Here is a 72089-nt window from a genome sequence, read left to right as displayed (position 1 = left end):
TGCAGTGACCAATATCAAGGTGATCCAAACAGCTGCCATCCACTGGTGACTAGGAGTGGAGCTACTGTATAGAACACACCAGAGGACCTGCAGCTTCTGGACCCAGTCCTACCCTTGCTGGTTCAGTGCAAGGCCTATCTTACCAACACCCTCTTGTGTCTCCAGAGGTTTAACCACTATGGGCAAGAAAGGAGGGTAAGGGAACTCAGAAACCTTGTTCACTTAACTGTACTAAAAGATCTTCACGTGCAAACTTTGGTATTCTCATTTGCTCTGAAACCCAAAAGTACAAGTACTCTTGAATATTACATTGCTGTGGAAAAATAGAAAGGAACCTAACGTTTGTATTATGTTAATGACAATAAAAAACAGCAGTAATAACCTAACATTTATAAAAAAAAAAAGTCTCTTAGTGCCCGGCTCTGGAATACCCTCTCTATAAACCTATGGGATAGATTGTCTCCATTTTACAAAGAAAACTGGGTCTCAGAGAGAGATTAAGAGCCTTGCCAAGGGTTACAGCAGAACCCTAAGTGCAGAAGCCAGCATTGAATTTAGGTCTCTCTAATTCCAAAGTTCTTTCCAGACATCAAACTGCCTCTATGTAGAGAAACAACTTTATTTATTTATTTATTTATTTATTTATTTATTTATTTACTTATTTATTTATCCACATCCAGTTTGGAGTCCAACTCAGAGGCTTGAACTTATGACCCTGGTATCAACACCTGAGCTGAGATCAAAAGTCAGACACTTAACCAACCCACTTAACTAACGGAGCCACCCAAGTGGCTTGAAAAACAGGTTTATATCAACCATAACAAAGTAAAAATATCCCAAAAAGAGTATCACAATGGAAGCGGTGGGGGAGGGGAGCAGTTGGTCTCACAAATAGAGCAGCATGTAAAACATGCTATGGTGCCTGGAATGTCATGGTTAGCATTACCACCACCACCACCACCACAAGGAATACGCTGCTTACTTTAAGAAACTGATATGATTTCTCCTTCTGCTCATTGAGGATCATGTTTCACTTTTCACTATTCCTGCTAGGAGGCTCAGAGACAAATTTAAAGTTCTTCTTTAATAGCTGTCTAGTATTCCACATACATATCAGGGTTCTTATTTTCTTCTTATCTTGACCCCAGCATGTGATTTCTATGTTACCTTGTTCTACTCATTTACTCATCATTTTCATGTTTATTAGGTGCACTCTCATGAGAGTCCTCAAAACTTCCGTGAAATAAGATAAGGTATGCATGATATTAATTAAAAAATAACTTACCTGGGTAGAGCTTTCATCTGTAGCATCACACAGATTCTTTCATCCTTTGAATTCTATTGCTAACAAATCTGAAAAAAGAAAAAAAAATCAAGACACCATCTGGCTGTCTTTGGAAAGGCAGAGGTAATTCAGGTCTTTGATCTGCTCTGCACATGGACTGAGAGAGGCAGAGAGGACCAAATCTCCCTGACACAGACAATCACTTGCTTTATTAAACAAGTGTCTTATATTATACACAGAGAGTAGTGCATTATGTGGATGCACAAGAAAAACTTATGATGAAAAGTAGATACTGAGCATACTGAGTACTCTGGGTTTTTAAACATTAACGTCACAGCTGTTTCTAATAATTTTTCTCTAACTGCAAGCTTATTTCCACAATATGTACTAATGTAACTGTAACTGCCCCAAAATGTTTTTCATTTTTTTAAAAAATGAAGTCTTCTTAGAAATAACTATGCATCTGAGAGCTCATGACCATCGTACATCACTACTCCATACACAGGTTTTGTTGCACTGTTTGGTCTGCTATGAAGGAAGGTGAGGCAGTTTGAAACAGCTGATCTTAAAGAACTTGTGAAATGTGTCTTTATAAACAACAATAATAAAGCAAAACAAACAAAAAAGAGAGCCTCACTAATGAGAGAAATCAAGGAAGTTATTAGGTGGTGAGCCCTGGGATTTTACATGGCAATGGCAATGGGGGAGAAGTTTATTCCTAACCCATATCTGGGGCAATGATAATGGTAACAGGTCGTGTGGGAAGCTGAGGAAAAACCGGCCGCCGGTTGGCCCAGGGCTTGGGGAGATTTGTCTTCTGTTTCAGGGTTGGTTGCATTACAGCATTAAAACTCTGGGGTTTTCCTGTATTCAAGAGCAAAGAAAACATGTATTACTAATCCTTTCAGGTTCCTCCTTCTAATTACCTTTTATTTTCAACTGTGTCTCTCCGTCCAGGTAGATGCTTCATTTTCCAGACGGTTTTATATTTTTGTGAAAGGTTGGGAGACTTCTGGGAGAAAAAGTTCATTTCTTCCGGGAGAGACTCTCCGCCTGGGTTTGGCAAAGTCAGAAACCAATGCCTTCTCTGAGGCTGGATCTCCTGCGCGGCTCTGGGTGGTCTCCATCGCGTCTGCGCTTCAGGACAACGCACACGGCTTCCCTTTCAGCCTAGGTTGCGGAGGCCGACGTTCGGCTCCTGCCGCGGGTTGCGGAGTCCCATGGCTGCTGCCCACCGCCGCGATGAGGTGGAGGGGTCAGCCCGGAGCCGAGTACGGGGCGCGGGGCCAAGCCTGAGTCTGCGGGACGTGCCGGGCCCGGCAGCTCTGCTTCGGGCCGGGATGGGGCAATGCGGCCAACGTTGCCAAGGGCGCCCTGTGTCCCAACCCGGCGCTCCGGCCGCGCCCGCCCGCCTTCCGGAAGCGCTGCGGGCCCGAAGGAGCCTAAACGTCCACGAGCCCAGTTCCTCCCGGAGGCCGCAGGCCAGGGCCTGAATACCTCAACCTCCACCTCCAAATATCTGGGGCGGGCTGTGAACAGGCACACAGCGGGATAGTTGACAGTCTCTCTGCCTCCCCGCCGCAATCTATTACCCCACCACCCAGCGGGCGAGTCCGGCAAAGATTATCCCAGTTGTAACTTTGAGGAGGTTAAGGCGGGGACGTGATCAAGGTCACGAAACAAACCCGTGCGGAATCGCGTCGCAAGCGCAGCCTGTTCTGCCACCTCCACCCCGCCCCGCCCCTTCCCGTCCGGGAGTGCTCTAGAAGGGCGGACCACTGGCCTGGGCGCAGGCCGAGGCCTGAGGTCAGGGTGGATTGGAGATTACGCCCCGGGGTGAGGAAGCGGTGGGAGGCGCGGCTGCCGAGGACGGCTAGGGCCCGGGACCGCGCGCGGGGCGGAGCGCGAGAGGGGGCGTGCGTCGCCGAGCCTCGGAGCCACAAGGAGGCCCCGGCTCCCCCGGCTGCGGCTGCGGGACCTCAGCTGCGAGCGCGGTGTGCACCCTACCCGCTGGCGCTGCCCGCAGAAAAGTGAGGCCCGTGCAGTTCCGGAACTAGAGCTCCCCGCGAGGGGGGGGGGGAGGGGGCCTTAAGTTTTCACTCACTTTGTTCTGTAACCTAGTTTTTAAAGGAAATTCTAGATTCAAATGGATACAACACACGAACCGTCTTCTCTACCCCACTCGTTTCCCTCCTCGGCTCTACTGTGGTAACCGAGATAGGCAGACCAAGCCTCACACGCGCGCACTCTCACGCACGCACTCTTTAAGCCTGGGGTCTTCATGGATTCCAAGGCTTCCGCCGGCAGGGTGGTGTGGCCTTAAGGGTGTGGGGAGGTTTCTGAGAGGCTTGATGGTCCTTATTGTCAGTCCCCTAGCAAGAGCCAGACGCCGCGCCAGGCGGTGACAGAGGCTTCGTACCCTCTCACAGGCGAGAGGGGGCGTGGGGGGAGGGCGCGGGCGCCCACACTAATCAATAACTCCCTACGGGCTCTGAACAGCAGGGGCCTTTTCAAGACAGATGCCCCGGGAAATGATCTATTTATTGTTCGCACTTACTGTGCACTTAGCACCGAGAGGGTTGTTCTTTACACTTATCAACGGAAACCCGCGGCTGGGATTCCCTTTGGCCGCTGAAGCGCGGGTCCGCCTGTAGCCGCGCGTCGCCGCCGCCACAGGCAGCGCAAGGTCTTGGGCTTTACCATTCCAACAGGTGGCGAGGGCCGGCGGCAGCCGGTCGGGGCGCCCCTTGCCCTATCCGACCTACAGGTCCCGGGGCGCCGTGGCCATCCGCCTCGCTCCCGGGAAAAACGCGAGGGCTTGGCGGGAGCCGGGGTTCCGGAATGGGGCGTGTGCATTGAAAAGCGAATGCGCAGGCGGGCGCCGGACAGCCAACAACTACGGCGCCGCCGCGGAGAACTTCCCCGGGAGCCACCCTTGATTTCCCGTAAGAAGAGTTAACTGTGAATAGCTAAGACGAATATCCCTTTCAAGTGACTTGAGCAGAGGACCTTCTCCGGGATCCAGACACTGTGGAGGTTGTTACTCCATGCTCATCACCGCCCCCCCCCCCACCCCGCGTCAAGTTTGCTTCCCTTAGTCCTCTTTGATTTTACACACACACACACACACACTGGAGAATTCTCGATGGTGAATTGGGGGTGGGGTGGGGTCGCTAAGGCGTAGCCATGCCGTTCTCCCCAAACGTGTTGTGTTCCTTTCTAGGATAACTCTGAACTCGGGACCGAGTCAGCGGGTCGCTGGGATCCCCGCGACTAAGCCCCATTCACTTGGGCCAGGCGAGCCCAGCGGCTGCTGAAAATCGCTGCTGCTTGCTGCGGGTGCGCGGCTCGGAGCGCGCTGCTTCCCGAAGCCGCCCGCGACGCTGATTTATGCTCCAGCGGCTCGCGAAAACCCCAACGCTTTGGCTGGGTTAATTTTTGTCAATTGTTCTTCATCACACTGAGATAGTTTGCAGCTTGAGGCGGGTCTTATTTATCACCCTGCACATTTGAAATACAGTCAGACATAAAAATAACTGACTCTGGGACTCTGGCGCAATATTGGAGCCGTCGGGGAATAATTTGGCTAACTGACTTGGACGTTTCACCTTCTAAACAGAAATGCAACTCTCAGTCAAACTGTAAATCAGATTGTCTTCGGCAATGGGGGGGGGGGGGGAAAGGCACCAAATCCAGAAGGGAACACAAATAAAATGAAAGAAAACGCACATATTGACCAAAGGAAAAATGAACTTCAGAAATCCAGACTGGATTTTAATTTTAGACGTGGAACCTCATCGGGAATGTGAATTCCTAAATGTTTTACCAGCCAGATCCGTCCCAGAAATTTCTAGGGTGCTCCCCGGAAACTGAACTGATTGTTTCATTTCTTATTGTTACTGCTGTTTTTGTTATTGAATGAGAAATGCTTTGGGGGAACTCTCCTTGAAGAGCTCTAATTATAAATGTTAAGGAGAGGGTGCAGAATGGTTTGGGAAGGAAAGGATGGGAGCTCGAAAGTGACCTAAAACTTGGAAAAGAAGGAAATCAGAAATTGCCCTGGCACTCGCCTTGTTCACAAAGTTCTGTGAACAGATAGAAAAGAATTTGGTATTGTTTTCTGCGCCTCAGCGATTCCTGTCTCCGCCTAAGTGGAAGCCCCCAATAATGAAAGCTCAATTTCTTACCGCCCCACATAGACCAAGTGGTTAAAAGTCTGGCCAGGACTAGCCTTCGGTAAGGCAGGAACTGGAAAAAAAAGAGAGAGAGAAAGAGAGAAAATCCATGCAGGTGACCGACCACTCAACAATTGATCACAAAGGGAAACTCAAAACACAACCAAATAAAACTTATGCCCAGAAAGGGCACATCTGCTATCATTCTGCATTATTTCTACCCCAGGTAAATTTCATTCTAGCACACCAAAGTGGGAGATCAGCCTCCGGCTTTCACGGAGCAAATCTGAGGACCGTTTTCTTGACTTGAACCCACAGCGACCTTACCTGTAGGCAGTTGCTCTGCTTTTAGGGTATTTAAGCAAGTATATATTTGTTTAAACTCCTTTTTGACCAAGTTCTTTCACATAACTTGCTTCTAACATTTCTCCAAATAAAGTTGAACAAGAGAGCTGTGACTCTTAAAATCCACAAATTAAATTTAAACTTAAAGATACCACAGGGGGCTTCAGGTAGAAAATTGGAGGGATTATTTTAAAATCACTTTGAAGGTTTAAGGAAAGATACCTTGGTAGTTGCTAGTACTTGGTATCCATCGATATACTGAATATATAATATGATTGCAATCAAAATATGTAGTTTCAAAGGTGTTAAATGAAATAAAATTAAATCTAATCTTTTGATGGAAAAAAGATCAGCGATTTGGTGGGCATTTTTTTTTCCTCAACAGTAAAGTGAACTGGTGGTGGGTTTTTGACATTTGTGGGATCCAGTTCTTAATCTGGTGGTTTTTCTATCGGCCCCAAGCTGGCTTTCCCCAACTTGACATCTCTGCTTCTTCGAAGAGGGATCTCTCTCAATAAATTCAGACCGCTATGCTGCCGGGCAATACCCCTGTTGTGAGTCATCCTTTGCCAATAGATGGTCTGATGTCCTTTTCAGTATAACCAGCTGGGAAATTAAAAGAAGGATGTTTGCTTCTCCACATGTTTATTTATTGGGGGTTTCCCCCCTTTATTCCTAACACATCAAGATGAGTTCTTTCTCATAGAATCCCAAACCACAAATATCTCCAAAAATGTATATTTCAAAAATTAAATCTACAGATGTAATACATACTGTGAACCCTATAAAATGCGTTTACAATGCTGACTTAAAGAAAGAAATTTATAACTTTCATATGTACCTTCCTTGTGCAATAGGCAACTGCCATATGTTTCCGACTTCCATAATTCAGTTTTTTCCTGGACATCTGTAGCAGGTAGTGAGTGCTTCTTAAAGTACATTTTATGTAATATGAGAAGGAACCCGCACCAAAGACTAAAGGTTAACATAAAAAAGCAGAAGTCTTTCTAGAAATGCTAGTTATTCTAAATTTACATCACCTATTACCAATGGCCTGAGATAGGTTTTTTTCCTCCCTCTTTCTTCATGAGGCTGGATTTGGAAATGCAGTATTGTATACTTTGAGGATTCTTTACAAGCAGCATTTCCCAAACATCGAAATGTTTTGCTAGAGTTCCTTTTGTTATTACCATTCTTTAGGCTTTTGTTTGAAGATTCTCATTTGGCTCTTCCTGAAAACCCAGGTTGGAAATGTATTCCAGTAAGCTTATTTTATTTAATGCAAAGTTTAATATTTTTGTATTTCCCCCTATATTTTTAAAGGAAAAAGAACTCTAACCTCTTCGTTTTTCATTTATCTCGATTGTTCATGATACATTTCTTAAAGGATGAGAGAGTTCACACAATTAGAAGTGAAAAGAAAACAAAACCAAAAGTCATGCAGAAACGTCAGTTTGTTGTCAGACTTTTTGCCCACGTGTTCAAATTCAGGCTTCATTCCCAATGCTATTAATATTTTTCTATAGTTTACTTCTTTTTGTGCAATTCCTGTGCTAACTTTAAATTACTCTGGTAAAAATTTTTTCATTCAGCTGAAACTGAAATGTCTCATCTGTCAGTAGAAAAATATGAATAAATTCCAGTCACATTCTTCATTATTTATACTTTCAGCAGGTTATATAAATGCGCACAAAATTTCCACTGTTTAAGAACTTTGGTATCTGCAGTTGTGAAATATGAGAACAGGCCCCAATTTACAGCCAATTAGAGGATGTAATAATTTTTACAAAAAGCTAAAAACCATACCTAGTATTTCTTACATGGAGCCTAGACAGGGATACTTAGTTACATTTTCAATTCATTTTAGTAAGCAGCAGATTCAAGATAATCTTGGATTATAGGGAAATAATATTAAATATTTAATTGAAAGAATATGAAGGTATGTATTTTAAAAATCAATTTAAACATAGTATTATATAGCATAAGCTACTAAAATGCCCACTAACTACTTAGAGGATATTATTTAATTTCCCCACTCATTGTCTCAGTTTGATTTATATCCAAATCGACCTGTTGCAATATTGGTATCAGCAACATCTAACTACCCATCTTTAGTATTCATTTACATCTGGATGTTACCATTACTTCCTTCAAGCCATCTTATATTTGAATCAGGTTTTAGTGATAAAGTGTGGCCTTTCTTGGACATTTCTGTTACTAACCCCTAACTGTAGGGTTGTGGGAGGAGTGTGAGTCAATGAATGACCAAGTGAAGGCAGCGATTTTTTTCTAGCACAGGGTGAAAAATAATTGTAGTATCCTCTGTGGACAGAGAGCAGATACTGCTGGAAATTGGGCATGAATGGGGAAGCTCATTAGCCTAGCAGAGTGAGTTTTGTTATGGACACATCACAGGTCCAACCCCTCCACTTGGTAGGTCAGAGGCATCATTCTCTCCCTTCCTTCTCCTTCTGGATGCTGGAGTGCTTGGAGATGGAGAGGGATGGAGGAAGGAAGCTAAACCTCAGAACACACTCTCCTTTGGCTCTACCAAAACTCTGTACTCTTCTAAGCCCCACCGAGAAATGATCCTTGATTTAAAAACCAACACTGCAAGACAATCTCTCTGGGCCCTGAGGAGCCCTGAAGGGCTCTTTGGATAGGCTGCTGGAGTTCTTTTGTGGACGCATTGTGTCTCAGATGATTAGAATTGGGAAGAAACTTGTTGTGGAAGAGAAGAATGGTTAACAGTCATCAACACACGCAGAGGTGCCTGTCTGTGTGTGCCATGAGGGAGCAGTGAGGAACTGAGGTTCTGGATCACTCTCTCCGCAGGGCCTGGGTTTGCAGTAGTAGCCAGAGACTCCACAGAGAAGCCGGCAAAGGAGCAGCCAGACAGACCCTGGCCACCTGAATTTATTCTTGTAGACTTTGGAAGCTGGCAGGTTGCAACTTATTATTTTTATTAACCCAAATAAGAGGGAGAGGCAAGAAGAAGAGTATGTACAAGGAGAAAGAAGAGAGTGGGGAAAGTAGGGGAAGGAATGGAGGAGAGAGGGAGCCCTTGCCCAAGTGTGTGGCACAGTCCCGTGATGCTGGGCGGCTTCTGGCATCCGTGGCCCCCAATTAGGATAGGGCTCCTTCCCAGATCAAGTTACAAAGTAAGGCAGCCAAATAAGAATCCCTCTTGGTAATTGGATTGGGCCTTCCCTCACGCCGACTCTCCCCTCTATTACTCTATTTCTTGCTAGGCTAGTCTTTTAGCGAATAATAAATGTCTTTCAATGAATGGGAAGGAAGTCCAGATCCTGCCTGTTTGGAAATTCGGAGACAACGTGCTGCGCCTCGAGTTCAGGGCAAAAAACAGACTCTCCTGTATGCCAGGGTAAATCTCCCTGTGTCAGATCTTGAGTCTGGGAAATCAAACATGAGGTTAGAAACTCTTACATCGATTGTCAAATGTAAAAGAAAGACAAAAACAAAAACAAAAAAAGTCTATTTAGAGAATGAAATCCTGGCTCATAGGGTTTTAAAATTTGGAATTAAAAATAGTTGTTTATAAATAAAGTACAAAAATATAAAATACAGAACGAAATGCAAAAATATAAACAATAGTAGCTTAGGTGAGAAGCAGCAGCAAGCTATCTCCAAACATAGACAGGTATAGAGATAGATATACAGTGCAAGTCTTGGCTAAAAGCACAGCAGAAGCCTACAGAAAGAGTGAGCTAAAAAAAAAAATCTTTCTTAAGGATCCAATTTTAAACTGTGAAAGAAAAAAAAGGAAGGAAGGAAGGAAGGAAGGAAGGAAGGAAGGAAGGAAGGAAGAAAAGAAAAGGAAGAGAAAGAAAGAAACGGGACGAACCAGATATGCTTTTTAGCCTACCCCTGCCTTAGTTTTGCTCTCTGGCTGGATACAGATTCCACTAGGTACCATTCTTCCAAACCTGGACATTCAAGGCTCTTATGTCCTTTCCCCTCTCGCCGAGTCTCAGAGACAGACCCACGCTGATAATGTTCTTCCCTGGATGACTTTTATTACAAATAGAGCCTGGATAGTCTTGCCAGAGGCCTGACGGTTTAATTAAGTTTTAATCATTTCCTTAATATAGCACGACCTGGGAACAGGCATTTTCTCTCTTAAAGTGACAGGAGGCGCACGCTCCCTGTACATATGCTCTCACCCACGTTTACACGCGCGCAGGTGCACACACGCGCATCCGCATACAGGCACGTATAGACAAGTGCACACGGGTGTACTCACGTGCACACAAGCACATACAGACATGTGCACACGCGCACACGTATTCCACCGAGCTTTTCTTCTGAGGATTCGCATCCTGTCCCCGTTTCTTTTGCTCCCTAGACTCGCGACGTGCAAGGCCCTGGCTCGGCCCTGGCACGCGCCAGCCACGCTTTTGAGAAAACGCCTTGTAAGGGCATTGGCTTCGCCATCCCTCGGAAGGCCTCGAACGCCCCCCCCGCCCCCCGCCGCGGACTCTGGCCTGCTTTCCTTCTCACGTCTGGGAGAAATTCGGCGTCCCTTCTCCCGGAGCAAAGGTCCGGGTACGGTGGGGTCTGCGACTTGCTGCTTTGCGGGGTCGAGTACAGCTGGTCCTGCTAGTTCCGGAAGCCTGATCCACTTTCAGCGCGACTCCCAGGCTGCGAGCGGCAGCGCGGGCTCCACCGCTATGGTTCCCAAAGCCCAGTCTGGACCTAGACTAAAGGGACCAACGCTTCCTCCTGCCCTCGGCGCCCAGCGCACACCTGGATTATCTCTATCTGACATCCTGGGTGTCTGTGAGGTCCATCCTTCCAGCTGGTCGTCTATGTGGACGCAAGTTCCCCCATGTCTGTGGGTTCCGGGGTCTGTGTCCCTTTCTGCCCCAGGTAAAGGTGAAAGAAGGGGCAGAGAGATAGTGGAGGCTTTGGAGCTGCGTGATCCGGAGAGCGCCCTTGCAGGCGCTCTAGTCCCTCCTACATGAATTTGAGCTTCGGAGCATATAAATGGACAAGAACCCGTCTACAAAGCAAGCTTCGCGTCTGGAAATTGCGTTCGTGCTGCGGCCTCAGGTTTCTCAGGATGAGCCACTCTTTCTCGGGCCACTGGGCCGGAGTAGGCCTGAGAGCCCCGGCGACTCCACCCATGGGCCTCAAACACTCCTCCGAGGTCTCAAGGGCTGCTCAAAGGAGCGGTGGGGTCGCTCCTTCCCGTCATCAAGATCCTGGGCCTGGAGCAGGGCGCTCGGACCTCGCACGCTGCCAATGCGGGCTTCAGACGCCCAGTGCGCGGAGCTCCCGGAGCAGCCTCCAGCCGCATTTGCGCACCCCCCTTCCGCCCTCACTCCCAGCCCAAGCCCTCCAGGTGAACCCTGTGCTCTCCCAGGCCCGCTTCCCCTTCCGCCAGGCTTCAGAAATCGGGTTAGCGCTTACATTTTAGGCTGTATTACCCGCCTGGGGCGCCCTCCGGGGTCTGCACTGCTCCAGACTGTGCAAAGACTTCTTTTTACAAATGCAAAACATCTCCCTCCACTTGAATCGGTTTCTTAAGCATTTAAAAGAGCCCTCTTCCGCGAGGGTGTTGCCGAGTCGTTTTTGACTCAGGTTGCTGTGGCCCCGCAGGGCGGCGAGTTCGTGGATAACCGAGGGCACCGCCTGCTCAGGTTCCTTCTCTTCTAGAAGGTTACCTCAGAGGAACCGCATGTTCCCGGGAGCTGCGGTACAAAGATTTCAGTGGCGAAAGCTACTCCCTGTATTACTCTACTGAAAGCTTAGAGAGAAGTCGGAGATAATGAGGAACCCAGCAGTTGTAAAAGTTGAATTGAGCGAGTGAGCAAAAAACAACCCTTTGTTGTGTCTTTTATACCAAAGATTTAAGAGTAATATGTATTAGGAATTTTATTCTACACGAAATTTGCTCTCTTTACACCAAACGCATTTGGGGTTTGACAAAAAAATCGAGTTGAAAGTACAAACAGTACAGATGCATGTTTGGTGTTATTCAATTAAAAAGCGTTTTTTTTTTTTAAATTTGTCTTGAAGAAACAAGTTGACTCTTAAAAAAACTGAGAAAAGAAGTGGCAAATTTTCTAAAGCAGGACAAATATGGAGTTAGGTTAAATTACAGCTTTTTAAAAAGCTGCAATGGAAATTTTATCGTGCCTTAAAACTGATTTCATCGTGCGAAGTTTTGGGGTTTTGAAGCTAAGTCCTTATCATTGAAGCCACACAGAATTAAAATCCTAAGACTTACGTTTTGAAATTAATTATCATACTTTGAGAGGAAAGGGAGGCTTCAGAAAGGGCGTGCTTTTACAGACTAGTAAATATGAGAGACTAAGCGATAATGTAAAAAAAAGTTCGCTCTCTTAAATATAAAGGACTTAAATATATCTTGAATTCCCACACGTTCCCCAAGAAAAATCCGCTAAGTAAAACACAAGTAAAGAAACAAACATAAATAAGCAACCCTAGTGCCATTCGTGGCACAGAATGGGCGCTACTAAAGGCAGGAATGTTTAAATGAGGAATGTTAAATGAGAAAAGGCGGGCTTCGTGGCTGTGAATTGTCTCCACCCGAAAATGTTGCGAGTTGTAGCAAAATTAAGTGATAAGGGAGTCCGACTGGAGTTTAAGGTTTTTTGGAAGAGTCTTGATATTCTAACTTTGGTGATCAACTCGGTTTAAAGCCAGGAGCCTCACACTTTCCAGGTCTAGGTGAGGAAAACTAGAGACTCAGGGGCTGGAATGGGTTAAGGCAGCCAGAAAGACTGGGTTCAGCGCTCGCGGCTGGCACTTCCAAGCCAGACGGCGGCGCTTTTCACTCTTTTTTTTTTTTTTCCTCCTGCAACCTTGTAAGGAAGTGGGCGCGGGCTGCGCGGAGTCGCCACCTCCTGATTGGCTGGGCTGCCAGATGATTGACATGGCCTCAGACTCCACCCCTGCCGCTTTATTGACACTAATGAGCAAGTTCTTCCCACCGCTCTCCTGCTTGGAAGTGCTGACAGATCAAGGCAACAAATTTCAATTACAATCCCTAATTTGTGTCCGCAGAGTGTTTTTTACCCATGGTAGTCCTCTCTGGCGCATCAGTCGAAGCAGATCTTGGAGCAGCAGGAGGAGGTGGAGGGGGTGGGAGCGAAGGAGTGCATCAGTGAGAGAGCGCGCGCGAGAGACCGAGGGAAGGAAACTTGGCGGGCGCGTCGCTGGTTCCTCGGATCCCAACCCAAGCGAGAAAGAGGAAACGCCAAATTTGTTTTTGCCCGCGGCGGGGAAGGGGGCAGATCGGCCTGCGGGAGGCCCCGAGAGCCGTTCAAATTTTGGTGGGGGAGTAGAGCGAGTGTGTGCGTGTGCCCGCTTGAGTGTATATGCGCGAGGGGCGGGCGGGCGCCAGGCGGCGGGGATGGCCGAGAAGCGGAGGGGCTCGCCGTGCAGCATGCTAAGCTTGAAGGCGCACGCCTTCTCGGTGGAGGCGCTGATAGGCGCCGAGAAGCAGCAACAGCTTCAGAAGAAGCGACGAAAGCTGGGCGCGGAAGAGGCTGCGGGGGCCGTAGATGACCGAGGCTGTAGCCGCGGCGGTGGCGCCGGTGAAAAGGGATCCTCTGAGGGAGACGAAGGCGCTGCACTCCCGCCACCGGCCGGGGCGGTATCCGGGCCCGCCCGGAGCTGCGCAGATCTGGAACGGAGCTGCGGCTCCCGGGGAGCCGTGGGTGAGTCGGCCCTTTCCCGCCTAACTTCTTCCCCGCGCGTCCCTCCCGGTCCCGCGGGGAATCTGAACTTCGGCGAGTTGTAGGAGTGCGCGCGCGCGGTGCCCGTCCGTGCCTGAGGCAATTCTGCCACCAGCGCGTTGGCTTTGGGTGTCCCGGCGCGAAGCTCACTGCCGCCCTGGCCGCTCTCGCCATTCAACTCTCGTCGCCCTCCAGAAGGTTAAAATGCCGCTCCTAGCCTCGCATTTCAGGCTGCCACAGCGCACTTGGCGACCCGCGCCCTCAGCCGCTGCTCTTTTCGGCTCTTGGCGGTGTAGGGCTTTGCCTTCCGCATCTGCCTCCCTTGGGGTTCCAGCCAATGGGTGCTCTTTTTTCTTTCCTAACTTTTAAAAACAAGGGGGTGGGGGGAGCGACGGCATAACCCCCCCCCGAAACCGGAACGAATGCCCTAAACAGTTTGGGCAAACCAGGAAGAGGGCGGTGTATTTGCAAACGTGGTTTCCCGAGGGGTAGCCGAACCCTTCCCTACCCCTCTGGATTCCCGACACCAAGGCCGACGGCCACCGTGGGCTGGCTTTTGGCTCCCTTCTCATCCCTTCGCTGCTTGGCTAAGGAGTTCAGGGCGGTCGGGGAGTTTGGCGGGAGTGGAGTCTGAAGAGCTTTCTAGAAGATGCCTCCGGCCGGGCCCAAAGCGAGCCGCCTCGGAAGCCTAACGGGAAGGGAGGCCCAGGCACTTCGGGCCAGGGATCCAGACGCCAGGCGGTTTTGCAGCGTGCGTTTCGGGTTTGCCGGGGTCTGCACTGGGGGTCTGGACTCCGGAACCCACTTCAGACTCTTTTGGGCACTTATCTAGACCCTGGCAGCGGCGCGAAACTTATTTTGGGGCCTTGACCAGGCGGAGGCCCGGAGAGAGGAGTGGACGCGGCCCTCGTGCCTTGGGACTCGGGGGTTCCGCTTGCACGTCGAGTCCCTTTGGTAGGCAGAGCGGTTGTCTACTCCTGGACCAGTTTGTTAGAAGAATCCGAAGGCACGAAAGCTCCCCCTTTTTTCCCTGGTCCTTTTGGTCTCCCCAGCCGCCCTCCAGGAGTCAGTCTCCCCTTTCGACTTCCCCTCTCAAAGCCCTCACCAGTTACCCCTCTTTGCCCTTTGCTGCCCAGGCGGCTGTGAGGACGGCTTCCTGCAGGGCGCTTCCCCGCTGGCGTCCCCCGGAGGATCCCCGAAGGGGTCCCCCGCGCCCGCCCTGGCACGGCCGGGGACCCCGCTGCCCTCGCCGCAGGCCCCGCGGGTGGATCTGCAGGGAGCAGAGCTCTGGAAGCGCTTTCACGAGATCGGCACGGAGATGATCATCACCAAGGCGGGCAGGTAAAGGGCGATCTGTCGCGAACGCCCCGGCCCTGGCCTCACCCCACGATGGGTTAGGAAGAAGGAGGGCCTGCAGAGCTGTGGAGTCTCTGGTTAGCACTTTTGTACGGACAAGACAAGGCCCGGGTTGTGGTTCACTTTTGATAATGGCTTTGCCTGCCCACACCGCAGTGCAGTCGGTGAGGGGCACAGCCCCGCCATCCTCTTGGATGTTAGGGAGAAAATCACCGTCCCCGCCGAAGCGGTGGCTGTTGCGGTTGATACTCCGTGTGCTGGGTAGTTCCAAATTCGTGGTTCTGTTTACGTCTGTCCACGTATTTATTTAGGCTCTAGTTATCGATTCCGGAACTACGGAACAGACGACTCTCCTTAACCCGTCCTTTTTTAAAAAGCGCAGTTTACTCTTTAGAAAACTATAATTTGCTTCTTTTTTAAAAAAGATTCCGGACTTCCAAGTTGGTTCTTTATCAAAAGATTTCCTAGCAATGTAAGAACGTCTTGTGCTATTTTGATATTATATTAGAATGAAAAGTTACTGGAATTATCAGTAATACATGTACAATCGCTGCAAAAATAATTACCCGGTTTTTAAAAACCATTCTGTTGGTGGATCCAGTTACATGGTTCCATTTTTTTTCTAAATGAAATCTAACACATTCGCCTAAATTTGTTGAAGGATACCACACACGCAAAAATGTAAGAAGTTATATCTGTTTTTTGAAAATGTAAAATTTGCACACTCATTAGTAAAATAAATAGTTTTGTTGGACAGATACCATTAATTTGAGGGAAGCACGGACGTATTTGCATGTTAAAGTTTTCAGTTCATTTAGTGCAGTGAAATCTATGAATAATATCTTCTTAAAAAAGAACTTTAAAAAGCACAGCAACTCTTTCAGGGAATACACATGGCAAAAACCTGGATAGCATAAAAGTATCCAAACTTATTAGAAATTACAAAAACATATTTTATTGAATCCATATGCTACCTTCTACATTTTCACAGAGCTTTTATTAATGATCCAAATTCAGTCTTCAACAACACAAAGCAACAGTTGTCTTATAAAGGATGTAGTTAAAGACCTTTACTCTTTATCTTACAGGTGCACTGAAATAACACTAAAACAGCAGCATATTAAACTGTTCTCATGCCTAGTTAGGAATAATGGACTTTCTTTACTCTGGAAGTGGTCTTAAATGGCATTAGTGTTATAGAAAAAGTTTTTAGTAAATAACAGTACTAAAATTTGTGTTACAAGGTTAAATTAGCAAAAATTAGATTAACTGGCAGGGTCTTAGACATAAATCTCTAGATGAAAGTTTAAAAAAAGAGAACTGCTCTATTTGTTTTTTAATATACAATAATTTACTGTTCTACTCATGCTACTGTATCCTTTTTAAAGGATAGCTGGGTGTACTTTAGCATCTCTGATATGCATCTCTGATATGCATCTCTGGGAAGCCTAGAGAAATGCAGATTTTCATTTGTTTTAATTAGCAAAGTTTGAGTAAGTGCAGCTAAATAAGAAAGTATTTCCAGGGTATAGTGGGGGAAGGAATGATTTGGTAAATATACATTGTGTTTAGTTTCTGCTTTCAATAAAGAAGTTTTACTATACCTTTCAAATTTAGAGCAACTTTTGCACTTCACCTTTACCATGCTGCAGACAGGAAGTCCTGTCTCAATAAAGAACATATTGTTTGGTTATAGCATGGCACATTGGCTCCTTGTGGTTTTTTATAACCCTTTTAAAATTTCACATTATAATATATTTTATCACTTGTACAAATTCAGATTTTCTATTTCTACCATTTGGAACATTTTATTATTCGTATTATTAAAGTAAATACGCTTATTGATTTTTGTTTAAGACATAAGCTGCTTTTTTTTTAGTGCTGTTACTCCTTCAGTGTACAGTTCTTTTCCTTTTAAGCTGTACCGACATTTCAGTAAACACGGTGCATGACAGTGTACAACAAATTATATTTAAAAGCCTCAGTTTTGATGTGTCCTGTATTCTGATTCTTTGAATTACATTACCAAAGTGAATGCTACAAATTTTTCCGTATGAAAAACAGAGAGGTTTCCCTAGGTTTCTTGGCTTATTCATTGTCCATGCCTAATCACAAACAAAAACAAAACACATAACCTCTTTCCTCCCCTCCGTATGCATAGGCGCATGTTTCCAGCAATGAGAGTGAAGATCTCAGGACTAGATCCTCACCAGCAATATTACATTGCCATGGACATTGTGCCAGTGGACAACAAAAGATACAGGTACAGTGATCAGATGGATACAAGAGGATAAGAAAATGCTAGGAGTTTACAGGCTATGCCTGTTTCATCTGTGATAACTATGATGTTTGTTTCCAGAAGCCTGTAGAATTTCTAGGTCTATAACCCAACTCCCGACAGTTCCAGTAGCCCAGATGGTGCCTTCTCTTACAGTAAATGTGGAAACTTAATTTTTGTTTTGCTTTTAACAGATATAGAAGAAGTGTTTTTTAAGTATTGATTTAAATAAGGGCTAGTTTAGTGTTGCTAAACTGTGTCTTTTATGATTCACTTTTCAGTTAGGATTTTGAGAGGAAATGTTAAATTTGTAGGTATACATAATATTCAATGAAATGTTTCATTTTCTTTGTGATTGTTTCGATCTTTAAAGAAATTCCCTTTACCTTGTTATGTTCAAAATCATAATTGTTGGTAGGCTTTTTTCCTTTAATATTAGAAAATTATTGAGGATTTTTATAATTTAGGAAATAGAATCTCCTAATTCATTATGATATTAGGACATCTTTAAACTGGTAATGAATTTGTTAACCGTTGTTTTTTGGTTAGTAGTTAACACAGTAGATTTAAAAAGAATGTTGTAATATTTAGATTTTGAAAGAGTATATATTTATTTGGATATCAGGTAAAGTTGGAAAAGATACACATTCTTCAGTTTCAAACCTACCTCTGCAAATAAGCCAATCAGCAGTTTTCAATGACAATGCTTTTTACTTTCCTGAGGAGTTAAAAATGCTAACATTTAAAAAAGGAAATTTCGAGTGGAAGATCAGAAGATGCTGCTTTAAATTTTGTTCTTCTTTGTTTCTATGTATTTTTTAATTTTTATAAACAGCTAGAGCATTTAGTAAGTTTTTTAATGAAGTCAGATTTGGTTTTCATCACTTTTTAAAATTTAGGGAGTACTTTTTTGAAACAGGCTTATCATGTCAAAAGTATACAGATTCAATTAGTACAGGCGCACATGGAATGCTAAAAGAATGGGTAATAAAAAAGACAGTTTTATTATTTGTGTTTTGTATTGTTACTGATTTTAATTAAACAACTCATTAAGGAGTTTGCTAAAATTATCTACTACGTGGTAGAAGCTAGAAGGCATTTAGTCCTTAAATATACTTGGTTTAAAAATCCATATTCTAGTGCTCGCTTCGGCAGCACATATACTAAAAATCCATATTCTAATTTGGCTTTTGTGTTGAGAAAGATAATGTAATTCTTAATGAGCTTAGAAATTATTCCTTTCTCTTCCAAACTTCTCTCCTATTTCTCCAAATATCTTTCATGTATTTTGGGTGGTTTCTTTGACTTAATTGATTCTTATTATTCTCACATAAAGCAAGAAAATTTGCTAGTATAGTATTTGCAAGTATAGTATTAAGATGTCAAATTTTGAAAGATCAAATTGTAAATCATTAATTTGTTTTCACTTACAATTACCAAGAAGTTTGGTTTTAGCAGTTGTATTAAGAATGTTTCACAAAGAATATGTAACATGTAATGTGTATTCTCTTGGTGGGTGTGGATTTTTTTGGAATAACTATAGTGCAGTTTTTTTCTTGAATTTCTAAGATTTGCATTTTATTTTCTAACTTTTTTAGGAGTAGTAGAAAAATTTTTTGGTTATTTTCTGCTATCAAAGAGTGATATTTGATTGTTAAAAATCCTTGTGATTTATTGTAATGTAAAATTAATATTCACAAAAGCCTAATTCATTATACCAATTCAGGGAAATTTTTAAAAATTATTTTTAATTTTGTGATTATATATTTTTTTCCCCAAGGAAAGGAATTAAAGAATAGAAGGCATATTGAGCTCAAAAGAGAATAAAATATATGACATTAGTTGAAACAGAGAGCCTTACCAGAGATGTTATGAAAATCTGTCATGCTATTTCTAAAAGAAATTTGCATATAACACCGGTAGAATTCTCTGAGACTATTCACAAATTATTGCTTTAAATTGTATGTCATATTTTAGAATACAAATGGAAGGAAAACACCTAAGTATGTAATTTCATTTTATACCCTTTTCTAAGTGAATCATCATATACTAGTTTCTAGTTTTTGAATTAGTGAATTTTAGATTACATTAATAAATGATAATCTGAATATAGGATTGAATATTATGATCTTATTTATTACCTAAAACATTATTATTTAAATGTATTGTTCTTATGGAGTCAATATATTTGAAACACTTAAATGAACAGAAGAGGATGTTTGGTCTCTTTATTTGAAAAGTAATATTAATTAGATATGCCCTTATTTTCAAAGTTTGATGTATATTTTTATTAGTGGAATTTGAAAACTGAAGAATTTTCTTATAAGGGTTGAGAAAGAGAAATATAGGCTATAAAGACCTACATTTTTTCATTATACAAAATTTTTAAGTTAAACTTAATACATTATCTGCAATTTTTAGCTTAATTGAATTAGAAAAATGTTCTAAATGTTAATAGCTAAACTTTTTTTCTAAGAAAATGAAAGTATAGAACTTTTGACAGTTTCCCCTTGCCTTTCTACCATTGACCTCATCAGCCTGTACATTCCTAAAATGGGAAGTGGTCTTAAAGGAAGTGGGGCACTTTAAAGGTATAGCTCTCAAGGTGTTTTGAGATTCACTTAAAGGTGAGCTTGACAACTTAATAGTTTCTTCATGTCAATTGAATATCCAGATGAAAAATGGAAAATATCAGTATGCAGATGGAATGTCTAGTGTGAATAAGTGTGAATCATAAGAATGAAGATACTTGAATTTATGGTGGTGATAATGTGCATAAACCCTTAACACATCACTTGCTCTGAAAGGTCTATAAACCACGGCTGCCTCCGAGAGTTTTTGAAAAGTGCTTGAAATGTTATTTTATGTGTATTGGATGTAAAGAGCAAATTGTTTTTTAGACTTAAAAAAAATAAGATATTCAGTTTGTCTGATTCTACTGACTTGGAAATCCAAGAAAGCAATATTCTATATACTGAGCCTTGTCATTGCCTTCTAGGTATGTTTACCACAGCTCTAAATGGATGGTGGCGGGTAATGCTGACTCCCCTGTGCCACCGCGGGTGTACATTCATCCGGACTCGCCTGCCTCCGGGGAGACTTGGATGAGACAAGTGATCAGCTTTGACAAGCTGAAGCTCACCAACAATGAACTGGATGACCAAGGCCATGTGAGTAGATGGCTTCCCTAAGGTGCCACCATTGGTGGTATAGACATATATGTACTGTGTCTGACTGAATGGCATGAACTTCTCTCAGATCATAATATTCCTCTCTTGGTTGGTCAGCATGTGCTTAATCTGTGCAAAATCAAGGTTATATTTGCATCAGAGACTACGCCTGTGGCCTGAAGCATATCCTATGAAACATTTAATAGGTTAAAACTAGATACTGCGTTTGTATTAAAATGAAAGAATCTCAGGCAGACTTTTTTAGCCAAAACATATGTTTGAAACCCTATAAGGTGCTAATTATTATGGTCTGACTATGAATACTTAGGAGTTGGGTCAACAGCGATAATGGTTTATTGTGTCCTGCCTGCATCTAGCTCTTTTCCCTCTTGAAGCTTATTGCTTCTCAGTAATGGTCTAGGCTTACACTATTTGTGTCCCATTTTTATAATCTAATCTAATGTGTCAAAGTGTTACAGTAACAATTCTTTTTAGTCTTAAAATTGATGAAACATATGTAAATCAAAGTCAGTCATTCCAATAATATAGTGATTTTTAATGCCTTATTGTTATGCAATATTATTCGTAGGCAATATTTCTTTCTACCTTATTATTTTAATAAATAAGTAACTCTGGATACATGCTGATTTCCATCAAAAGCTAGCATTTCTATTAGGTTTTTGTTATTTGAGAGGGTTTTGATTGAGGCAGGATTGAAATATCTTTTGAAGAACACATCATACATAAAAGGAATATGGAATATCAACTAGTTCATTTTTCAAAGTGTAACATAAAGATAGCATATTTATAAGCAAATCTTTTCAAACAAAAATGCAAACTGTCATAACCTAGTAATACACTTATGACGGGGTATGATTTGTAAACTGCTAGATAGTATCTTAAGCAATGACCTTAGAAACATTCAGGTATAAATTTCATGTGGTAGAAATTCAGTATCTAGATTTTTAAGACACATCTATTTTACATTGCTTTTGTTTGTTTGTTGCCTTTTATGATTGAAAACAAAATCAGAGGGCTTAATTGGTCTGACTCTTGATCTCAGCTAAGGTCTTGATCTCAGTGTTCTGAGTTCAGGCCCCACAGTGGTGGGTGTGAAGCCTACTTAAAAAAAAAAAAAATCAGAAAAGCAACATAGTAGATTTCATTTCTGAATCCAACTTCATGCTCTGTGTTTTAGTGCAGTAGTTATTTCTGTTTTTATTCTTTATTTACACAGTCAAGTTGTAACAGTTTTCACTTGACTTCAGGGAAGGAACACTAGTTTCTTCTGTCTCATTGAGGGAGCGGACTGAAATATTGCCAGCCTGTTCATTGAGGGGTCTTTTGTTTTTGGAATAGAAAATTTAAAAATAGGGGCGCCTGGGTGGCTCAGTTGCTTGAGTGTCGGACTTCAGCTCAGGTAATGATCTCACTGTGAGTTCAAGCCCGCGTCAGGCTCTGTGCTGACAACTCAGAGCTTGCAGCCTGCTTCAGATTCTGGGTCTCCTCTCTCTGCCCCTCCCGTGCTCATGCTCTGTCTCTCTCTGTCTCTCAATAATAAATAAACGTTAAACAATATTTTTAATTTAAAAATAATACTGGTAAGTGTGACTTGTTTTCAAAAGCTTAAGTATCTTCTACTTTTCAGAGTCCTACAGTTTAAGAATATATCTTTTAAAGAGATAATTGGGTCTAAAAACTATACACTGTCATATATAAAGTACATACTTCTTTCCATAATTTAAATCACTTTCTAATTCTAAATTTTTCACATCAGGTAACTGGCTTTATATCTAATACTTAATGTATCTGCAATATTTGATGTAGATATGGTAATTTATGTATATAATTTAAAGTTTGTAATCTCATTAGACTTTCTGTCAAACAGTATTCTCCAGAGGAACAGAACCAGTAGAATGTGTATAAATATATACATAGAGAGAGATTTATTTAAGGAATTGGCTCACGTAATTGTGGGGGCTGGTAGGTCCCAGAACTACAGCAGCAGGCTGGAGACCCAGGGAAGAGTTGATCCTGCATCTCAAGCATGAAGGCAGTCTCAAAGCAGGATTCCTTTTTCCTCAGGGGACCTCAGTCTGTTTCTTTTAAGGCCTTCAACTGATTGAATAAAGCCCACCCACATTATGGAGGGTAATCTGCTTTACTCAAAGTCTACTGACTTAAATATTAACCTTGTCTAAAAAATAACTTCACTGGGACACCTGGGTGGCTCAGTCAGTTGAATGTTTGACTCTCTATTTTGGCCTAGGTCTTGTCATGGTTTGTGAGTTTGAGTTCGATTCCCACATTGGGCTCTGCACTGACAGCATGGAGCCTGCTTGGGATTCTCTGTCTCCCTGTCTCTCTGCCTCTCCCCTACTTGCTCTAATGCTCTCTCTCTCAAAAATAAATAAATAAACTTAAAAAATTTACAAATTCCTTCATAGCAACATCCAGACTGTGTTTGCCCAAATATCTAGGGAACATGGACCAGCCAAGTTGACACATAAAGTTAATCATCACATAGCATTTGTTTAAACACAAAAGAATACATTGCAATTGAAATTCAATTGCTTATACCTAAATAATTATAATATTTCACTTTTACGAAAAACAAAAACATAGAAAACAGTAAAAATCTAGAGAAATGTGTCATCTATCAATGAAATTTTTCTTTTAAGGTTATGGCAGGATGTAATATTTTAATACAGGGTAGGTAATTAATGAGTGTGGGAAACAGGGACATAAAGATATGTACCTATTTTGGAAGCAAGAAAATTGCCTTTTACGTGGTAAAAATGTATGAATCAGTTGATACTAGAGGGGAATGTAGGAGAGAAGATGCTCTTTTCCATTATTTATCTTTAAAAAATTATATGTTTTTAAATTTATTTTTATTAATTTTTTTTCAAGTTTATTTTAGAGACACACACACACACACACACACACACACACACACACGCGCGGAATGGGTGGGGGAGGGGCAGAGAGAGAAACACAGAATCTGAAGCAGGCCCCAGGCTCTGAGCTGTCAGCACTGAGCCCGATGCAGGGCTGGAACTCATGAACCATGAGATCATGACCTGACCTGAAGTCAGATGCTTAACCTACTGAGCCACCCAGGTGCCCCTTAAAACAATATTTTTTAAGACTTTGTAAAATGTATTATAATGTAGAAACCCATAGTCTCTGCCTTCAGTGATTTAACCTAGATGGGGAGAGAAGACATGCATACAGATGATCATGCTTTCTGCCCAGAGAAATACAGATGCCACATTATTTCAGCCAGGAGAGATTGGGAAGGCTTCATGAAGAAGGTGTCTATTGTATTTTTTTACTCAGTTTGATGACCCCAAGTGAGGTTAGATTGGAGATTAGGAAATTGTTCCTCCTTCTATTGCTTATTTGTTTATTTTTAAGTAGGCTTCACGCCTAGTGCAGAGCCCCATGCAGGGCCTGAACTCAGGATCCTGAGATCAAGAGTCAGATGCTTAACCAACTGAGCCACACAGGTGCCCCTCTTACTCTATTGTTGATGTGATTCAGCATCTAGGAAGATAGTAGTGCCATTATGGTGGAACTTTCTAATTCAGTAGTCCTTTTCTTGACTCAGAGACCTCTTAGGAACTCACCCCTCTGTCATCAGATGGTGAAGGTCCCCCTAACTGCAAATTCTGAAGGAAGTGATAGTAATTTCTAATTAATCAAGCTGTAGACACAAATTAGAGGTGAATTTTGCTTTCTTACCTTTTTTGGCCTCTCACCTCCCAGTTTTACTCTTCTAAAAGTATATAAGCATTAAACATAGTGACCTGAGAACTGCATGTAGACTTGGGACTTTTATTAAACACAGTGTGTTTAACATAGGACTCAAATCTTCACAGGGCTGTGACTGAACCTAGAACTGCATGAGACATGAGGTTATGTGCTACTAGGTTTTCCTCAATGGGACTTCATCTTTCCAAATACCAGGGATTATCTAGAGAGGAATATTGAAGAGAATCTAGGCTGGAATGTCCTACCCCTCCACAACTAATCCTTGAATGTTGTAAAGACTTTATAATCTCTACTTCATGGCGAATCTGTAGTCAGCTTTACGTTGGATTGTATACAGCCAAGACCAGTCCTTGGGCTACCCATGTGTAGATGGTTAGCATGCTTGGGTAAGGTATTTCCTTCTCATCATGTGCATGGTTCCCTGTTCATCTGGAGTTTGTTGTCTGGAGGGACACATTTTACATGAACATCTCTGAAAAATTAGAAGACGTTTAACAGGTAATGGTGTCTTTAAACATTGGCAGGACTCCTACCCACAGTGCTGGGGTGCTTTGGAAGGAAGCATGGCCAGCTTGCCATAGTCAGGAGACCTGTGGAGGGTCTCTTTCTCAGCTGCCAAAGGGTTGGTGACATAGTCACCCTAGCTCTAAGTTTGTCCTCACCCTCTTTCATTTCTGCTTGAGATTCAGGTAGGGAAGCAAGGCATTACCAGGGAGATTGCCAAGATCTCCTTGAGAAAAACTTGTAACAGCTTGGAGATCCAACATGTTCATGTTCATGAGCATGTCACTTTCGTGCTCTGAGGCTTGTTTTTCTCATGTGTTTTAGTAGAACCAGAGGATTTTGAGTGAATCAGATGAGCTGATGAACTTGAAAGTACATATTTGTAAGGAGTGTTGTATATTCAGCATCACATCTGAGACAAAACCAAGGCCATCTTGCCATGGAGTTTGTGATCCGATGTTACTGTCTTGACCCCTACCTTTAAAATGAGTCAGTACCAGTCATCACCAATAATGCAGGGAGCTAAGTATCTGCTCTTCCTCGGTCCTTTGCTTGACTTGTTCCAACACTGGCATTTAGGTCATCTAGAAAATTTCCAGAGTCAGCAGGTAATGTTTCCTTATTGAGCTGTTTTATAAGGCACAGCTGGCCTGTCTGTCAAACTTCAGGCACTTTAGGCCCTTTATACTAGAGATAAGTAATATCATGCTTCTTTTGACTCAGAACTAGTGTCTTTAAAGTGGAAAAAATGTGTATCAAAGAAAACTGTGTTTATGAACATTAGTCCATGTAGCTATCTATGTTACTAGGTAATGCCAAAAAGAAAACAAAAAAATCCTCCATTTAAACAGAACAGAGAGCATGCATGGTACATGCAGATCCGATATAATTATTTAAGTTTCAGCATTATCATGGTGGGCTCCTTGTTTATAAGGCCAATAGTTCTCCTGGTTTTATTTCTTCTATTAAATAAGGAAAATGTTATTGACCACTCATCATTGTAAGTTTGATAGATCATTAAAAAGCAAATAATGCTATTTTATTCAGAAGAGCTAGGCTTGTTTAGCATTACCTGAAAACGTCTAGGAATATACTAAATCCGTATAGATAATATTGAAAACACGTTATTTTGCTTGAATGATCGATCTCCAGTTTACTATAGGCAGTTGCCATTTAATGTGCAAACATAGGCATACATCAGCTACTTCTATACCTTACTCCAGTATACCCCACATTAGGTCATCTTGGAAATTCTGTAAGGATATAAAGAAGGAAATAAAACTTAAGTATATATAGCAATATGGAGAAATCTGCTTGAGAGAACAAAGACTTCATAAAATCAGAACCTACGTTCATTGACTAGTAAACAGAAACCCAAATCAGTTTTAGTTTCCTTTATTCCAAGTTAGTTTATTCTAGTCTTCCAAAATTAGCTATGTATTTATTTTTGTTTGTTTGATGTGAGGTAGCTTTCTCCATTTTTTCTTCTCTGGAATTTACTGATCATTAGAATCATTAGAATAAATCTTGCATTTGTGTTTTACCTGGCTCACACAACCACACGTACATGTTACATTATGACCTAGTGTAAGTAAACACACACAAAGTGAACAATGTTTTGCAAAACAGTACTTATCCTTACTATAAGGAGCACACTCGATGTTTCTACTTTATAATTTTATTTATTTAAAAAGTTTCTTGTTGAGACCTTTTAAATTGATTTTTTGTGAGCCACTAATGGGTTATTGAAGTTCTGTCCTTTTTTTAGATCTGGAAAGAGACTTTTCCAGAGGCTGCAGATTCGTGTGTGTGTCCACACGTGACCATGAGAGCTATTGTATTCCCTTACCCTTTCCTTATGCGACTAACCGCCTTCCCATCAAATGGGTCTGGTAGGCACTATCATTAGATCCGCCACCCAGGCATTTCCTCTCCTGAGAGGAAATTTTAGGGTGAAAAACAAAACAAAATTGACCACTGCGCTCGTTACTGCCTGGGAGTAGAGACATCCTCTTATGGTAGCAAACATGCTTTCCAGGTATAGAGCTGTTTGTTTTAGGGCTGACCGAATATTCTGAATTTGGCTTCATTAAACTGTCTGCATCCTGAAAAACATGAGGCAGGTCAATCACTGTGTTTTTCCAAGACTTTGTTTAAGTATTGCTTTTCTTAACTCCCAAACTCCCAAGTCTGAATTCAGATTGTGTAACTCAGGAAAGATATAGCTTTGTTAACTGAACTAATTAATGAATACCTGACTGTGGACTCTCAGCAGCAAATAAAAAATTTCACTGGACAAGGATATTTCTTTACTCTACCTCCTATGCCTTGAAAGCATAAAACGTATACAGAAGGAGAAAAAAATTCACCCACAATCCCATCATCTAAACATGACCACTGTTCATAGCTTTTGGTGGGTTCTTTTTATTGTCTATTTTCATATAATTGTGATAAGTTTATAAACTTGGAACATTTAACGTTTAAACCGAAGCATTTTATTTTGTGGTTAAAAATGTCCTAAACAGGCTTTAGTAATGGCTGAATAACACCTATCCCATTGTATAGACTTTCATTGACCTAACCAATCTGCTCATGTGGCTTATTGTTTTTCCACCATTATAAATGGTGCACTGCCTATTCTACATGAAGTGCTGTTTTGGATTTGAAATATTTCCTTAGGATAAATTCTCAGAAGTGAAATCGTTGGGTAGAAGGTAGCTGAACCATATTATCAGATTTCCCTAGTAGAGTCTGAGTGCATTAGCTTTTCCATCCCCAGGTGCCTGGGTTTTGAAAGTTTCATTGTCATGAAGGTGTAGACACTGGGTTCTCTGGGCAAACCAGGGATATTGCAAGCCACACACAAGGCAGACCCTTGAGTGTTCTTAAAATTCCTTTTGCCCTTGAATAGGCACGTTGTCATCACCAATAGAGGAAAAATGCTCTCTTAAGAAAAACCTTGGTGTGCAAATACTTATTTTTAGGGGATGATTGTGGTGGAATTTAAATAATCATTTAAATCTCATTTTTAGTTTTACTGATTTGGATTTTGTGTTCCATTTGGCTCATTATAAATAAAATGTTGGGGCACCTGGGTGGCTCAGTTGGTTAAGTGTCCAACTTCACTCAGGTCATGATCTCACAGTATGTGAGTTTGAGCCCTGCGTTGGGCTCTGTGCTGACAGCTTGGAGCCTGGAGCCTACTTCAGATTCTCTCTTTCTCTGCCCCTCACCCACTCACACACTGTCTCTCTCTGTCTCTCAAACATAAATAAACATTTAAAAAAACTAAAAAAAAAAAAAATAAAATGTTGATGAATTTATTCTTGTGTTTTCAGAAACAGAAAATTAGATGTTAAGTTCATGATTATTCACAGGGTTCCACCAAAATTATGACTCTCTTTTTCCTTTTGTAGTTTTATGCATATTTTACAAATAACTTCTTAGCCCTTCCTCTACAATTTTGATATATTTTATTTATTTTTTTGATATACTTTATTAAACTGGCACTTCTGCCAATTTTTCTTACACATTAAATATTTAGTCATGGTGATAAGACTGGGCAGAAGTTCTTGATATTTTTGGCCTTCTTTCCTTGATACAGATTATTCTTCATTCTATGCACAAATACCAACCACGAGTCCATGTTATCCGTAAAGACTGCGGGGATGATCTTTCTCCCATCAAGCCTGTTCCATCTGGGGAGGGAGTAAAGGCATTCTCCTTCCCAGAAACTGTCTTCACGACTGTCACTGCCTATCAGAATCAGCAGGTATTGTTCTCAGAATTTGTATCTTTCTAGACTTTTCGTTTCAGGGGTAAATTGAAAGCTAGCTATCCTTTTCACTGTATCTCAGTGTTACCAACTGTCATAAAGCATTTGCCATATAAGACATCCAGGGTGTGTGTGTGTGTGTGTGTGTGTGTGTGTATAAAAATAATTCTTTTTCTGTGATTCTCCAAGTAAGGCTACTATCACGAGAATTTCTTTAGACAAGAATGTGTCTCATGACTGGCAATGTAGGTTTACTTTCCATTTTGAGATATTGAATCATAAAGTCATAATTAAAATTAAAAAGCATGTGGAAATAGACAAGAAGAATATGAAAGATTGCCTAGGAAATGAACAAGTAGAATTTGAAAGATAACACATTATTTTAAAACTATAATCCATGTATTATAGGAAATATTTCAGAGGCATTTATCTTATATAGTCATTTTGGTACATATACAAAAAGGGCTGTTTCTTTCAAGATAGGCTTTAATTGTGACAGAGGGTGATACATAGGCTTATAAGCTGAGAGATCAATTGTGGAGTAATCTTTTCATAAAATTAGTAATAATTTCAGAGGTGAAGTATTTCTTTTTGATATTGGTAAGTGTATGTATTTCTTTAAGGCTGTGTCAAGTAAGTGGAAAATTGATTTGAGGCAATTTTTTAGTCCATGCAGTTACAGCGAGTTTTCGTAAAAAATTGTGATGTAGTTGAGGCTGATATGGTATGTGGTAGATTTTTTCTTCTTTAGTTTTAGTGATCAACAGAATTATTTTAGCTCTCCACTTATTACGTTTATTTACATCTCAGTTAGATGTTAAACTCTGTTGTGGTTTCTGTTGTTTTAAAGCTTATGAGGAGGTTTGGATTCTGTCCTCTGCATCTTACTTTAGGGCTGGGAGGCTCATCCCCTCTCATCCATGGGGAGATGCCAGCCCCACAGCTGAAGATGTCCCGTTCTCTCATTCACGTTGTCATGCTTTTATATAGACTTTTAGAAACAAGCATGAAATTAACCTTTAGAAGGACTGGAGATTATTAGGAAGATATTCTTAAAATATGTTAGGTGCAGATAATGAATTTTTTTTTGTTTGTTTTAGGAAAAATGCATAGGGAGAAAAAGAGCTGAGATATTCACTACCTTTTAAGGAACCCCAGTTATCTTCTTTCTCTCTCTCTGCCTCTTTCTCTGTCTCAAGCACAAACAAATTAGCCATGTCAAATGTGTGTATTCTCCCAGCCTCTGTGATACAATAAACAAGATACAATAAGCTTTTGGTACATGTTGGTGACTAACACCAGTTGATAAACATTGACAAATCAATCAATTAATAGGGTAAGAAACTTAGAAAGGAAATTGATAATGACAAAATGCAATGATCATTTTTTATCTTCTTGGCTACTATTTTTAAGAACTCATGGAAAGTTGGTAGGCAGCTTAGCCTGGTGGTTAGCATGGGTTCTGAAGCCTAGAGTCCCAGCCTAATTCTATTGCCAAGTAACCTTATGAAACCATAGGAAACTTAAGCCTCAGTTTAAAAAAAAAACATAAAATTGGGATAATAACTACGTATAAATTGCCATGAGAATTAAATGAAATATGTGTATAAAATTCTCACTACAGCATACATAGTATGCACTCAGGAATAAAAATAATGATAATAGTAGTATATCTCTATTCAGACAAGGCACCATTATATAAATCTGTACTCTTTTTTGAAATACTACTTTAAATGAACATTTAAGTTATTTAATGTTATTTAAATATTATTTAAATGAACAAAGAATTAAGCCATAATGAATTATAAAGAACTCCATCAATGACAGAATGGCAGTTATGCTGAATTAATTAGCAAACCTTTATATTATATCCTTTATAAGGTAGTTTTATCCACATACTAAGACAGTATCATGTGGAGCACATGTATCTCAGGTACTGCACAGAGCACACAGAGGACAATATAGGGGACTGCAGAAGACTTTTCAAAGATGCCCCCCCCTTTTTTTTTTGGTCTTAGTATTATCCAATAGTTTTCATTTGTCCTTAGCCAAAATGGTACCAACGGAAGTATGTTCATTAACTTGGTAGATTCCACTAAACCAAAGAGCATAAAAAACAAAGCATGATGTGCTTCTTTGAAAATAGGCTGTAAATTCCTTTGGGCAAGGTGCAGATCTGTTAAGAAATAGATGAGATGTTGTTTATTAGTGTCAATTACAAGATGGTATAACTAAAAAATATGTTAAATGGAAATAATTAGGCCATCTGTAAAAATTCTACCCCCAAATTTTAGTTAAAATTAAAACATCATTTATTTCTACTACATGAATAGGATTTAATCTCATTAGAGTCTTCCAGTAGGGTTACCTCTGGTTAGACATTCACTATATTGCTCTGACCAGGTCAGGATTCAACAGAAAAAAACAGGAAAGAATAAAACTTTAAGATGAGAGCCATAAAGATGATTCAAAGAGAGACAAAGAGGGGCGCCTGGGTGGCTCAGTCGGTTAAGCGTCCGACTTCAGCTCAGGTCATGATCTCACGGTCCGTGAGTTCGAGCCCCGCGTCAGGCTTTGGGCTGATGGCTCAGAGCCTGGAGCCTGTTTCAGATTCTGTGTCTCCCTCTGTCTCTGACCCTCCCCCATTCATGCTCTGTCTCTGTCTCAAAAATAAATAAACGTTAAAAAAAAATTAAAAAAAAAAAACCAAAAAACAAAGAGAGACAAAGAAAAATACAAAGGCAGAAAAGTTAAAGAAGTGTATATTACCTTCAGAAGAAGAGAGGAATATGTTGAAGCTTAATAGCATTCAAGCATATAAATAACTTGAATAAATAGAAGTTGGATATTAGCTGTTATCCATTACCAATAAAAATAGGATTAAACCATGTCACAGAGTTAAAGGAAAGTGCTTTAGTTCAGAGGGATTGAAAACAAAGGACAAGTTATCAAGAGAAGATTCAGAATTTCCTTCCCTAGTGATATTAAAAGCAAAACAAATTTTATTTACAGAGTTTGAGTATGGATGGGGATTGTCTTTTTCTTAGCAGATGAATGTCTAGGTGATTTCTGAAATTTTCTTTTGATTTGCAGCTAAAATAATAAAATACCTGAGAAATAGGGGAGAGTCAATTTTGGAATTACTTGTAGTTCTTCTACCATTTCTGTCTTTAATAAACTTCCTTGACATTTCTAATATTTGATATGACTTTTTTCCTGCTCTGCAGATTACTCGCCTGAAGATAGATAGGAATCCATTTGCCAAAGGCTTTCGAGACTCTGGACGTAACCGGTAAGTCTTAGTGAAGAGCATTTTGGCTCTGATAAATATATTTGGCTTTTTATTGTGAATTTTCCATTACAAGGTAAAGAGTTAAATTTACTGACATGATTTTGAAATCATTTTCTGATGAGGATTAAAATTTGTCGCTAACACTGGGCCTTGGAGGTAACTTAGTTTTGGGTCTAGTGCTGGGGTCTGCCCATTCCTAAGGTGAACTCTGATGTGTGATGCTGGCTGAAAAATGGAAGTTCTCAGGGTGCACAGTGCAGGCCACCTCTGAAGGGGGCTTGAGGAGACCTGCCCTTTAGGCACAGGGGCTTCAGTATCTCAAATCAATAGCCTGCCTTTCAGGCCCTGGGGCTTCAGTATTCTAAGTCAGTAGCCTCTGCATGTGCTCACGGTTTAGAATTTGCTTAGTAATATCACAACAATCTATTGATTCTGTCTTTCGAACATGATGGGGTTTCTCTTTCCCTCAGATTTCCAACTAGAATATGAAACTACTCCCCTTTGCCAAGAGAGCTCATAGTTTCCAAATTTGTCTTGGCTCCGCTGACAGCCACACACTTGTTTATTTTTTCTGTGGCGTGTTTTATGGTGTTTGTACTAAGTGGGAGAGCTACAATAATGAATTCCACTCTATTACTTTTATCAAAAAAGCAGATCACCCTAGTCTGTGTGCCAAGGGTTTTTGAATTTATTGATATGACTCTATTCCAATACAGTTTGGTACAACATTTTCTAAGATAAGTATTGATAGTAACAGTTATAATAGACTAACGTTCTCCAGAGGCCTTTTCAGGGTAAGGCTTTGCCTTAAATGTTTTTAAAAGCATTTTGCTTTTAGAAAGAAATATTTGATAAAGTTTTATAATTTTACTCCAGAAATTATTCTAATACTTCTTGAAAACTTGGTATTCATAGGCTGTGTCTATAGGAAGTCAAAATCCCAATTATCTTGTTTTAGGAACTGTTTGATTTAAAATTGTTGAGAGGAAACAGTCAGGTAGTAGTCCAGATTTTTCATTCTTCCAGTTGATTAATCAGGCAAGGTTGGTGCAGACAGAGATTTTTTTCTCAGAATACACTCAAGTGCTTGAAGAGGTTTGATTTCATCTTTGTATGCAATGGCATTGTTAAAACACCGTGCAATGGGAGGACTAAAATGCAGCTGAAATGCACTGAGAGTGGAGTAGCCTTTAACTTAGTGCAGGTAGATCAACAAGACTGACGAATAACAGGACTGGCAAATAATTCCCTCTGAAATTCTTCATTCTTTAGGAAGATTTGCAGGTATTCCTATAATACCTATTGTCTGATATATTGAAATTATTCTGTCTTTTTTTAGATGTTTGTTTCAGTGTGGAGAAAACTTTGCTTGGCTTTTGCTGTTACATTAACTCTTAGTTAACTTTGCTGTTCAGAGGAGTTTTTAAAAGCTGAATAATTTAGTAACTGAGGTGGTCACTGGTGAGGGACTGAAGGGAGCCTTTGGAGTGACTTCTTTTCTACCTTGACAAGCACTTAATGGAATCATCTTGTGATTTTGGTTATAGCAGTATAGTATTTATTCATTTAAGAGTCTTACATTACTTCCAATTCATTATTTTTTTAAAGCAGAGAATACATTTATTAAAACTCGCTGAAACTCCAGGAAGGCAGCATTGAGGCGTAAAGAATATATAGCCAGGAACTGTGTCCAGTTTCTCCTATAGGACTAACCTACCAAACACATCACTGCTGTCAACACTGGGAGAATCACACTGCTTGTATACTGTCGGTTCATTTTTGAAGCAATACATTTAAAAATATTTTTAAAGGTGTATTTTGGATAGATAACAATAGTGAATGAGCCTACAAATAGAAGTGAGATGATAAGATGCATATGACAAGTTTTCACAAAGAATTCTAGAAACATCAGCATAATGAAAAACATTGGGTTTTTAAAATTTGGTCAGTGAAAAAAAATCTGTGGGTTTGGTGAAAATAAACTAAGTCTTTGTTTGGTATCATGAAGTCAAAATACTAGGTTTGATATGAATTTTTTCCTTCCCTTTGTTTTACAAGTATAGAGTTGTTGCATCCATAGTGCTTGTTCCTATTTCTTTACTGACTCTTAATTTTTTAGTTTTTAAAAAAAATTTTTTAAATTTACGTTATTTGTTTTTGAGAGAGAGAGAAACAGAGTGTGGGGTGGGGGTGCAGAAAGAGAGGGAGACAAAGAATCCGAAGCAGGCTCCAGGCTCTGAACTGTCATCACAGAGCCTGAGGCAGGGATCGAACTCACCGACGCGATGAGAGATCATAACCTGAGCCGAAGTAGGATGCCCAACCAACTGAGCCACCCAGGTGCCCCTAAAATTTTTAGTTTTTAATGGACATACAGAACATAATGAATTATGTTTTAACACTTACTAAATTTTAAGTTTTAACACTTTGTTAAATTTGTTTTGTTTGCGCCAATTATTTAAGCAGTGTCGCAGTACAAGAAAAACATGTTGAGCCTATCTATAGCTTTTTGTTAGTGAAGTAAATAATTTTAATTTTTAGCTTATTAAAATTAGTTTTCCTGCTTATGATAGATAGCTCTTCAGTCCTTATTTTGGAATGCTAAATATTTATAAATCAATATCCTCTTTTTAAAAATTTAATTTTAACATTTTCTATTGATAAATGCAAAAACACATGTATAGAGGAGTGGATTTGGTCAGCTTTGAAGATTTCTAACTTACCTATTATTTTCCTTTAAAAAAGAGTAAGTTATATGTAAGACTTGGAGGGTGCCTTGGTGTTGAGGGCTTGGGGAAGGAGTGATATTTTTTTCACAGAAATAGAGAAGAAAGCCCAAGAGAAAAAGTTAATTATATTTCTTTAATACCCCTGGTTGTGTTGTCTTGTTGATACTACTTTTTAACATAAATTCTGTTTTTATTTTTCCCCACACATGAAATAAACAAATTAAGCAGGACAAGAAATAAACATGGACTTGTGATTTTTTAAACTTTATAAAACAATTTGCTTTAATTAAAAATTATCCCTTCCTGGTTATTTATGGCTCCACAGCCTATTTTATAGGAATCAGTAGCTTCAACCCTTAAAAGCTCTCCTGCAAGACATTTGCTACGTGAAAGAGAATTTATGTGCTGAGAATAGTTTCATTCTTCAGTTAGGCCTTGGGTTTGACCCTATAAAATTTTTTACTCAGGAAGGTACAGAAATTTCTCTGCTTTAAATACTTCAGGAAAAACATAACCATTTTACTAAATAAACTTGGCCATTTGATAGCATAAATTAGGGTGGTGATAAAATGTGGAAATTGTTCAAAGGCATCTTGTATAAATTATCGCCTTGGCTACACTCCTGCAGGAGGTGCTTTTATCTTTTCTTTAACTAGATGGGAAAAGTCTCCATTACTGGAGAAAATGAAGGCCTTTTTTAAAAAGTCCAGATTCAGCTAATAAATATTTTATAACTGTTTCCTGCACAATATCTGAAATCCTTTCTGGAACTTGCAGTGTGAAACAGCAGCCTCGAGAAAAATATCGATAGCTCCAAGTCAGCTGACTTGTCGATATGTCACCTTCAGAACATCCCTTTAAAGCTTGGGATTATACGTTTGTGATGATCAGTAACGTCTCCCCAAGAATTTGGTCTATGGATTTGTATTTGAAGCATAGTAAAGTTTACACGACTAAAACAGATAATGCAATAATGCACATCTCTGCAGTTAATACATGTCTAAGTCCAGTGGATGCTTATTAATTACCTCTTAGCAAACTCCCCTCGAGACCACTCCGTGACCACTTTGGTATCCTTAGTACTTAGAACTGTGATTACTAGAACTCATCCATGTGGTAATAAAAAAGCAGTTTTATACAAAACTGCATCCTAACATTCTTTAGGATTAAAAAAAAGCTTGTTTCTAGAAAGTCATAAAAACTGAGTACAAGCTAAATATAGATGAATCAGATAAGTAGTCCCCAGCATTCATTAGTTGAGTATTAAATGCAACCTGCAGGCTACATGGGTTTTGGGACTGACCAAGCTGCCAAACTGCCCCCAAATCAATACTTTCATGTATGTAAAATATTACTGAGTAGAGTGATCTTGCATTTGGCTTGTAGTCAGCCACAGATATGATGTCTGGTTTTGGAAAAATCACTTAGTAGCAAACAATTTTAGCGCTAGGAAATGAGGCAGAGCTTTTGTAAAGAATCCTCACTTTGTGGGAAACTGAAGTCCAGGGAGGTTAAAACATTTACCTTGGGTCACACAATGAATTTTAATGAGTTGCAGCCACAGCCCAATTCTCCTGACCCCCAATCCAGTGTTCTTACCATGAAATAATCCTCTCTCTGTGCAACACTGATTATATCCAAAGCCAGATTCTGCCCTACACTCTCAGTGCAGCCCAGGTGTAAGGCATGTGCAGGGTCCACTCTGTTCCCCTTTGGCAGCCCAGTACTAGCACCTGTGTGGGCTTTAAGAGCAGCATCCCCTGAGCTTACCACTTGAGAGATGAGCCAGATCCATGCTTGGGCTCATGTGAGGATGGCTCATACACACAACCGGTGATGGATACTCACACCATGCATCCACACACATATCGCTGTCCCTTCTGTCACTAAGATGTGGTAGTGATGCTCCGTGGAGTCATGATAGATGCCAACAAATTAATAGATTCTATACTCTGAACACTCTAAGGAAGTAAATTCAGTGTGTAAAACCTTAGAACAGTAGGGCAAGTTGTATAAGATGGTTTTATCTGCATATAGCACTCACTATGAGTGTTTAGAGAGTTTTCCCCGGGTCATGTAGGTGATATGACTCCAGGATGAGAGGGGTCCTGTAGTCTTTGTTCATAGTTCTTATTTGGGGATGCAAGGTGTCCAGAGGAAGTAGCAAGTTGAGCACAAGCTATTAGAGAAAGACCTGATCTTTAACATTTGCATTAAATATAGATTATCTGTGTTAAATAAAAGTGTGTCTGACAATCACAAGAGATGTCTGAGTATTGCTGGACACTCGGAAAGCAGGCATTTCCTACAAATCGCTTAGGGCTGTGGTAGTTGAGGGAAGACTGAGGTCTTGAGAATGGGTGAGTGAAACGCCTCATTTCCAGAACATAGAGGACTTAGTTATCTGATATAAGGAGAAGATTCTGAATCACTTATGGTAGGAGATACATACATACCTTTATGTATGTATTTAGAGTAGTTACCCTTGTTTTCAAATATACATATTTCATGTAAATGGTTTACAACCAACTTGTCCTGTGTCTTTAAGTATCCATTCATTAAGTGTATGTAAAGGCCTGAAAAGAATGATGCTGATACTAGCCCCAGATACTACACCAGCCTGTGAGATCACCTTCCTGTGTTCCTTCTGCATGTTGGGCTGAGAGGTCAGTGCTGCCTCCTACCTTCCTGGACTCCCTGTTGCTGGAGGGGAGCCCATCCTGGCTCTACTGGGTGTGGTGGAGATTGCACCCCCAAGAGAGTAGTCAGTTTTCTTTGGATGAGTGCTCTTCTAAAGTTGGCTACCGAGGCACTGAATGATGGGCAGAAGTGCCTCTTCAGCAAAATTGGCTTTACAGGGTCATGCTTTTGTCGCAAAGCCTTGCTCATCAGAGGGAGAAGTAATGTTACAGGGAAAGAGGGTGGATTCCAGATCCCAGCAGGGCCTTGGACTCACATCAGCTAGGATGGACCTCTTTGTCTCAGTTCCTTAGCACAGAGGGACAGCTTTTTATTCTCCGAGGTCGGCTTAGTTTTCTGAGAACGTTAACAGGACATCTTGGGTGGTTTCCATCATCTTGTGCACCTGGTGACAGAATGTAGCCCACCTCTGAAGCATTTCTTCATGCCTGTGCCAAACTCCTACCCTACCAATGTGGGGGGGCCACCATCAACACCGGTGATGTTTTCTGAGCTGCTTATTACTGCCGAAAGCTCCAACTGCTCCTAACTAGGCTTCTTTTGTCCGCCTCCATCCCGATCCTTCCATTTAGAATGGGTTTGGAAGCCCTTGTGGAGTCATACGCATTCTGGAGACCTTCACTGCGGACTCTCACCTTTGAAGATATCCCTGGAATTCCCAAGCAAGGTAAAACAAAGTCTCCTGGGTCATAGATACAGCCAGTTCTTGACTGGAAGCTCGGGCACTGAAAAATGAATGAGTCATTTGCATCTACAATGGTGACCTCATTACCAACATCCTCTTGTGACAGGATCCATCTCTTCTGTGTGGAATGAGGATGGGGACCAGAAAAATGGTCATAGGTGAAGTCTTGGATGTTTTAGGCTGTTTATATATTTCACGACCTTTATGTCACCCTTAAACATCTTGTTAAAATTAGCATCGGACTGTGAGCTCCTGTGCCAGGCGCACTGCGCAGGGAGTCGCCAGTGGTGGTCCCAGTTCACCCTTTCTTGCCAGCTTCTTTCTTCACTTCCTTCAGCAGCATTGCCTGTAGACACGGTTCTCCTGTTGGATTTATGCTGAGAAGGTCAGGCACACTCAGGCAGACTTCCTCTGGCTCACCTCTGAGTATTTCCCCCAAGCTCAGGCTAGTGTTTCCTCATGGAGAGCTGCATGCCAAGGAATGATGCTTCCATCTCTGCTCAGTAGGTAGGAAGCTCAGCCCACTCCTGCACTCAGGCTTTTTATGCCTGATCCTGCCCAGCAACCCGGTGACAATTAACATGCTGGGTTTTAGATAATTATCATTGACCGGCTTGGGCTTTTAGATTATTTTGAGAAGCTATATAAAACACTGTTGCTGGAGGAATGAAGGCTTTACAACCTGTCCAGCCTGTTGGAATTCTCCTCTCCCCCTAACTTCTGTCAAGTTTGCAAACATCAATCTGCCAGCGAATCCAGAGAGGGGAAGAGGACCACCACCACCATTATTGATTGGACCCAGGGTTAACCACCCTCTCTGTTTCAAAGGACTGTTTATATGGTGGACCTTTGCTCTCATGTTAGCATGTGAGTCACCAACCTGTTTTCTGGTTGGAAATAAGATTTTTGAAGTTCTAGACTATTGTCTTCTTGCAATAGCCCTCTGGGGTACAGCCATTGATGCACACAAGCTTTTGGTGGGAAGCTGCAGATGTGTTTGAGGCAGGATGTGTCTTTGACCAGTTTGGCTCTTTCCTTTAAGTTACTTCTATTTTCTTGCAAGAAAACATATCGATCCAGAGCAAGGTCTGCTGAAAAAGTAAAATAAGGAAAGAAGACAGATGATGACTATACTTTCTGAGGACGATACAGAGTGAGATGAAATTTATAAAGTTGCCAGAAAAGTCAGTATTCATAATATTTATTAGAGAAAAATCCGAAGCCTTTGGGAAAGCTGATGGAGGGAGAAAACGTGAAAATTCTATGTGGCAGTGTCCTAATATCCTCTGCAGTAAAAAAAAAAAAAAAAAAAAAAAAAAAAAAAAAATTATTGCCTGGGGAGATCATTTGCCTTGGGAATATTGAGAGGATCTGTGTCTAACATGTTGCTGTTGGAATTCAGTTAAGTTATAATTCCTTGAGAGACAAAAGCATCTCCTTTTCGTTGTTCAGCATAGGCTTCCTTGTGACAAGCTGTGTCTCGCTCATGCTCACAAAATCGAAAGGCAGACTTGGCTGTAGAGTCGTTGCTCTTTACATTTCAACTTCTTTTGTAGGAAGTACGAGTTCCTCCACATTGCTCCAAGGCTCTGGGAGTGGTGTCCCTGCCACCCACCCTCATCTTTTGTCTGGCTCCCCTTGCTCCTCTCCTGCCTTCCATCTGGGGCCCAACACCAGCCAGCTGTGTAGCCTGGCCCCAGCTGACTACTCTGCCTGTGCCCGCTCTGGCCTCACCCTCAACCGATACAGCACATCCTTGGCCGAGACTTACAACAGGCTCACCAACCAGACCGGCGAGACCTTCGCCGCGCCCAGGACTCCTTCCTATGTGGGCGTGAGCAGCAGCACCTCTGTGAACATGTCCATGGGCGGTGCTGATGGGGACACTTTCAGCTGCCCACAGACCAGCTTGTCCATGCAGATTTCGGGGATGTCCCCCCAGCTCCAGTACATCATGCCTTCACCTTCCAGCAACGCCTTTGCTGCTAACCAGACCCATCAGGGTTCCTATAACACTTTCAGGTTACACAGCCCCTGTGCCTTGTATGGATATAATTTCTCTACATCCCCCAAGCTGGCTGCCAGTCCTGAGAAAATTGTTTCTTCCCAAGGAAGTTTCTTGGGGTCCTCACCGAGTGGGACCATGACCGATCGGCAGATGTTGCCCCCTGTGGAAGGAGTGCACCTGCTTAGCAGTGGGGGTCAGCAGAGTTTCTTTGACTCTAGGACCCTAGGAAGCTTAACTCTGTCATCATCTCAAGTGTCTGCACATATGGTCTGATGAATCCTTGAAGTTTAAACCATATTCAGATTGGTCTAATGTATTTTCTTTTCTTGTTTTCTTTCTCTTTTTCTTTTTTTTTTTTGAAAGCAATATGAAAAGAAACTATCAGTAGCTTGTAAGATTTACATATAATAGGAAGTGAAGGCTCACTGAGTGTTTTGACTTTCTCATGGTGAGATTGTAATTATCTGTGGTATATACATATACCGTATATAGCATGTGGAGTTTTGCAGCCTACAAAACCACATCCTCCCTCCCCCCCACCCATTTCGTCTAGTTGCACAGAGTATTGGCATAAGTAATAATGTTTAACCAAAATTCTCAGACTCTTTTAAAAACCAAACAGCAAACTTAAAACTTGGCAGTGATACTAACCAGACCAAGACTTATAACTTAATGTATCAGAAAAATGCTCTACACAGTTTCATACTTGAGTGTTGATAACTAACAGTAACCAGCACATGGAGTCTTGTGATTTCTGTTATTCTTGGGCACAATGTGAGAACCTAAAATGCAAAAGCCAGTTGAGGTCTTGGTATTAGTTCTGAGGTATTTGTAATCATGAAGGATTAGCTTTTGTGTTCTTGCTTGCTCTTGTTTGTCACAGATAGTAGATGACCTTGGTTCTGTAAAAATCCATGACCTATGATAATTTTTCACTTAAGTAAAGTGGAAGAGAGGCTTGTACTTTCTTTTCACTTTCCATTGGGTATATAAGAGGTACTTACTCATCTGCAGAGAATAAATTTCTAGTATTTTGGGTTTTTTGCTCATTTTATTTAGTTTAAGTAGACCGTTAAAGAATGTTCTAGTAAACATTTTTAAATTCCAGTTTTTGCCAGGGAAGGAACACATGATATGAGTGGAATGGTAAAAAGAAAATAAATCCACCTCAAATTCTTTGATTCCAATGAGAAGTGTCTGTCTTTTTAAATCAAGAGGAATAATGTTGTCAGCTATCCCTTAGATTTTTATAGTGTGGTTTTTCATTCAGGATATTTTTCCCATTTTGCTTTGAGATTCCTGATCCATGATCTATAAGGAAAAAGGTATTTATGCTACTTATTTACGTCTCGTAACTCCTACAAATTGAAACCTCCCTTCCTCCTTAACTTTGTTTCTCTGAGTCTTTCCTGAAACAGATAGATTCTAGGCTTTTATGGTATTAAATAACACTGTGAGGAATTTCAGGGGGTTATCTCCAGCAATCTGTCTTTTGGGGGTTGTAGTGCAAAGGCCAAAGCCCATTACTATAAAGACCCTCTTACAGGATGAAGGAGGAAGATACTAATTATGATAAAGGATCTATAAAACTTTTAACCTCAGCAGCATTTTCGACCTCAAAACTGGAAAAATGAAAACAGAATTAGTTTTTGAAAAATCCCTAAAATAATGTATACATGGTTGAAGATTTCAAAACAAGTAACTTCGATAGCACATTATGAGATGAATCAGAAAGGCTAAGAATGCATGGTGAGGAGCATTACCATCTGTCTGTTGAGAAACTAAAGTAATACGTCTGTTCCTTGACTCATTAACGACCTTTCATATATTTGTCAAGCTAAAGCAGTGTGATTTCCTTCCATTTGTAAACAGAATTGCTTTAACTCTTCCCTAGTTTAGATGGGGAAAGGGTGTAGTTCCTGATTTGCTTCTTTACTTTAAAACAACATGGCTGTTAAATATTTAGGCTGATAACTATTTGAAAAGTAGTTGCACAGGATATGACTCTGTTTATGGATGTTGATAAATTTCCCCATGGATTCTGTAACAATTCATCAAATTAGTATTGATTTTTAAATTGAAGATTAGCATGAAGGGACACAAACTATTTCCAGTAGGTAGATCTGTATAAGATGTTTGTGTGTGGTGTTGATTGCTTGACAGAGATTTAGGAAAAGTCCTCATGAGTACATCCCAGCCTTAATGCTTAGTGCAGTTCAAGAACAAGAGTTTTCTATCTTAATAAGACATGGAAATTAATTAATGATCCATCCCCATATATACTAATAGGGAGAGCATTTTCCTTTTTGCTGTTGGTGATATGAAATGATACCACAATACGAGTAGAATTTTTTATTAATTTTTTTGATTTAGCAATATTGTACAAATTGCTGTTTCCTTTAGGCTTTACTGTAAATATTAATCACCATGTCACTTCAAAGACTAGCCTTTTATCATTATATTAAATGACATACATGCATTGATAATTATAATTATATATCTGTATTTTATTAAAAAAGTGCTTAAGAAATTATATATTAAAGTGTGTTACTAAACCCTTTTACGACTTTGGAGGGTAATCATTTAAAGTGTCTATAAATGTTGTTCCAGGAACAAGCACACATATGAACACCCCAAACACAAATTTTGTAGCTTTCGATTACAAGGCATGGCAAAATGGGTCTGGCATTCATTTTTCATGTGTTAAATATAATTTCTTGGTGCCCTGACCATGTCATTGAAGGTGAAGCCCTGACAAATGTTGAACACATGAAAATTCAAATGTAAGAAGAGAAGGACATGGTGGTATGTTTTGTTTCTGGTCCAGGGGAGAAGGGCAAGCATACAAGAATGAGGCGCTTTTACCACTGACCAGTGATGACAGATCACTTCTAGACCCCTTGACTGGAAAACATTCCAAGGGACATTGTGATGAGGTGATGTTGCTGCTATCACAGCCAGTCACATTTTGAAAATTAACACTTGCTTCTATACAAGCTCCTTCCCAGAGGTCAACAGCTTTTCACAAGCAGGGCACCCACTTGCTGACCCCTGATTTCTGGAATGTAGGGGGTCAGGAGACTTCCACAGTCCCCAGAAGAGATTGGAGCACAAGGTTGCTGATCTAGCAAAGGATCACCCTCACTCTTCACATTAATTAATGGAATTTTGAGCAAAAGAAACCTCACTTTAAAATGTGAATTCCTCTCGGGGTGCCTGGGTGGCTCAGTCGGTTGAGCACCCGACTTCGGTTCAGGTCATGATCTTGCAGTTTGAGCTCCAGCCCTGCATTGGTCTCTGTGCTGACAGCTCAAAGCCTGTAGCCTGCTTCAGATTCTATGTCTCCTTCTCTCTCTGTCCCTCCCCCGCTCTCTTTCTCTCTCTCTCAAAAATAAATAAACATTTAAAAAAATGTGAATTCTTCTTGAGACATCACTCCCCAGATTTAAACCTAAATCAGCAACTTGCACCTCACTATGAATTAGATAAACATAAGCTTTGGAGGTAGCCAGAAGTTTGATTAGAAGAAAAGAGCAATTTTTGGAGTAGGGCAATTCTGGAAAGATTTGGAAGGGAAGAGGAAGGTGCAAGGAGAAGGCTCTCTAACCAAACTTGGTGTAAAGCCATTAAAAATAATCATTTCATGAGCTTCTTTCAGGAGTCATGGCAGAGCTGGTGGATGCTATGCTGATGCTGTCTCTAATTAGACAGGTTTGTAAAGAATCCTTTCAAAGTGCAACCATGCTGGGTTTCCTCATGGGGAGTTTATTGACTCATTTACATGGAGGTTTTCTAAAGCTTTCCATTGGAAATTAAATAATTTTATTAAGTTATTACCACATTATGTTTTAATATCCTTGATTGTCAGTCATTCTGTAAAATACGTGCTGAGGGATGCCTGGATGGCTCAGTTGGTTAAGTGTCCGACTTCAGCTCAGGTCATGATCTCATGGTTTGTGAGTTAGAGCCCCGCATTGGGCTCTGTGCTGACAGCACGGAGCCTACTTGGGATTCTCTCCCTCTCTCTCTGCCCCTCCCCCGTGTGCTCTCTCTCTCTCTCTCTCTCTCTCTCTCTCTCTCTCTCTCAAAATAAACTTAAAAAATACATGCTGAGTTGAGAGTAAGGTTGACTATGTGAACAGTTAGGTAGACATAGATGAATGCAACCTTCTAAGAGCTCAAAGCTTAAAAACATTAGTGATGGAAATGAGCAAATAATAGATATTCAAGCATAAAAACATCCAAGACATATATAAACATAGTGTCCTTCTACATGCTGATAGACTTTCAAATAATAAATTTTCTTTTTTTTGGAATTTTGGTATGGTGAGAACATCATTCCTTGGGAATTAGGGAGCTTGGTTTCAAACCATGGACTTCCCAATCATGATTTTGGACAAAAACTTCATCACCTCAGATCTCAGTTTTTTTATGTGTGAAAGGGGTAGCCGAAATGAGGAACTTTACTGTTCCTTTCAGTTTTAAATTCATATGACAGTTTATAGAAAACATTCCACTGTATAATAGGAAAATAGTTTTATAAAAATATATCTTTATATAGGTCTTTTGGAAAAAAATACATATTTGTGTATATCTATTTTTAGAAAGAACATACCATAACCAGGATTATTTTATTTTATTTTATTTTATTTTATTTATTTTATTTTTTTAACGTTTATTTATTTTTGAGACAGACAGAGCATGAACGGCGAAGGGTCAGAGAGAGAGGTTAGACACAGAATTCAAAACAGGCTCCAGGCTCTGAGTGGTCAGCACAGAGCCCGACGTGGGGCTTGAACTCAACAGACCACGAGATCATGACCTGAGCCGAAGTCGGACGCTCAGCCATCCAGGCGCCCCTGGCAGGATTACTTTAAATTTATTGGATTAGAGGGGCGCCTGGGTGGCGCAGTCGGTTAAGCGTCCGACTTCAGCCAGGTCACGATCTCGCGGTCCGTGAGTTCGAGCCCCGCGTCGGGCTCTGGGCTGATGGCTCGGAGCCTGGAGCCTGTTTCAGATTCTGTGTCTCCCTCTCTCTCTGCCCCTCCCCCCCATTCATGCTCTGTCTCTCTCTGTCCCAAAAATAAATAAACGTTGAAAAAAAAAATTTAAAAAAAATTTATTGGATTACTTAGAATTTACCTTTTAAATGGAACTATCCTTTGTTAGTTATAATATGTAGAGCATACTTTAATGTTTTAGTATTTGGAAGAATCTGAACTTAAGGTATTTGCTACTTTACAGTGAACAGAAAAAGATGTTAATAAAATTTCTTTTTCATGATGCTCTTATTGAATGGCATAAAATTATTTCAATTTGGAATAAGTAGTAAAATATCTAGAGATCATTTCAAGTACATTCAAAATAAATTTAAATCATCATCCAGAAAACACTTGAATGTGTCTTTTTGAAGGGTTTGATTCATGCTGAGACTCACATACAATAATATAAAACAGTTGATTATTCTCTAATTCATTGAATTTATACAAGGCTGGATCTTCATACACATCCTGTGTCCACATTTTACATTATAGTGATCAGGTCCTAGAATAACTTAATAAGGGCGAAATATTTTTCTGAATAACAGCTTTGTTGAGCCACAATTCACAAGCCATACAATTCACTTATTTAAAGTGAGAAATTCAATGGTTTTTAGTATATTCAGAGTTGTGCAACCATTGCCACAATCAATTTTAGAACATTTTCATCACCCTGCGAAAATCTCTGTGCCAATTAACAATCACCCCACCTTTCCCTCTACCCTTTCTTTACCCCAAAGCCCTAGGCAACCACTAAGCTATTTTTCTATCTATAGATTTGCTTGTTCTGGACATCTAATGTGAATGGATGGACCACATACAATATATGGTCCTTTGTGACAGACTTGTTTCACTTACAATGTTTGCAAAGTTCATTTGTGTTGTAGCATGGATTAATAGTTAAATATCTTAAATTGCTAAACGGTATTTCATTGTAGGTATTTTTCACATTGTATTCATCATTCATCTGATGGACATTGGCTTGTTTCCATTTTTTGGCTGTTATGAATAATGCTGCTAAAACATTTGTGTGCAAGTGTTTATGTGGGCATATGTTTTCCTTTCTTTTGGGTATATGCCTAAGAATGAAATTGCTAGGTCCTGCTGTAATGTTTCATAGAACTTCCAGACTGTTTTCCAAAGTGGTTGCACCATTTTACATTCTTACGAGCAATGTGTGTGGGTTCCAATTTCTCCATATCCTTACCAACAGTTGTTATTATCAGTCTTTTTGATTATAACCATCTGGGTGTGAAGTAGTATCTCATTGTGGTTTTGACTTGCATTTCCCCGATGACTGATGATGCTGAATATGTTTTCCTGTGCTTTATTGGCCATTTGTGTATCTTCTTTAGAGAAATGCCTATTTAGATCCTTTACTCATTTTTAATTGGGTTGTCTTTTAACTATTGAGGTATAGGAGTTCTTCATATATTCTAGATTTTAGAGTCATCAGATCTATTATTTACAAATATTTTTCTCCCATTCCATGGGCTGTCTTTTTGTCTTTTAGCTTTACATATGATGTCCTTTGCATTGCAAAAGGTTTTAATTTTGAAGAGATCCAATTTACCTATTTATTTCTTTTGTTGCATGTGCTTTTAGTGTGAGGGCCAAGACATTTTAATGAACTTTAAAAATTTTCCTTTTCACATTGTTAGTAGAAATAGTAGTAGTAGCATTTTAAAGTGATTTTTGGGTTTAGAAATTTAATAGTATTTGCTTAATTACACCTCCTCCCAACACACCTGGAATGTTCTTAGGTAGATAATGATATATCCTTCAGTGTCTTTTTTAAAAACTTACTTATTCAGAGAGAGGGAGAGAGAGAGATTATCCAAAGCAGGCTCCACACTGTCAGCACAGAGCCTGATGTGGGGCTTAAACTCAGAAACCATGAAAGCATGACCTCAGCCGAAACCAAAAGTCTGATGCTTAGCCGACTGAGCCACCCAGGAACCCCTACATCCTCCAGGGTCTTAAGGGTAAGGTTAAAGGATCCCAAAGCATCATGAAATTTTTATTATCATAGAAAAAGTTTTGCACTCTCAATTTTTATTTAATCAATAAATATTTATTGAGCACCTTCTATTTGCTTGGCATTACATATTTGGGGTATAGCAGTGAAAAAACTTTTGGTGTCTTCAAATGTCTTGTAAAAGTTGAAATGTTGGTTTCCTGGAAAAACCTTCATACTAGAATATATCACAGTTGGCAGGAAAAAAAGTGTTGCCTCTTGGCTTCTCTATGAGTTGGTGCCCTTGCCCTTATTATGATGTTACATATCCCAGATGGTCACTGCAAAATGCTTGCTCCTGTGCCAAGGTACAACAGGGATGCATTATCGCCTTAACTTGGAGTTTGTTTTGTGGTTTTCTTTGGAAACCCTAACATCATTTAAATGCAATTTTTTCAATTTGGCTCTGTTTATAGAACTGTAATAAGATATTTCTCTATTAATAGCAGGAAGGGAAAACCTTGCTTGTTTAGGGTTTTGGAAAACTCCTGCACATTTTTCTTGAAGGCATTTGATGAAATGGATTGCAGGAGATTTGCAGATTCTTTTTTATTAATTTGCCTAAATGAATTTCAAGAGAAAATTAGTTAAACTACATTTTTCAAACAAAATAGAATCTCTCACTCAGCAACAATAAAGAGAATCTTAAAGGAACATCTATCAAGGAATGTTACATGCTTCCAGTAGTGCCTTGCCTTAGGGAAGATTGGCTCAGAACGAACAAACATCATGGTGGGTCCCTTATAGCTTCTGCTCATTTTGTTTTTCCAAATGTGATAACCTTGGTGTGTGGGGAAGAAAGGAACTGGAAATGGTATATGTTTAAATGTCTGCTGTCTGCTCAGTTTTACCTTAAGGAAATATAACAATTTAGGGCCAGAAGATCCTAAGAGACCAAGTAGGATAGTTTTGGAGAAGCAAGTGACCTTCAGAGGTAACCCATGTTGACTCATCCACAAGCTTTGGACAAGATATTCAGCAAATTTTGTGGTAGTCTCCAATGACATCAGACATTTCAAACTTCCTTGTCGTTCCTCATGTTTTTCCTTCAGTCCTGAATGTCCTTCAAACCTACATTCTCATTATTCAAAACTTACTCTAGTCTTTCTTCAATGAAACTTCAATAATTTACATTCCTCCCATTTTCCTTTCCCCAGTAGAAATAAACTTTCCCTCTAAAATACTGTCACAGTACTTTGCATTCTTCTTTTAAAGGAATATACCTCAACATATGCTTTTCATGTAGGTCAACTAGCTCAGCTACAATGGGAGATCCGTGAGGGAGGGAGCTGTATCTCATTTATTTTTGCCACAGCATATGGTAAAGATAAAAAATGATTAATGAAGGAGTGGATACATGAATAAATGTGTCAATAAATGAATAAAATAATGAATGCATTTTGTAAGCCTAGAATGGAACCTCAAATTTGGTAAGTCTGGAGGTTTTGCCTGGTGAGCTGCCATTTGCCATTATTAATGGAGACACAGAGGACTGTAGCTTCCTCATAAAAAGATAGGGTAAAGAATACTTCTCTCCCTCTTTCCTCTCTATTTCCTTTTTTCTTCCTTTCTCCCTCCCTTCCTTCTTTTCTTCCTCCCTCCCTTCGTCTTCTTTCTTTCCTTTCTTCCTCCCTTCCATTCTTGCTCTCTCTCTATTGTTCCTTTCCATTCCCTTCCCCTCCCCTCACCTCCCCACCCCTTCTCTCTTCCTCCCTCCCTTCCTTCTTTCCTTCCTTCTTCCTTCCTTCCTTCCTTCCTTCCTTCCTTCCTTCCTTCCTCCCTCCCTCCTTCCCCTCCTCCCTTTCACCCTCCCTTCATTCCTTCCTCTTCTTGAACTGAATTGTATGAAGAGAGAGTCATGGCCAACACCTAAATAAGATCCTCCTCCCCCAACTGTAGGTATTTTATTATGAATATCTCTGAAAGCTATTATGATGTTATGTGAATTCAAAGGGGAGACACTACTACAGGAATAATGTGTTACATGCAACTTGGAGATCATTTAGTGTATGGAGCTTCAGTGGGCTGAAGTTATGGTTTCAGGAACTGACTGTTTCTGTTGCAAGCACCTCCTAGAGTCTAGTCTAGAAATAACAGGGGGGAAAGTGAGGCTTTCTACATCCTGTCATCCAGCTAGTCACAGATGTGTTGTTGATTGTAGCGAGGTAGTCAGGGTGATAGAGCAGCCCAGGCTTCACAAGAGATGGGCATATTGTATCCTGGGAGTTATGGGCCCAGTGGCTTTAAAGGGATTGCTGTATTAGGTTTTACTAACATGTTGACTTCTAAGTTATTAGTTGTATGTCTGTGCAAGTGAGTTGATATTGTAATAAACATTATTTCATCTAGAAAAAGCACTTATTTTTTTAAAATTTTTTAAGGTTTATTCATTTTTCAGAGACAGAGAGACAGAGCATGAGTGGGGGAGGGGCAGAGAGAGAGGGAGACTCAGAATCCAAAACAGGCTCCAGGCTCTTAGCTGTCAGCACAGCACAGAGCCCGAAGTGGGGCCCGAACTCATGGATGGCGAGATCATGACCTGAGCTGAAGTCGGATGCTTAACCAACTGAGCCACCCAGGCGCCCCAGCACTTATTTTATAATATAAAAATGTAAAATTGTAGAAGAGGACCTAGAGATCTCTCCATCTACCATGGATTAGGGGTGATCTGTCAAGAAAAAAAATGTTTTCTTTCTTGGTGGAGACCCAGGACACTTTGGGCAGAATCTTTGCTATGAGAGAAACCATAACGATGGCTGTTGACCTAGCAGCTGGTGCCATCTTAGGGGCAAGCATCTTGGATGAGTGGGTCACTGTATATTGGGACACACATACTTCTTATTGCTATTTGTCCAATCCTTTATCTCTGGAATATAGGATAGTACTTTGGCTTGTTGGTTTGCTTGATTTCATAGTCTAGTGGTAAGATCCACCAAGAGCTTGGGGGTGAAATAGTAATATATAGGGGGAAAGAATATATATAAAGAAGGAGGCCCTACTGAGTTCATGAAGTATCTTTTACCATAGCTTTGCTTTGGGGCTACCAGATATGTGCCCAGATTTATAAAACTGTACTCTGTATTAATTGCCTGTTTTTTTTTCTTCTACTTTCCATGTGTGTGTGATGCATCTTTCAGAACCCCAGGGAGAAGGTTGTGCATGACATCCTGAGTTCTTAACCCATGTGTTTGATTATTTACATGAAGTTCAAGCATTCATTCATCTCTGGATTTAGAATTTGTTAAGCGTTTGCCACATGACTGATTCTGCTGCTAGAAATGTGATGATGAGCAAGAAAAATTTATTCTTTTGGGGGTGCCTCATCATAGGGTCACATGTGCAAATACATAGTCAAGACACAATACAGTAAATGTTAAAATAGAGGTAGTATCAAGAGTACCAAGAGGTAATACCAAGTTCCAAGGGAATATTGGAAGATGTGATTAAGATTATATGGTGGCAGGGGGAGGAGAAGGATCAAGGAAAGCTGTGAGGTGAGGCTCTGTTTGACAAAGGCCTGGAGGACTGGGAAAAATGGGGGATGAGTATTCTAGAACAGAATACTCAAATAGTCCAATGAACTTTCTGTAATAATGTAAATGTTACCTATCTGCATTGTCCCATACAGTAGTTACATGTGGCTAGAGCACCTCAAGTGAGGCAAATATGATGAAGGACTGATTTTTAAATTTTCTTCCATATTAATTATTTCAAGTTTAAATAGCCATATGTGGCTAGTGGCTACCATGTTGGACAGCAAAGCTCCAGGAAATTCTGCAAAGCAGAAAGTAGTGCATGTCCTCAAAGAAGTATGGATCGTGGGCAATGAACATAATAGCTTCTTCAGTATGTAGTTCATCTCTTGTGTGGATGATGCTTCTGGAGGGTTATTATGAGTAGGTCATGACTCTGTGGTCACTATGGTCACTAAAAGCTGACTAATTCTGTGTGACTCTGTCAGGCAACTCATTTACGAACACCTTTGCAGTTCTCCTTCTGTCCTCCAAGCAATTGGTCTTATTGTATAATCACTCAGTGATGACCCAGGCCTCAGGGTGTTTCCCTTCTATTAGGCAGACACAAACAGGGTATTTTCTGGGGAGTATACACGTTGTAATTCATTTTGACAAGGTTTGCTTAGGGAAGAGCAGTTATTAAGTCTGAAACAGGGAAGGTGGTTTGCAGGATCAGTGGCAACTTTCCTGCCTGGGGTCACTCCGCCACCCTCGCTCCTTTCTTCTTGCTCTACTTCCCCACCCTTGGTGCAGTACCCAGATAATCATTTACTGGTGAATGTGATTGTTTCTCTTGCTTTACTTCCATTAGATGGGTTAAGAAGACACTCTCCGGGAAAGATGGGGAAACTTAATGCAGAATTTTCTTCACGTGAGATATAAAAAGACAACTAGAGTTTGTGCAGCATACATACTGCATATTCACATACATGATTTCATTTAGTTTTTACAACAATCTTGTGAGATGCTTTGGTCCTCACGTTATATATAAGTGAGGAAACCAGGGCTCATAAAAGTTTAGGAGCTGTCCACAGTCACCCCCATCAGGTGACAGGCTGGGGCTCAGCCTTAGTCTTCTGATGCTTAAATTGTGTCTGAGAACATGGAAGAAAGGAGATTAGGGCAGTAATAATGATTGAGGATAAATTCCTGACTGGGAGGGGAGGAAGAAAGAAGAGAAGGGAAGGAAGAAAAAAAAGAGGAAAGAAGGAGGTGCTCCTTGCTGATTTTAACTAAAACACAAAGCTCTTGTTAGAGAAAGCAGTCGGTTGACAGGAACAATCACCAAAACATATCCTTCAGTACAACTTCCTCCTGCCACCTGCTTCCCATGAACAGCCATCATGAATTGGTAGCTGAGGGATTCAGAGCTAGGGCAAAGCTAGTGGGAAAGTCTTGGTTATATTAAGAGCATTTGAAAGATGAAATGAGGCATATTAAATATTTTGAGTTTATCTGAGCAAAAATTGATTCTGACCGGGAAGTACCAAATCAGAAACGGTTGGGAGCATTCTGTGGATGGGAACTTAGGGACAGACTTTTATAGAGAAGAGGCAGAAGCAAAGTAAGGAAATTATTGATTGAATATAGTTTAAAGCCTTGTTGGCTGTTTGTGATTGGTTGTCCTTAGCATTTTGATTTCCTAATCTTAGAGCATTTACAGGCTCAGACTTTGGTTTACGTATATAGCTACAACAGCTTTCGAGCCATATTAGTCCAGTGGCCTCTTTAGTTAGCAGAGTTTAGCAAAGAAGAGAAATGCATCTTCCAGCTGTCCCTCCAATGATCCCCCTGGAAACATGTATCCATGTTCTTCAAAATTCTGTGGGAAATAATATTAATGGTCAGGTCTTCATTTGAGAAAATTATTTTTTCTACGCCTCTTACAAGAGGGATCGTATATATTGAGATAGTGAAAATCAGAGAAGAATGGTATCAACTTGTTTCTTTTTCTTTCTTTTTTTTTTTAAATGTTTATTCATTTTTGAGATAGAGTCCATGCATGCACTTGAGCTGGGGAGAGGCAGAGAATCTGAAGCGGGCTCTATATTGACAGCAGAGGACCCAGTGGGGGGCTCACACTTACGAACCATAAAATTATGACCTGAGCTGAAGCCAGATGCTTAACCAATTGAGCCATCCAGGCACCCCAGTATCAACATGTTTCTTGAAGGAAAATACCTAGTGCCAAAGTTCTCCAATCTTGTAGCTGTATTAGCTGAAGGAAAATTCCACCAGCTTGAAATTTAAATCTTGAGATTGTTGATGTCATTGCCTGATCTTCTTTTAACAGGAATTGTGGCCTCAGAACTCCATTATCAATTTTAATTTACAAATTAACAAATATTTATTGGATATCATTAGTGAATCAGGCATCATTCTAGGAACTAGGAATACTGTGGTGAATAGGGCACAGAATTGCCCTGAACACATAGCGTATGACCTTGCAGAGGAAAGCGACATTAATCAACTCAAATAAATATAAAAATCACCACAGTGTAAGTGTTCTCCATGAAAAGAGTGGTGCTCTGAGAGCAAAACCAGGAAGAATGTAATTAAAGGAAGGAAGACAAGTGGTCTTGATTTTAAGTTTTAAGTTTAAAACTTAAACACACTCACTTGCATCCTGGGCACACTATACTGCTGCCCCTCACATAACGGGGATTGCACTGGTTTCCCAAGTGTCTCATTGCAAGCCAAGTACATTTGTGAAATTGCTTTACTAGGAAAGCATGGGGAATGTTTCTTGTGCGACTGCCAGAGTGTGGCATTAGAAACATAGCCTGATGGGGTGCCTGGGTGGCCCAGTCGGTTAAGTGTTCGACTTTGGCTCAGGTCATGATCTCGCGGTCTGTGAGTTTGAGCCCCGCATTGGGCTCTGTGCTGACAGCTCAAAGCCTGGAACTTGCTTCGGATTCTGTGTCTCTCTCTGCCTCTCTGCCCCTCCGCCACTCAAGCTCTGTCTCTCAAAAATTAATAAATGTTAGGGGTGCCTGGGTGGCTCAGTCGGTTAAGCGTCTGACTTCGGTTCAGGTCATGATCTCACGGTCCGTGAGTTCGAGCCCCGCGTTGGGCTCTGTGCTGACAGCTCAGAGCCTGGAACCTGCTTCGGATTCTGTGTCTCCCTCTCTCTCTGACCCTCCCCCATTCATGCTCTGTCTCTCTCTGTCTTAAAAACAAATAAACATTAAAAAAATTAATAAATGTTAAAGAAATTTAAAACAAACAAGCAAACAAATATAGCTGGCTGAACAAATGAGCCTGACACACACATGCAACTGGTATGTGTTTGATTCTTATCTGTCATCTACTAGCGAGCATCTGACTCTCCTGGCAATCATGACAGCTTATCAAGATTATTTAGTAAGTTTCTATGGTCTATTAGATCTTAAGTAAGGAAGAAAGACTATTTTATTTACTGGCAAGAGAGCACGGGATGTTTCATCATTTCTGTAACTGAGTGTTGCTCACCTATAAAAAACCCAAGTGATTCAGGGGTGCCTGGGTGGCTCAGTCAGTTAAGTGTCCAACTCTTGATTTCAGCTCAGGTCATGATCTCACAGATAGTGGGTTGGAGCCCTGTGTTGAGCCCTGAGCTGACAGTGTAAAGCCTGCTTGGGATTCTTTTTTTCCCCCTCTCTCTCTGCCCCTTCCTCACTTGCACGCATGCTCTGTCTCTCAAAAGTAAATAAACTTAAAACCACATGATTAATATTTTAAAATAATTACTTAAATAAGGAAATACATAAATTTCATCCAAGCATCCTCTGTGTTAGAAGGAAGAGCAGGAGACAACTTATTATTTGCCAAAGACAAGAAGTCCTTTATGAGCATATCACTCGGGCCCAAACTGAGGGCACAAGCTCTTTACCATTGCCCCCCATCTACCTCTATATCTATATCTATATCTATATCTATATCTATATCTATCTCTATCTCTATCTCTATCTCTATCTCTATCTCTATCTCTATCTCTATCTCTATCTCTATCTCTATCTCTATCTATATCTATCATCTATATCTATATCTATATCTATATCTATATCTATATCTATATATTTCTATACCTATATCTAATCTATATCTAAATTTTCATAATCTAACATGTCAGTGTTTGAATGACTATGAACAAAAATATGATGCTAATGAAACTTGAGACAAGGCCTTATCCATAGTCTTGTACAACACAGGAATCAATCACACCAGTCTCTTGTTGCTTGGCAGTTTCTTCTGCTGTCCATTGCTTTGTTTGGTATGCAATAGGCTATTTTTTTTTAACATGTCTTCGACATACTATAAGGTGGCTTCTTCTACTTGTTCAGTCCCATAAAACACTTGGTTGTTGCTTTGTAAGGACAGGTGGAATTGATGTCATTCTTCCAGTGATGACTTTACTAATGTCAAATTTATGCCCCACCTTTCTGTCTGTGTGACTTTTTGTGTGCACAATAGCCTTTTGTTTCAATGTTGTATCCCTATGTAATCTTAAAGACATTTTAGTTTGCAGTTAAACTTGACCTTTGTTGTTCGAACAGTGCACAGAACTCAAAGAAAGTGATTGAAGCAGGAGCAGCATGGCTAAATGGGCACACAACATGCAGGCAGCAATGACCTTATTATAGCCACTCCCTGTAAGATGCCATCAACTCTAAGAAACATTTCTGTTTGAAAGATGTTAAAAATGTAACAAAAAAGTCACATATCCTCAAATCTTTGAAATACAGTATATTATAAATTATTAAAATATTTTTACAGAATCTTTATGGAAAGTCTTATATCTGATTGAAAGTTCAATGGAAATGAAATTAATGGTGATATCTGCTCTCAATTTACTTCCCCCCGACCCATGCTCTCTCAGTCTCTCCAAGACTTCTTCCCTTAGCTTCTAAGAAAACAGAGGCTTTACAGATATCTCGGAGGTGTTGTCATGAACTTAAACCTGGTGCCCAGATTTTTGACTAAGCTCAGAGAAAGAGGCACCTCCAGTAAATGCTGAGCAGCTTTCCTTCCTGCTCTGTGAACACTTGGCAGAAGTGTCGATGACAGTTGCAAGAATGTGATGCACAGCAGTATTCTTTACAGCAGTTTAATCTGTGTCATCAAATCCCCAGAAACCATGATTAATAGCAGCACTTGAGTTTGTTCTCAAGTTGTATATTTGGCAGTGGTGAACTTTGATCTACAGTTTCACTTTAAGGAATCATTATGACACAAACTTTTCTGTAATCCTTCCATCTAATTAAGCTCCACACAGATACCATGGAGGGGAACGTTTAATGACATTGCTGTAAGCTGCGTTTATTATACCATTTTTAAGCACTTTCATACGGGGAGGGGGTGTATGTCATGTCCAGCCACCGAGTAGCCAGGGTCTCACAGAGCAATCTCATCACTTGGAAGTAGCCCATGCAGGGTTTTAATTAGGAACACGGAGTGGAAAACTAAACCTATAGGAAATTGTAGGCCAGGGATTTAATCTCAAATAAAATTATTTTCTTTTCATATGGTTAGATGGGCTAAATTAGTAGTTTCTCATCTTTCCCTCCTCTATCCTTCTCTCCCTGCATTTCAGTGTAGAAACTACTCTCCATTCTCTTTATAATTATTTTCTAGAACATCACGGCCCAATAGAAATATAAAATGAACCACCTATGTAAATTTAAATGTGGGGTGGTGGCCAATTAAAAAAAGAAACAGGTGAACTCAATTTTAATAAAATATTCTATTTAACCCAATATATCCTAAGTTGTATTATTTAAATTTTTGTAATGTTTTATTATTTATTTTTGAGAGAGAGACAGAGTGCAAGCGGGGGAGGGGCAGGAGAGAGGGAGACACAGAATCCGAAGCAGGCTCCACGCTGTGAGCTGTCAGCACATTCCCCGTGGGGCTCGAACTCATGAACCATGAGATCATGACCTGAGCCAAAGTCAGACATCCAACCGACTGAGCCACCCAGGCACCCCATAAGTATTATTATTTAAACATGTAATTAACATAATTAATTTTTTCAACGTTTATTTATTTTTGGGACAGAGAGAGACAGAGCATGAACAGGGGAGGGGCAGAGAGAGAGGGAGACACAGAATCGGAAACAGGCTCCAGGCTCTGAGCCATCAGCCCAGAGCCTGACGCGGGGCTCGAACTCACGGACCGCGAGATCGTGACCTGGCTGAAGTCGGACGCTTAACCGACTGCGCCACCCAGGTGCCCCAACATAATTAATTTTTTAATTAATTAATTTATTTTGGGGAGAGAGAGCACAGAGTGAGGGGCAGAAAGAGAGAGAGAGAATCCCATGAGGTACAGAGAGAGGGAGAGAGAGTGTGGAGCGTGGAGTGGGGCTTAAGCTCACCCAGAGCAGGGCTCGAGCTTCACCTGATGTGGGGCTCAAACTTAGACTGTGAGATCATGACCTGAGCCGAAGTCCGATGCTTAACCAACCACCCAGGAGCCCCATAATTAATATAAAAATTATTAATGGGAGATTTTACATTTTTTGACTAATTCTTTGAACTCCAGTGTTGATTTTACACTTAACAGCACATCTCAATTTGGATGCCAAATTTTCAGCGTAGTCCTTCCAAAACAATAAAATTTTATTTAATGAAAAAATATTTTACATGGTTTCTGTTTTTAAATTTAAACTTTGGTTAAGTTTGAGCTTCTGCAATAACATCAGCCACATCTCAAGTGCTCGGCTGCAAGGGTCTAGTGGCTATCAACATTAGCGAGGTTCTCAATCCGTGAGAACCAGAGTCCCGTGATTTGGGGATTTAATTGAATTCTATTAAACACTTGAACATATGCAGTCTTACTCTAGAATTATCGGGAAGAGGAGAAGTATGAGCATGGAGATCCTTACAAGGACCTGTGTGGGACTTGGAGGTAAAAGGACATCCTCCCTTTAGGAAAGTAAGGACTGAAAAGAGCAACTCATAGAACCAGAACACAGGATCACTGTAATCTCTTAAAAAGTACTATTTATCTATAAATTAAAGACAAATTGGAATATTAGCAGAAAGTCTGCTGCCCTAATGGGAGTGTTTGCTGAGTAAGAGGGAACAGAATCTGTTGAACACATCAGCAGAATGGAGGGCAATGAACAGGAATAAAACAGCAAAAGTCCACCTACTGCAACTTACTTACTAATTGCTAGTACATCTTTAGCTTCTTGTTAAAAACTACTTCAGAGATCATTAAATATCATTTATCAGTTAAAAAAAGTAGCAGCCATTGTTATGAACTTGTTAGCCTTATATTGACGATATGAATTAAAGTTTTTGAAGTCACTTAATGGGACTAACACATAACAGGTACTTAGTGTTAACATCTTTTACTTCTTTCCTCATATCCACTGTAGTAGCCATATAACACTTAATCAGTTAAAGGATAAAAACAAGTCTATTTATCCTTAAGGGCAGCTAATGGTGTGACTCAAGATGAATTCCCGTAAAGGCAATCATTGGATAATTGTTGGAGAAAAGAGGAATTTCTTTTATATATTATGAAAATCATTATTGGTTTATGATGAGCCTTAGGTAGACCTGGTGTGCTGGAGTTGCATGTATTTTGAAAACAAGACACAGTTGAAATTGGATTTTAGATTTATTTGTCACTGCAATAGAAGTGGAGGGGGTCAGGATGGGGCAAGCGGTGTGGAGGCAAGTAAAATTGATCAGAGAAGTGGGGAGACCTGTGGGCTGGCCAGTGGAGCAGTTCTGAGTGTGGCTGGTCCCCTATTGCTTGGACAGTATAGCTTGCTTCCCAGCCTGAGTCTTCCCAGGACGGACATCTTTGGCTTCTCTCTCTGCCACATGGTTTTAGATGCAATCTAGGCTTTCAAGAGGGCACCTTGCCAAGGTTTCTAGGCTGGAAGGACAAGATAGCAACTTTTGATGGAAATGTGCCTGGCCTGTGTGATGCAGTGAGTTAATTAACGACGTTTAAAGTACTAAACTACCATCAGCTGTCATGGTTACAGAACCTGAGTCTCCATGAAGAACATTGAAGTAATGGAAATCCAATAAAAGGCAAAGTTGAGTTGGCATTAGATAAGGGGAAAAGGGAGCTATCAAATAGGAAGCTGGACTTAGTGTCTGTTTAGCTGACCCACCATAATTTCAAGAAAAATCTGCTGGGCCCTGACACCATCTTTCCTACCAAAGTGAAAATAGGTTGGATAAGGAGGATTATCATTGTGGCTTCCAGAGAATAGGATCTCTTTCTGCTGTTACTGAATTTATAAGAAGAAAAGAAAGTGTGCTGAAGAAAAAAAAATGTGCTGTTTTGAAAGTGACTCATTTATGGGCTTCTACATTGAGATGATTCTGAAAGTTCCTGAAATATGTGAATGGAACTGTTCCATCAGGATGAATGTCACCTTTAGAGATCGGAACAAATGCACTAGCCCATGAAGATTATGGTCCTATTAAAGTTATTCTTTAATTCCTCCAGCTCTGTTGGTGTATTTGCCTTGTTTTTTTCAGGTACAGAGAACTGTGCTCATCGACCTTTAAAAAACGGCATCTTCTTCCTAAGTTCTTTGATATTTGGTCTTCGTGTTGATTCTATTATAGGTATGTCTCTTTTCCTGAGTAAACAGCCTCGGGTTTCTTGTTGGCATCCCCTTTTCTATCAAGCAGTGAGGAGTAGGCTTTGTCAGGCACTGTTACGCATCTGTGACTTGGAAGGAAGAAAGGCAGAGAGCTGGGAGGTTTCTTCTCTTCCTTCTTCCGGTGCAGGCCATTCCTTCCCCACACTCCTCCCAAACTGGTGGGTGGCCAGTGGTAATAATCACAACTGCTCTTTGTTGTGCACTTACGATGTTGCAGATACTCTACTAAGTCCTTTACCTGCTTTATATCATATTGTCTATGTAAATGTGCTAGGAAGGAAATAATATTATGACCCCCATTTTACATGAAACTATGTTTCAACCAGATTAAGTGATTTACCAAAGTTACACAGCTAGTGAGTACTCATGACAGGACTCATACCGGGTCTGATTTGCTCCAAAGCCCACTTTATCAAGGGTTCTTGGATGTTCATTGGCACTAGTAAGTCAGAGTCTTAACTTCAGAATCCTTAGCCCCAGGCCTTCCTCTACCTAGTGACTTCTCTCCAGGCTCCCCTGCTAACTTTTCCTTTTCTATTTTATATGTACAACACGCCCTTTGGGCTCTGCTGCTGCTTGTGTTTTGGGAGTAGAAAGCTTCCAAACTTTATAATACATAAAAGGTTGGCAAAGGAAGCTTACGTTGATTAAAAGACATACACAGAAAGTTGGAAAAACAAGGGAATCGGGAAGTCCAGGACAGAGTTTGGCCAAGTGAGGGCTGAAAAGAGAAGGATGCAGAAATGAGAGTGGGAAGTTTTGGTTTTCACATTTGATGGCTTCAGTTCTGAAATAACACCTTTCATGTTTGTGTGTGTGTGAGCACATGCGTGTCTTAAAGGAGCAATTACTTATCGTTTGTATGTGCCAAGTAAAATTCTAAATGCATCATGTTTATTTTAACACATTTGCTCCTAACGACAAACCTATTATTACTATTATTATTACCCCCATCTTATAGATGTGGACACTGAATATCCAAGAGGGCTTAAATAATGTACCCAAGGTAGCACAACTTGTGAGTGACAAAGTCAGGATTTGTACTCAAGGGTTCTGGCTCCAGAAACCATGCTCCTCGTCACCCTGCTACCCCGCCTCCTGCACTGTGCTAGAGAACTTCAGAGTTTCCAGAGCACCTCATAAATGCTTTCCAAACATGTGAGCAGTAAGCAAGGCTCACTTACTACAGTTCATTCTCAGACCTTTTCTCTGTCCAGTGCTCTGTCTATTCTATGTCACACATGATAGTTTCACAATAATATTTGTTGAATAAATTAATATTCTAGAAGAGGAACAGGGAAAAGGTTTTTTTGAACCTTGTGATACTGGAAATGGATATTCTTAATATTTAGCTATAGAATATAATCTCACTCCCTCACTACACATGCACGCGCGCGCGCACGCGCACACACACACACACACACACACACTACGCTATTTAGTTTCCAACTGACATACTATCCAAAACCAACTGATAAGTGTCAAGTTCTTGCACAAATGCGTCCCTTGAGAGTTTCTTGCTGTGAAAGAATAAGTGTCATATTCATGGATTGGCAAGAGGTGTTTCTTATTTTATCCTCTTTTTGGGGATCACCTGCCCAACCCCAGCACAAACCCTTAGAGCTAGTGGAGTAGATAGAGAATGACTGTCCAACAATGTCCCTGAGATCCCCCAGCTGAGTGGGGCCCTCCACAGTGACCGAGGACAAAATGTGTGAGCCAAAACACATGAGCTTTTGAATGCAGCCTGTTTCTTTCCCCACAGCTCTGTAAAATCAAAGTTTGAGGCACCGCAGGAGCTCTTTTTAAATGTCCTGGCCAGCTTGCTGCAGCCCAGATGTTGTTCCAGTCACTGCACTGCAAGCTCCAATAATCGCATGACTTGTGCCCCCCGGCTGCAGACCCACTCGCCTTCACTGGCACTGCTCCATAGATGTTACAGATGCCACAACTCATTTCTTTGAAGTCAGTGTGTTTTTTAAAAAAACACCTCTTTCGACAGATTTGGCCCAACTTCTCATTATATAAGCTGATCTGTTGGAACATCTGTCACCATTGCGGCTCTGGCCCCCATCCTCCACTGAAGTATAATAACTTGACATTAATAAATAATGAGGCAGTGCTGAGTTTAACGCACATATTATGAGGCATTGAGGCTAAAATGGCAGCCTTTCATCTTTCAGGAAGACCGAAAGCCCAGATTAAGCAAACAAGGGAAACTCAGCTAGGGCCCAGATGAAAACGTCCAACTATTGCTTGCTTAAAAAAAAATTATAATGTACCTCGCCTAATTGACTGTCTCTTAATAATACAGATTGACACAAGGTTAATGGGAAGGGCTGGAGCTTCATAGCTGGATGCATATTATACACAGTAACTTTCATTCTGCACCCTCTCAGTTACCACTTCTCTCAATGCTTTCTTCTCCTGGAGAAAGTGTTTTCTTAGCAGAAATAACCATTATAATTCAGTCTTGTGTTGACCTCTACCATAAAGAATAACGCCCTAGTGCTATGAGAATGCATGTAACACCAATGCATGAGAATCTCATTGGTGCTATGAATGTTTGCTCCTTGTTCTTCTGTGGGGGCTATCTTGTGTACCTGTTACGTGAATACCTTCTGGGCATGTGGTAGTGACTGCCCTTTATGCAAATAGAAAAGGAGATATAATCTGGTTATGCTGTAGTGTGAAACCCAAAGGTTTTGAAATTCAAATATATTTCCAAATATTAATGGTTAAAGATAACCTAAAATCAAGGCAAACGCTTGAGGTTATAAAGATGACAAACAAGGGGCGCCTGGGTGGTGCAGTCGGTTAAGCGTCCGACTTCAGCCAGGTCACGATCTCGCGGTCCGTGAGTTCGAGCCCCGCGTCAGGCTCTGGGCTGATGGCTCGGAGCCTGGAGCCTGTTTCCGATTCTGTGTCTCCCTCTCTCTCTGCCCCTCCCCCGTTCATGCTCTGTCTCTCTCTGTCCCAAAAATAAAAAAAAATAAAAAAACGTTGAAAAAAAAATTAAAAAAAAAATGACAAACAAGATGTGGTTCCAGCTTTTGTTCTTCAGTGCACGCGCGCGCGCACACACACACACACACACACACACGCACACACTCACTCACTCCCGCAAATATTCACACTCCTGCCCTGGACTTATGTGCTGAGATTCTGCCTATCTTTTGCATCATGAGAACTCTCTAAAGCCAGAGAGAGCGTCTGTCCGGTTTAGCCTATACAACTTTGTGTCATGCATGTGGATGCTTAATAAATATTTAATGACAAAGGAAACGGTGCTGTAAGTGATGATGGCTATTATTATTCCCACTTCAGAGATGAATGAATGGAATGAGAGAGATGAATTGCCTTGAAACCCACATGGCAAGTCAGTCTCAACTTGGAAGTCTGAGCCCCTGAACTGTCCCTGAACTCTACTATTTTTTCAGGTTTGGGCATGGAACGCTTATCTTTGGGATTGGCTCAGAAGCATGCTAAAATTAAAACAAAAACCTCAGAACTCTGGGAGATTATGTTTTAAAGAGAAGACAGTGCAGAAGTCAAAAGTAAAATGACCAAAAAGTGATGCCTGCCCAAATCGGTACTCAACTGGAGTGAAAGAAAGAAGGGAAACTTCTTTGATGGTGCCAAGCCCAGGAGAGATTTCTCCTTAGTTCCTTTAAGGAACTCTGCCACACAGTTCAATGTAGTTATGAAAAAACTCCATTTCCTTTACCTGGCAACAGTTCAGCGTCATTTACCAGAGTTCTTAGAGAATGTGACTCACTCGACTTGCCAGTTGGATTGCAGACACAATTGTTCCTGCCCATCCTCATCCCTAGAGATGATCTATCTGAAAGCGATTAAGGATAATTTTTTTTAAAATACTACCCTGCCTCAGTCAGTTAAGCATCTGATCCTTGATTTCAGCTCAGGTCATGATCTCACGGTTCATGGGATCAAGTCCCACGTTGGGCTCTACACTGACAGCATGGAGCCTGTTTGGAATTCTCTATCTCCTTCTCTCTTTGCCCCTTCCCTGCTCTCTCTCTCCTTCAAAATAAGTAAATAAACTTTAAATAAAATAGAAATACCACCCATGTGTTTATTTTCCACTTTAATGTAAATTCCCAAGTAGAAACTGATTTATACCAGTTCTGCTTCTTTCCCTTTGGACCGATGCTATGTAAATGTTTGTGTCATTTTTGGTTGACTCAACACAAAAATATCAGTCACTTTAATGTGCCAGGGCTCAAGCTGCTTGCTAAAATGCTAGATAATTTTGATATTCAGTTTTACCCTTGGACTAAGTTTCCTTTTTTTTTTAACGTTTATTTATTTTTGAGACAGAGACAGAGCATGAACGGGGGAGGGTCAGAGAGAGGGAGACACAGAATCTGAAACACTCTTCAGGCTCTGAGCTGTCAACACAGAGCCTGACGTGGGGCTCGAACTCACGGATCGCAAGATCATGACCTGAGCCAAAGTCGGCCGCTTAACCGACTGAGCCACCCAGGCGCCCTTAAGTTTCTTTTAATTAGAAAGAATAGTTGAGGAGTCAGTGTTCTGGTGACTTAACCCTTTTGATACATCACTTTCTATTTCTTAACAATTCATAATTTGGTCTCAGAACTCAGAAAGGAGAACAAAAAGATTATAAAAAAATTTACATATAGATGTAGTAAATATAAAAATGTTTATATCTGGATGTAATATCTAGGTGTAATATTTATACTTAGATATAACAATTTTACATCCCATCTGTCTAGAGTTGACTTGTTATAACAAAAGCCTATGTAACTTCATAAGCTACTATGGAGAGCTTGGCCCTGCACCACTTATGTATTTGCCTAATTTTTGTTACCAAAATACATTGTAACCTGTTCACACTATTGGCTTTGGGCTCTGCAGGTTGCCTACCCAATAACCATCCTTCCTTTCTCCCTTGCTATCAGAACTTCAGTTGTCTTTTGAGAATTATTTGCCTTCCTGAACTCCTTTGCAGCTGTTGGTGACATTGTGAACACTTCAGTCCAATAAGGTATAAATTGATGTAGTCTAGGGATTTCTTAAAAAGTTTTTATTTTCCTGGTACAGGAAAACTTTTTTCACTTCTTGTTCCCTTCTACTTTTCTTCTTCTTACTTAAAATACAGATAAAATCCGAGAGGTGGAAGAGCTATTTTGTGAGCACAAACATTGAGGCATAGTAAAGATAAGTTTGAAATTGAAGATTTGAGCCAGATGCGGAGGACCTTGTATGTCAGGCCATGAACTCTGAACTTTTTCCAGTGGTCCAGGCAGAGCCAGCCACTGGCAGGTTTTAATTGTAAGAGTGGCAAAGTAGAGTTGAGTATGGGGTCAGTTGTAGAGAAGGAAGATTCTCTACAGAATTGCAAATTAAAGACAGGATCATGAGGAGGCTGGGCTTTAATCAAAAGACTGTAAAATGGTATCCTGAACCATATTACAGTGAACTACTGAGTCAGTAACTAAAACTGGGCTGGGGTCTGCTTGACATGAAATTGAATATTAATAGAAGCTGGTATCTGATTTTAGGTAGAGATGCAGGATTTAGCTAAATAGCCATTATGTATGAATGTCCTGTTTTTAATTCCTGCTTTCCTTCTTCCCCTTCTTCTACCCCCCTCCCTCTTCCCCTGTGTCTCTTCCTCTTTGTCTCCCTCCCTCCCTCCCTCCCTCCCTCCCTCCCTCATTCCTTTCACCTTCCCTATTTATAGCTTTATTCCAATCCAGGAATGGTTATCTTTGAGAAACATAGAGGTTTCATTTTGTGTGTGTTCACACATGCACTCATTTAGCCATTGAGCTATGGTAAAATCAATTGAGAGAGCAACTTAAGAGCTACTCTCAGAGGGCAATAGTGGCTTATGTGAAGGAGTACATTAACTTTAGCCTACAGTCCCCAAATCCCTCTCCTTGGGCCACATGGTATTGCAAACCTCATTGTTAGAGGGCACCATAACCTCATGACCCCAACAGTGGCAAAAGCTTGGCAGGCTATGTGGTAAAACTTGTGTTCTGCTTTCTAATACTGCTGTCTGGTCTGGAGTGAGATTTAATGGGAAATAGCCTAGATGTGCATAAATTAAACTGACCACTACCTCCTGCCCTTACTCTTCACCTACCAGAGTAAGGGAAATCACTGTTTTTTGTTTGTTTGTTTGCTTGCTTTTTGCCTACTGCATATTTGGAAGGTATTTAGCTCTGTGTGGTACACATTCAGTTGATTGTTATTTGGGGGGTGGGCTTGGAAAGTAAGAACATTGCTGTTGCCCTTTCTGGAGACAGCCAGAAACAAACAAACCAAGAAAATCTATAGGCTCCTAACAGATGGGTTTTAAAAAGTAGGTCATGTTTTGAGCCCACCAACTTTGATGACATCCCTGTAACAGAAACTGGATTCCTAAGTGTCAGGACAATACAAATGAGGTTCTAAAATGGTCTCTGGATCTGTTACAGCTTCCAACTACAGCTGGGAAAAAGTTGGGAGGGAGGTCTCTAAGGATTCAGGAAAGTAAAAACCATGCTGGGAAACCCTGAATTCATTGCTCTATCTCACTCCCTTGCCCCTTGGCCCCCTGGAAGAGATTGGGATTGACTTAGTCCTGAAGGAATTAAGATGATATGGAGACTTTAGAAAAAGTGTGTGTGTGTGTGTGTGCGCGCGCGCGCGCACGCACGCGCATGTGTGTGAATGTATGTTAGATGGGGTGAGGACCATTTTTCTTCTTTTCAGTGAGAAACTTAAACAAGGCATGAAGGCTAAATAACCAGACAAAGAGATTGTTGCTGCTTTAAGATGGTCTGTTTCTGGCAACCGAAGAGCTAGATGGGTAAGGTGTATGGTCTATGAGGAGGGAAGAAATCCACTCATCTTCCTGGCCTGGGATGTATATACCAGGGAACCTCTTTTGATAATAGAATTATGTACAGATCAAGTTGATGAACTTGGAGCTCAGAGGAAGAGGATTATAGGTCTATGAGACCTTGTAAGACTAAGATAAAGTGCCCTTGTGTATTTTCCACTCTTCAGCCCTGGAGAGGGGGAAATAAAATACCTTCTTAGATCCAAATATCTGTGGTTTCTCAGGCTTCATGCCTCATTGCTGAGTGAGAACAACAATTGGAAACCAGGAGGCGCATTTATACGTCAACACGGTTTTGCCTCCAACAGAATGAAGGACAAAATGGCCTCTCCTGATTACCTCTTCTTGATTGTTTGGCTGACTCAACTGCTAGTCCATCAGAAATCTGTTTCCTGAGCTCAACTCCCTCAAAACATTGTTGAGCTAGAAATGCTTTTCCATTACTTTCTGTCTTGTCTAAAGTATTTGCCCTTCCTCCCGCCCTCATGATCCATCTAAGGCTGAGATCCATAAAGATTTCTTCTTTTATTGCTTTGTCATATTGAATATAAATTTTGTCTTATGCAGAAATTCAGCATTATAGGCTGTTTACCAGGAACTGCTCACACTTGTTGCTTATGTGTTGATTTTTGTACTAGTATCTTCTAACATTGATTCTGCAGTAGATTAGGTCCACCCTTATGAAAATGAGTGATTTGAACCTTCCTTTTCCAGACAACCTGACAGATGTTAAGCATTTCATGTTCATACTGGGTGAGAAAAGAAAAGGCAAGACAATATATAACATTAGCAATAATAATGACTGCATATAGTTTAAAATATATGTGCATACTGTATCTTGATGGCATTTGAATGCGCTGGAATTGTTCCTGACCATACTCACTCTGCCTCTTTCATCTTACATGAAACTGCTGTGGGACAGAGCTTTATCTGGTATGTGGAAGCTATTGTCCACGTGACTGGAGATATCTGAAAATTTTAAAGTATAATTGTAATTGTGTCAATGGCTCATGAACTCTGAAAAACACAAATACTATTAATGCAATAAACATGCCAACAGAAGGAGGTCAGCATGAAAATCGCTGTCTAGCATCTGGGCAGGCTCAAACTGCCAACCTGGAGCATGTCTTGGACATTTTATGAAGAGAAAGAACCCAGACTGAGGGTGCAAGGATTGGACGCCCAATGATTATCCACTGGGAGAAACCATATGCTATTCACCATGCAGTCACTCAGGACCCATTCTGTAATAGTTCTGTGGGAAGAATAACAATGATTTAAGACACTTGATTCCACCCCAGGTTTTAACAGGAATGTGTATTTTGTTTTTAACTTCGTATGGATTCTTCCAGCTTTCCTATTCTTATAAATAGAGAATAGAAGCCCCCGAAGAGAAAGAAAATCAAGGCAAGTTGATAATCCACATAATTTAAATTCTCCTGGACTTTGACTTCCTTACCTGTCTTTAAAATCACCTGAATTATCATGTTTTTCATCTGACATTTTCAGATAGTTCTTTTGGTTCAATAGGTACAGAAGAAAACATTTGGTTTCTGTATCGTATTCTTACGAAAGGAGCTTTGTGCTAAATTTTCAACTGCACATCCAAGTCCTAACACTTTCTGGCCTTGAGACTTTGCATACTCTCCTTAACTCCTTTGAGCCTCAGTTTCTTTTTTCTTTTTTTTAATATGAAATTTATTATCAATTGGTTTCCATACAACACCCAGTGCTCATCCCAACAGGTACCCTCCTCAGGACCCATCACCCACCCTCCCCTCCCTCCCACCCCCATCAACCCTCAGTTTGTTCTCAGTTTTTAAGAGTCTCTTATGCTTTGAGCCTCAGTTTCTTAATCTGTAGGAGGAGGACAATAATAGTACCTACTCCATAGAGACGTTGTGAGGTTAAATAATCTCATCAATGGAAGCAGTTAGAATGGTGCCTGGTACGTAATCAGCACTATGTAAGCACAGCATCACTAACTTAAGTATATATACTGACCAGTGGGATTTCTGTAAAGGAGAAGTTTGGGTGCCATTAGACATGAAAAATGACTATCAAGTTTTCTAGGCTATCTGACTAACTAGAATTAGTCAGCAGAGAAAACTGCCATTATACCAACTATACAGTATATAGTATGGATTCTATCATATCTGAGACCATTGTATCTTCTTTATAAAGGGTGTTCATTGGTGTGCCAGTTTTCATTTGGGCCACTGAAATATGGAGTGCACTTGAACATTACCTAAGATGGCTTAAATTCTAAACATAGGTAATTCTTAAGCATGGGAGGTGGAGAAACATACAATAGTAGCCATCTTTCTTACATGTCCCATGGTCATATTTTCTTGGGGTCTAGCAGGTATATTATGAAAAAACCTCCATAGATCAATCTGATAGGCTTCTTTATCATCATCTCTCACACCTTCCCCCTGAGTCTAGCTGTGAGTCCCTGGGAAAGGTGGCATGCCCATTAGATCTTACCAGATCTGTGTTACTTCTATATTTATCAGTTCACTCACCACTATATAGCATAAAATGGAATTTGGTTTTAAAAATAGAAAATCACAGGGGCACCTGAGTGGCTCAGTCGGTTAAGTGTCCGACTTTGGCTCAGGTCATGATCTCACAGTTTTTGAGTTTGAGCTCCGTTTTGGGCTCTGTGCTTACAGCTCGGAGCCTGGAGCCTGCTTCGGATTCTGTGTCTTCCTCTTTTTCTGCTCCTCCCCTGCTCATGCTTGTGCTCTGTCTCTGTCTCTGTTTCTCTCTCAAAAATAAAGAAATGTATTAAAAAAAATAGAAAATCACAGAATCCAAAAAATGTTTGGCTGCTGCTTCCCAAATTGATTTGTATATGATTCTGTCATATTTGCTAACATTGGTACACAACCTAAGATTACTTCAGTTTCTACTTATTCAACCACCTTACTTATTTTTAGGAGTGAGATAAATAATAACGATATTAAGTTACCTCCACTTAGTGAGTTGGACATTTCAGTATGGAAATGGTCACATATGTTTAAAAGAAATATACCCAGACATAGTCATTAGCCATACTTAACAAGATGTTGACATCAAGTATAGAATCTGTGCAGAATTAGAAATCCAAATCCATCACTACTGAATGTGATAGACAATATTTGGAGGATCCTAACTATTAGGTTTGGCTTTTAATGGCTTTTAATAGAATGTATACATTAAATTGTTGCAAGCAGTACATCAACAGAATAAATATGAATGAAGATTGATATTCAATTCTGTAAATATTTATTGAGGTAAATTCTGGGCAAAACAACAAACTCCTCCATTTCCTCGGCTCCAAACAAGCATTCATTTAAGAAAACTGGCAAGAAATGAATTAAGGAGAATTTGGCAAAGCAGGTGAAATGTGATAATTTCTGGGCCTTAAAATTCATTTTGATACTTTTTGAAGTTCACTTAGGTTCATCTCACCAACTTCTAATAGTTGCTCAATATATTTTTGTAATAAATAATTAGGCAGATTGTGGTCCTTGAGGGGACAAATCTGGGTGAAGTGGAAACCGACTTTCTCTCCCTTGGTGCTCTTTTGTAAAAACTCTGAACTATGCAAGTGACCATGGTTTTAAATTTCATGATCATCATTTTCACAACAGTCCAAAGACCTTTTATACACAAGCAATTATCTAACATTAACACATGCATCCAGCTTTATAAATCATAAACAGTAGTGTACAAAGCCGTTTGCCTACAGAGACGCAGTTAGCATACTTTGTTTAGACATAAAGGGATCATTCTGCATGTTATTCATTCATTAGTTTAATCATATTAAATGAATAATGAATACTAAGCTTTCTACTACGGGCTGGGAATAGAAGTAAATGGTTACTGCCTCTAAGAAATTAATAATTTAGTACTCTAGGGCACAACTACAGAAATAAAAGGTTGGAAATGCTATGGAAAAAATACACGTGCGATTTAGTAGGGTTCAAAGGAGTAAGTGATAATGTGGTCAAAAACAGTTTGGTTGAAAACAAATTAAGTATATATTTAGTAAAATAATGAATTGGTCAGAAATGAATATTCCCAATTACTTCTCTTTAATGTATTGGTAATTTTGTTGCACATGGGAGCAGTTTTTCAAATTTGTTATTAGTTAAGTATAGTTGTCCATAATTTTTTGAGCATTTCCTCTCCTAAAACAAATTAAAAGTTAAAAAAAAAAGAAAAAAGAAAGAAAAAAGAAAAGAAACCACCTCAGAGCAAGGAGATAGTCAGTCGTAAATCCCTCTGGGGTATGGACACAAATAGGGTATGGTTATCAAAGCCTTCCTAGAAGTGATGTTTAAGCTGAGTTTTGAAAGATGATAGGTGCTTTTCAGGTAGATAAGAATTAGGAATGGCATGGTGGGGGAGGGCAGGAAACCATTTGGGCAGAGGGAGTTGCTCTTTGTCCAATTTAATGCATTTTTCCTTATATTCTATTTTGTTTGCCTCCCCTGAGACATATAACATGAGCACCCCTAATCTTGGTTCAGGGCAGCCAGAAGACTCGGTGAGGCTGCATCAAGCATGGGTGACTGAGATCAAGACTGCAGAGATGGGGACTGAGGCCAGAGCAATAGGGGAATTGGAGCAGCAGGGTGTCGAGGGAGTAGGGAAAGGGCCGGATTCTGCAGAGAGCCAGGAGAGATGCATTCCTATACCTTTAAGCCTGTGTTACTATAGCAACACTGTTGTGAGGATACTAAGCATTGGAATAGTAGTGAGGATAAATTGAATCTAGGTCTCTAGCTATGAGTTAAACTCTTAGAAAGGCTGAGGTAGTTCTAGGTCATATGTACCCATTGATTACCAGTTGAGGCAGAACCGAACTTTTTCTGGAGGAACATTTCTCCAAGTTAGGACTATAAGAGTTTCAAAGAATAATATCAAGCTCTGAGTTCACATGTAAATGCACTCGAAGGAAGTCCACTGTGGAGGAGAGTTGCTAGGAAGAACAAACAATAGATTTGGACCTCCGTGGACTGCTAAGTTTTATATATTTAAAGACAAGAAGAATGCAATTATGAAGACAAGCATGCAACAAAAGACAACCAAAGAAGAATAAATTTTAAACAATACATTAATTTCCAATATCCCAACAGATCAGTAAAATCGCAGATTAGACAAAATCAAAGAAAGAATTAGTGACCTAGAATTATGTGAAAAATCTACCTAGAATATAGCAGACATATAGTGATATAAAATATGTTAGCAAAATTGAGAAATGCAGAAGATAGAAACAGGAGGAGGTCTTACAGCAGAAGTTTAAAATAATATACTAGAGAGAATGGAGGAGATGGAATTTTTAAAAAGTAATAACTGTAAATTTTCCAGAATTAATAAAAAATTATGACTACATGCCTCCAAGGAACACAGTATAGCCCAAAGAGAATAAAGAAAAAGAAACCCACCTTAAACACATCATAGTAAAACTTCAGAACACCAAGACAAAGAGAAAGTGTAGAAAGTAGCCAGAGAGAAAAGGTGGGTCACTTGTGTAGGAACAACGATTAGAATGACATCAGTCTTCTCAACAGCAACATTGGAAGCTAGAAGACGGTGGAATGTTGGTTTTTACAATGATGGTAGATAACAACTATCAACCTATAATTCTGCCCCCATCGCCTCAAGAAACTGCTTTTCAAAAATGAGGGTAAAATGAAATTTTTACAGATAAACAAAAATTCAAGAGAATTTACTACCAAGTATTTTGCTCTAAAGGAACTCATAAAGGATATATTTCAAGAAAAAGGAGACTTATATCAGAAGGATGGGCTGAGATATAAGAAAGAATGATGGGAATTCAAATGATAAACAGGTAGGTAAATTAGACATTGTATAAAATAAAATAACTATAATTTATGGTGTTGCAAACAAAAGACAGGACTTAAATTTTGGAAAACAGTAGTTTATAAAGGCAGTGGGGGCAGACTAGTTATTCTAAAGTTTTATGTTGTTCAGAAAGAATTCAAGATACTTAATTTTATATTTTGTTAAATTTCTTATGCTTACCAAGATTTTGAGCATAACCACTAAAAGAAAGTAATAGTTGTGGGCTCGTAAATGTGTAACAATTTTCTCTCTGAAAATAAGGTCTTGATTTGTGGCATTTGCTAATATCTTTGCTGTAAATACTCCCACCATGGCCAATTTTAAGCTACCAACATGAACATCACTGAACTTACAGC

The 72089-nt window shown here is 40.4% G+C and overlaps 1 protein-coding gene and 1 long non-coding RNA gene across 4 annotated transcripts in view; one reads left to right on the top strand and one right to left on the bottom strand.

Moving 5' to 3' along the window:
• LOC121029741 (uncharacterized) overlaps positions 1–4115 on the bottom strand; it is a 55351-nt gene extending 51236 nt beyond the window's left edge. Inside the window, exons 1-2 of one of the 3 annotated variants that reach the window (XR_005789865.1) lie at positions 2212–4115; positions 1286–1353 (exon numbers count right to left, since the gene is read on the bottom strand). This is a non-coding gene — a long non-coding RNA (uncharacterized LOC121029741). The remainder of the gene's footprint in view (positions 1–1285; positions 1354–2211) is intronic. The other 2 variants (XR_005789866.1, XR_005789864.1) reach the window with 2 other exon arrangements.
• Positions 4116–12797: 8682 nt separating this feature from the next.
• On the top strand, positions 12798–42369 carry TBX18 (T-box transcription factor 18). The gene is made up of 8 exons (XM_040474087.1): positions 12798–13514; positions 14669–14873; positions 17050–17151; positions 20165–20336; positions 28222–28389; positions 31620–31684; positions 37686–37780; positions 39355–42369. The coding sequence occupies exons 1-8, from the start codon at positions 13208–13210 to the stop codon at positions 40077–40079; spliced, it is 1839 nt and encodes a 612-aa protein (XP_040330021.1). The 5' UTR covers positions 12798–13207; the 3' UTR covers positions 40080–42369.
• Positions 42370–72089: the final 29720 nt, after the last annotated feature.

Source organism: Herpailurus yagouaroundi, unplaced genomic scaffold (genome assembly GCF_014898765.1).
Source record: "Herpailurus yagouaroundi ecotype Mexico unplaced genomic scaffold, PumYag 139, whole genome shotgun sequence".
NCBI lineage: Eukaryota > Metazoa > Chordata > Mammalia > Carnivora > Felidae > Herpailurus > Herpailurus yagouaroundi.
The sequence above is the reverse complement of the archived record's forward strand: the minus strand, read 5'-3'. Positions and strand labels throughout refer to the sequence as shown.

Excerpts from the sequence above, each read along its gene's own strand:
- TBX18 (XM_040474087.1), top strand. The coding sequence starts at position 13,208 with ATGGCCGAGAAGCGGAGGGGCTCGCCGTGCAGCATGCTAAGCTTGAAG. Across the intron at positions 17,152-20,164 it reads GTGGACAACAAAAGATACAG|GTATGTTTACCACAGCTCTA; the intron begins GTACAGTGATCA and ends ATTGCCTTCTAG. Across the intron at positions 28,390-31,619 it reads CTGCCTATCAGAATCAGCAG|ATTACTCGCCTGAAGATAGA; the intron begins GTATTGTTCTCA and ends CCTGCTCTGCAG.